The sequence below is a fragment of the Peromyscus eremicus genome, chromosome 4 (assembly GCF_949786415.1).
Source record: "Peromyscus eremicus chromosome 4, PerEre_H2_v1, whole genome shotgun sequence".
NCBI classification, from domain to species: Eukaryota; Metazoa; Chordata; class Mammalia; order Rodentia; family Cricetidae; genus Peromyscus; species Peromyscus eremicus.
Window position 1 is genome coordinate 15,173,843 of NC_081419.1, and position 70,016 is coordinate 15,243,858.

General features: G+C 49.9%; 4 protein-coding genes across 5 annotated transcripts in view; 2 read left to right on the top strand and 2 right to left on the bottom strand.

Annotated features, from left to right (window-relative positions):
• LOC131907688 (lipocalin) overlaps window positions 1–4,129 on the top strand; it is a 4,447-nt gene extending 318 nt beyond the window's left edge. Inside the window, exons 2-6 of the mRNA XM_059258810.1 lie at window positions 455–591; window positions 1,753–1,826; window positions 2,032–2,139; window positions 3,054–3,149; window positions 3,963–4,129. Of these exons, the coding sequence (XP_059114793.1) occupies window positions 455–591; window positions 1,753–1,826; window positions 2,032–2,139; window positions 3,054–3,149; window positions 3,963–4,129 (582 nt within the window). The remainder of the gene's footprint in view (window positions 1–454; window positions 592–1,752; window positions 1,827–2,031; window positions 2,140–3,053; window positions 3,150–3,962) is intronic.
• A 5,985-nt stretch (window positions 4,130–10,114) lies between these two features.
• Glt6d1 (glycosyltransferase 6 domain containing 1) lies at window positions 10,115–22,291 on the bottom strand. Of its 2 annotated transcripts, XM_059259114.1 has the most exons (4): window positions 22,213–22,291; window positions 17,871–17,918; window positions 11,388–11,525; window positions 10,115–10,987 (listed from the first exon to the last, which is right to left on the bottom strand). In XM_059259114.1, exons 1-4 carry the CDS (start codon window positions 22,284–22,286, stop codon window positions 10,321–10,323), a joined length of 927 nt encoding a protein of 308 aa, XP_059115097.1. In that variant the 5' UTR covers window positions 22,287–22,291; the 3' UTR covers window positions 10,115–10,320. The 2 variants fall into 2 exon arrangements, with proteins under 2 accessions (XP_059115097.1, XP_059115098.1); XM_059259115.1 differs by lacking the exon at window positions 17,871–17,918.
• Window positions 22,292–34,173: 11,882 nt separating this feature from the next.
• On the top strand, window positions 34,174–38,270 carry Lcn9 (lipocalin 9). The gene is made up of 6 exons (XM_059258811.1): window positions 34,174–34,269; window positions 34,577–34,713; window positions 35,054–35,127; window positions 35,585–35,695; window positions 35,826–35,927; window positions 38,122–38,270. The coding sequence occupies exons 1-6, from the start codon at window positions 34,174–34,176 to the stop codon at window positions 38,268–38,270; spliced, it is 669 nt and encodes a 222-aa protein (XP_059114794.1).
• A 16,781-nt stretch (window positions 38,271–55,051) lies between these two features.
• Window positions 55,052–59,716, bottom strand: Sohlh1 (spermatogenesis and oogenesis specific basic helix-loop-helix 1). The gene is made up of 8 exons (XM_059259116.1): window positions 59,567–59,716; window positions 59,145–59,279; window positions 58,555–58,717; window positions 57,824–57,948; window positions 57,457–57,554; window positions 56,629–56,815; window positions 56,018–56,094; window positions 55,052–55,435 (listed from the first exon to the last, which is right to left on the bottom strand). The coding sequence occupies exons 1-8, from the start codon at window positions 59,629–59,631 to the stop codon at window positions 55,233–55,235; spliced, it is 1,053 nt and encodes a 350-aa protein (XP_059115099.1). The 5' UTR covers window positions 59,632–59,716; the 3' UTR covers window positions 55,052–55,232.
• Between the last annotated feature and the right edge of the window lie 10,300 nt (window positions 59,717–70,016).

A 70,016-nucleotide genomic window follows, 5' to 3' on the forward strand; every position in this document is an offset into this window, starting at 1 on the left:
GGATCACAAAGTGTATCCTGGTCTCCTGCCTCCACCTGTCCATCTCTGGGTCTTGGTGCCCAGAATCAGATGTGGGGACAGTGGGTAGTACAGGCTGGGAGGGTTAGTGGGAGGGGTTCCAAGCCATGATGACTCGGGGGAGCAGAGCTCAGACAAGAGATAGGGATGGATGAGGGGGGCACTAGGGAAGAGAGGCAGGCATTGGGGAAGAGGACAGAGAGGGAAGGAAAGCTGGAAGAGGATGGAAGCAAATATTTCCAAGTAGGAAGTCACAGCTTATACTCTGACCCAGGACCCCTAGAAGTTCACTGATATTGGGGCGTGTGGTTGGCCAGTGTACATCCTGGGCATGTGTGCCATCTACTGACTAGGCTTAGAGCTTTATCATTTGTACATTAAGATCAGAAGCTCAATACTAGCCATCTCTCTGGTCCCCATGCCCACGCTCCCACAGGTGGAAGGACGTTGGCTTACCATCCAGCTGGCCACTAGCATCAGGGACCTGGTCTTGCCCACTGACCCCCTGAGACTTTCTCTCCACTCCATTGGGACCAGAGACAGTGGGGATGTGAACTTTGTGCTGTTTGAGAAGTGAGTACCTGTGGTAATGTAACTCTTATCTCTTGCCCAGAGCCGTGAGGGATTAGCATGGGTGGCCAGAGGGACCGTGGTACTGTGCCAGGCTGAAGGCTATAGCTTGCAAACCCCAAGGCTTAGGAGAAAGAGTTGGCAGAAAAGGCACATAGTCAGCTGTTGCTGGAGAATTTCTCTCCAGCTCCCGCCACCAAGTCCCGCCAGTCCCAGAGCCCACTTATAAAATAAACACACAGACTCTTACATTATTTAAACTGCTTGGCCATTAGCTCAGGCCTGTTATTGTCTAGCTCTTACTCTTATATTTAGCCCATTTCTATTAATCTTTACTTTGCCACATGGCTCATGGCTTACTGGTACCTTACATCTTCCTTGTCCTGATGGCGGCTCGCAGTGTCTCTCCCCGACTCAGCCTTCCACTTCCCAGAATTCTTTTCCTTGTCCCGCCTATACTTCCTGCCTAGCCAATGGCCAATCAGTGATTTATTTACTGACCAATCAGCAACACACTTGACATACAGACCATTCCACAGCAGTCAGCTGCCAGGCCTGACTGACATGCCCTCCAAGATGCAGACCATGTGGTCCAGACTGTGGCCATGGAGGGAATTCCAAGTCTGGTTCTAGAATGTGCAGTCCTTGTTATTTAAAAGTGGTGAAGTTTCCTGAGCTTAGTGGCACAGATCTTTAACCCCAGCATTTGTGATGTAGAAGCAGGATGACCAGGAGTTTAAGGTCATCCTTAGCTATATAATGAGTCCAAGACCAGGTCGGGCCCCATGAGACACGAGCTTTGTCTGTATAGAATAAGAACAGCCAGAGACAAACAAGTCAGGGTCGTGATCCCAAGACCCAATTCTCAGAGGGCAGTCTGGCCTCAACCTCTTCTGGAAGCCTGGTTTCATCCATGATGAATAGGATTATCATCCACCCACTATGAGTCGTACCCCTTTCCACCACTTCCAGGGGCCAGCACCTGGGGCTACCACCCTCTCTCTCCATCTGTCTAACCCTAATGAAGGTTGCTCCCAAACACTGGGAACTGGGAATTGGGGAGGACTTCAGCGCTCTCCACCAGGGTCACCTCCAATGTTTCTCTGTGCCCTGAGCCAGCCACACTCTCTGGCACAAGTGTCTAGAAATGCCCCTTCTTTCTAGAGGAGAAGGAATATGCACAGGACTGAATGTTACTGTCCACCCAACGGGGCTCCCGGGCCAGTACCAGGGAATCTGTGAGTACTTCATGGGGAACCTGGGTGCTATGCTGATGAGGGAGGTCCAGGTGGGGAGTCCAGATACCCTTCACAGAGCCCAACATCTGGAGGAGCTACCAGCTTTGGGCAGGCTACCCACCCTCTCAGTAGCATTCTCTGTGGGGAGGTGGAGTTCTGGGGACAAAGGGCAGAGGCATTTTGTGTCGCACCTGGTTCTCCACAGTTGAGGAGGGCAGCATGCATGTCCATTTCGTCAGCACCGACTACAACCACCTCATTCTTTATGTACGCTTGGAGGACAACGAAGTCATCAACCTGTGGGCACTTCTGGGTAGGTGATGGCTCTCCCCAGTGCCAGCTGCTGTGTCTGGGTCTTCTGGGTAGGTGTTGGTCACTCCGTAGTCTGACCAGAGACTTTCTGTCGGAAAGGGGAGTTTCATGATGCCTGTTGTGAGGGTGTGGCGGCTCAAAGCTGCAACCAGACATTCCTCCACACAGGTATCATATACTTTTTCACGCATTCATTCACTTACTCATTCACTCTCTTATTCTGCCCACTCGAGTGTCTGCTACAGCCTGGTGCTGTCCTGGGGTTAGTAGCAACTGGGTCCTCTCAGGTTTCCCAAAAGGAAAGTATCAGGGGAGAAGGGCCTGAGGGGTTTATGAGGGGGTGTCAAGCAGCTGTTGCATCTTGGGTGACACTGAAGGTAGCCAAGAGCCTTGAGCTCTGAGAAGGATCGGGGTGGTGGGGACAGCGGGGAGGAGGGGGGACAACACAGTGTGAACGTAGGTGGGAGGTTGGGGCTCTCTGGGGTCTTCTTCAGGCGGAGGACGCAGGCCTCAGTTGTTTATTAGAAGGGCATTAGACTGCTAGAATCAGACCTGTCCCTGTCCCCGCCCCTTTCCTTTTTTCTGTGTTGGGGATAGGCCTCACGGCTTCTGCATACTGGGCATGTGCTCCACCAACTGGGTCACATTGGTTGCCCTAGACATGCTTTTAGAAGAGACAGCAAAGGGACTGTTGTGATCACTGGGAGAGGGAGATGCTGGGTCTGGGAGGTAACCCGGGAGGTGGCGCTGTGATCCGACCAACCCCAACCTACACCCTGCAGCTCAGGAGACCAGTGTCAGGCAGCTGCTGGTCAGGGTCTCTGTACCCCGCTGGGGCTCTGCTCCCTCCTTGTTTATCCAGGAGAACTGAGAGCTCAGAGAGCTTCATCCTCACTGCCAACCATCTAATTTCAGCGAGAAGAATGCTTAAGGACCCTACATGGCTGGGGAAATATCTGGTGTTTGTAGAGAAATTTCACCTTCAAAAGGCCCCCATCTTCAACATAGCCGGTAAGAGCTGTCCTCCAGCTGCTCCACAGCTGTTTAAGGAGTGCTTCCCTTTCTTATCCACTCCATTGTGCAATAACAACACAAGAACAGCCTTCATGACGTTGCTCTTCTGGCCACACCTGTACTAGATGCTTCTCCTGCCAGGCTTCAGGTGGTACCTTGAGACACAGTGATGAGGGTGCTTACTGACTCTATGCCATGGATGTGGCTCAGAGATAGTCCAGAGTAAGGGAAAGAGGCACAATCAGGAAGAAGGCCTGGGTGCGGTCTAGATCTCGGAGTCTCCTGACACCAGCACCCAGCCCTTTTGCACCATCACTCAGGGTATCATTTAATTGATCAACAAACACACAACCATGTCTGTGGAACAAGACAGATTCAGGTCACACCTGAGAAGACATCGGCAGAGGACGAACAAGGCTGTGATGGAGCCATTCGTCAGGAACAGAGGCTGTGGGGGCCTCCTTGCATGTGCAGAGGCCAGGAAGGGTGTCCTAAGAGAAACCCAAGGCTCCCTGGAAGGGAGAACATGCTGAGGATGTGGGGTGCGGGGAGGGATGAGCTTCTACCAGAGCACACAGGCTATGGTAGGATGTGGCCATCATGGGGGCTGAAGGGCAGGAGGCAGGGCAGTCTTGAGGACTCAACATTTTCTTTTTGTGATTGGTTTCTTGACTGACTGATTTGAAGGCAATCAAGTGGAGACCCTTTCTCTTCCTCTCCACAGACCAGTGTCCTCCACATCAGGGCCTAGATGAGGCCACTGCTTGAGGCTTCCTCCCACTTGGGCCCCTTCACCCTCTGCTGCTTCAGCTCCCCTTCTCACCATGGCCAGCAGCTCAGGAAGCCCCTGTGCCGCCCCTAGGGGCCTGGAGCCTGGACCCCTGCCTGCCTGGTCCTCCCCCATCCCCTTCCTCTCGGTGGTAACCAAGTTCCATCGAACAACACAAAGAGACCCCCAAGGCTCCCTGGAGGCTTAAGAGCTATGAACTTAAAAGAAAGTGAGCAAATCTAGGTGTTCTTACAGAAAATGCCCCATCCTTGGGCACAGAAAATTTACTTAGGGGATGAAGAGTGGCTCAGTGACAGGGTGCTTGCCCAGCATGCTCAGGGTCTGGCTTCTATCCATCTTTGGTTGCAGGCAAAAAAAGTAACTTGAATACATAGAGATGTGACATTGCTGTGTAACCTTCAATGTTTTTGGAAACGTGTCCCTCACTCTGTAATAAATAAAGAGACTGGTGGAAGTGAGCAGTTATTTTAATATACTGTTATGTAAAAGGGAACTCCAACATGGAGAATGGGGTCAAAAGGGCATAGCTGGTGTCTTAGTCACTGTTCTATCGCTGTGAAAAGACACCATGACCAAGTCAACTGCTGTAAAAGAGAGCATTTGAGGCTTGATTACAGTTTCAGAGGCTTAGTCCATTTTCATCATGATGGGAATCAGTCAGGCACGGACGGCACTGGTATAGTAGCTGAGAGCTACATCCTAATCCTCAAGGAGAGAGAGGCAGAGAGAGAAGCTGGGCCTGGTGTAGGCTTTTGAAATCTCAAAGCCCACCCAGTGACATACTTCCTTCAACAAGGCCACGCCTCCTAATCCTCCTAATCCTTTCAAGCAGTTCCACTCCCTAGTGACTAAGCATTTATGTATACAAGCCCTGGGGACCATTCTTACCAAACCTCACAGCTGACATGCTGATGTGGCAGGGGACAGTGGTTTGTTTTGCTTTTATTTCTGGGTGGGTTTTTTTTGTGTGTGTGTGTTTGAAGTGTGTGTGTGTGTGTGTGTGTGTGTGTGTGAGAGAGAGAGAGAGAGAGAGAGAGAGAGAGAGAGAGAGAGAGAAGGAGAGGGAGAGAGGGAAGGATAGAGAGGGAAGGAGAGAGAGAGAGAGTGAGCAGTACCATAGGAATCCAGAAGAGAGTTTCAGATCCCCTAGAGCTGGAGCTATAGAACAGATGGTTGTGATCTCCCAACATGGGTCCTGAGTTGAACTCAGGTCCTCTGCAAGAGCAGCAAGTAATCTTAAGCATTGAGCCATCTCTCCAGCCTGAGGAAATGTTTTAAAGTCTCTCATCAAGATAAACCCTGCCCTCTTTACCCATAGACTGGCGCTCTTGTCACACTCCTTTGGAATACCCTCACTCCTTCCCAAATTCCCAATCCTATTGGCTCAGGACACAAATCTTATCTAATGAATACCGCAGGGCTCGAGGCTGCCCCCTTTTCTGATTGTGAACTCAGTCATGCAGCAGGCTGCCTGCAACTTCCCAGCTCTCTGAGACAAGCGCCAGCTACTAGCTGGAAGGGAGAGGGGCCAAGAGCTTCCTTTTATCTGTAACTCTCATGAGCTCTAAGCATACTGAAACTGGGCCATAACGGCTTATTTCTCACAATATGATAAAGATTTAATAAGCCCCAAGTTACTCTACACACAAAGGAATTCAATGTCTGGTTGTAAGCACTCCTCTCTGAGGGAGACTGATCTACCCGCTCCTCACAGGGTACCAGTGGCAAACCTAAGTTCAGCCTGGGGAACTGGTGAGTTTATTTGGCTTACTTACAGAAGCCTGGGTGACCCCAAAGCAGCTGCCCTGGAAAGTCTTTACCCAGTATGGATGATGGCTTCCCATAGCTTCATAAATGGAGGTCCTCTCAATTAACTACCCCTCCTATACACTCTAGCAACTCTCAAGACCCTGAGGACATACAATCAGGACAGAATTTGGGTACAAATCCCCTTCTATGAGGAAATGTCAATAGTCAACAAGGCCAACTGTGATGGACCCTTGCCAGTAGCAGCTGATCTGATGAAGATGGCTGCTGTTTTGCTCAGAGAACCTTATCCTACAACAGTTCTAGGAAGGAATTCTTCCTAAATGGCAAAATGAATCTGAAGTTTCCAGGGAGGTATAAAAATTTTGAAAAGTTTTAAAAAGAAAAGCAGTGCATAGAGATCCACCCTTTTGCCATAATGTAGAGAGAGGAGGCTGAGAATAACGTGGCATCAGCTCAGAACAGAAGAGAGACCAACAGAACCAGATGGGATTCCAAGCCATAAGCACACAGGAATGATGGGATATTAAGCCATGAGCATAACTGGACGTCAACGTATAGAAGATTGCAAATAGATTCATATCTATCGCCATGCACAAAACTCAAGTCCAAGTGGATCAAAGACCTCAATATAAAACCAGTTACACTGAACGTGATAGATGAGAAAGTAGGAAATAATCTTTAACACATTGGCACAGGAGACTACTTCCTAAATATAATACCAGCAGCACAGACACTGAAAACAATAAATAATAAATGGGACCTCCTGAAACTGAGAAGCTTCTATAAGGCAAAGGACTTGGTAAATAAGACAAAACAACAGCCTACAGAAAGGAAAGAGATCTTCACCAACCCCACATTTGACAGAGGGCTGATTTATAAATATATAAAGAATTAAAAAATTAGACATCAAAATAACAAACAATCCAATTAAAAAATGGGCTACAGAGCTAAACAGAGAATTCTCAAAGGAAGAATTTCAAATGGCTGAAAGACATTTAAGGAATTGTTCAGCATCCTTAGTCATCAAGGAGATGCAAATCAAAATGACTCTGAGATACTATTTTACATCTGTCAGAATGGCTAAGATCAAAAACACTAACGACAGTCTATGCTGGAGAGGATGTGGAGCAAGGGGAACACTCCTCCACTGCTGGTGGGAGTGCAAACTGGTACAGCCACTTTGAAAATCAGTATGGCGGTTTCTCAGAAAATTGGGAATCAATTTACCTTGAGACCCAGCCATACCACTCTTGGGCATATACCCAAAGAATGCTCAATCATACCACAAGGACACATGCTCAACTATATTCATAGCAGCATTATTCATAATAGCCAGAACCTGGAAACAACCTAGATGCCCCTTGACTGAAGAATAGATTAAGAAAATGTGATACATATACACAATGGAGTACTATTCAGCAGAGAAAAACAATGATATGAAGTTTGCAGGCAAATGGATGGAACTAGAAAATATCATCCTGAGTGAGGTAACCCAGACTCAGAAGGACAAACATGGCATGTATCCACTCATAAGTGGATACTAGATGTAAAGCAAAGGATAATCAGACAACAATCCACAACTCCAGAGAAGCTAGCTAACAAGGGAGACACAAAGAGGGATGCATGGATCACCCTGGGAAGGGAAAATAGATGAGATCTCCATGAGTAAACTGGGGATGAGGGGTGGGCAATGGAGGTTAGGGGATAGGGGATGAGAGCATAAGGGATTGGGATGGTTGAGCTGGAACAGGGATGGAGGGGAAAAGCAATGAAAGAGATACCATGATAGAGGGAGATATCATGGGGATAGAGAGAAACCCAGTGCTAGGGAAGTTGCCAGGAATCCCCAAGGATGACCCAGCTTGGACTATTAGAAATAGTGGAGAGGGTGCCTGAACTGAACTGGCTTGCCCCAGTGATAGACCAGTGAATACCCTAACTGTCATCACAGAGCTTTTCTCCAAAGACTGATGGAAGCAGATGCAGAGATCCACAACCAAACACCAGGCAGAGCTCCAGGAGTCCAGTCAAAGAGAGAAAAGAGAGATTCTATGAGCAAGTTGGATCATGATGAGGAAACCTGCAGAGATGACCAAACCAAACTAGGAGGAACTCATGAAAGTTGATCAATGGCTGTGGAGACTGCATGGGACTGGACTAGGCCCTCTGTATGGTGAGACAGTTGTGTAGCTTGATCTGCTTGGGGGGCCCCTGGCGGTGGGGTTAGAATCCATCCTTGGTGCATGAGGAGACTTTTTGGAGCCCACTACCTATGATGGGATACCTCATGTAGCCTTGAGCAGGGGGAAGGGCTTGGACTTGCCTCTACTGGATGTGCCTCCCCATGGGAGGCCTTGTCTTCTTGTTGGGGGAAGTGGGGGGTGAGTTGGGAGGGGGAGGTTGGGAAGGTGGGAGGAGGGAAGAGGGGGATCTTTGATTGGTATATAAAATGAATGAAAACATTTTCTTAAAAAAAATAAAAGCAAAAACAAACAGAAAAAGTATTTGACATTCAAAAAAAGGAAACCATTTTTGCAATGAAAAAAATTCAAGTCAGCAACTCACAGAGTAATTTTAAAAGTCAAACATTTTAAGGTACAGTTCTCAAAAGATATACCATTTTGATACTTCATGTTGAAAAATGTAGAAAAATACAGAAAGTGTTTTCTGAAATTCTGTTTCTTTAAGAGTAGAAGATTTTGCATGTACTCCAACCCCCCTGCAGTTCATAATATGTGATGGTCTGGAATCTGAGCTGGTTCAGGCATAGTTTACCAGTGTGGTATGGTGTAAGGGCACGCATAGTGCAAAGAGTACACGTGTGTTCAGAACCAAGGCTGCGGTGGAGTCACACGACACAACAAACCTATCCTTCTGTGTTTGGATTTGATTTCCTGGTCATGGCATCTCCAGAAGTCTTTCACTGTTGCTAACTCAGGCATTTAGCCTTTTAAGGAGCTGGGGTGTAGACCACAGGAATTCGTTGTCCATCCTAGAGGCTGAAGTCTGGGTTCACCACACCACCCATCCTGGAAGCAGTGGCTCCCTGGCTTCTCAGGATCTGGCTAGCCCTGATTTCCTTGCACTTCCTAAGCACTCTGGAGTATGCAAGATCAGTGCTGCAGACGCTGTTCACCCCAATGACTGGGCACAGGCTGCAAAGGGCACCGCTGTGGTTTCTTGTCATCTTGGCATAGTGCCCTTACAGAGGAGCTCGGTGAACATAAAATAAGCCAGGCCTAGGGTGTATCCCTGTAATCCCAGCTCGTAGGAGGATGAGGCAGAAGGAGGGCAAGTTTAGGGCCAGATTTGGCAAGTAATGAGAACTTACTTGTTTGCAAAAAAGACAAGGGGTGGAGAGATGGCTCAGTGGTTAAGAACAACCGCTGCTCTTCCAGAGGACCTGAGTTCAATTCCCAGCACCCACATCAGATGGCTCACAAGTGTCTGGAACTCTAGCTCCAGGGGATCCACCACCTCTTAACTCTGCTGGCCCCCTCACTCATGTACACATTACCTCTCCACATATTAGATCAAAAATAAAGTAAAATATTTTAAATCCCACTTCTCCTCCAAAAAAGCGAAATATAGCACAGCTTTTAAAATGTCTTACTTGGTAAAGTGCTTTCCACACAGAATAGAGGATTTGAATTTGATCCCCAAAACACATGTAAAACAGCTGGGCATGGTGGTGCACACTTCTAATCCCAGCACTGAGGAAGGAGAGGCAGGTGGATTTCTGGGGCTCACTGGCCAGCCAAGCTAACCCACTTGGCAAGTTCTAGGTGAAGTCAGAGACCCTGTCTCAAAACACAAAGTGGGTGGATCCTGAAAATGACACCAAAGGTTGTTCTCTGGCCCTCATATACGTGCATGCGTACCTGCACATACATGCACACACAAATACCTGCATATACACAGGAACATGCATGCACATACATGCACACACAAATACCTGCATATACACAGGAACATGCATGCACATACATGCACACACAAATACCTGCATATACACAGGAACGTGCATGCACATACATGCACACACAAATACCTGCATATACACAGGAACGTGCATGCACATACATGCACACACAAATTAGCTTAAACCCTTCTCTGTAACTGCATGTACTGGGCATGCTTCCGATTCATCCAGGTCCCACCACATTCTGGACAGACTGGGACTGTGGGAGGAGGAGCTTGTCACAGCATCTCAACAACACACTACATACTTGACAACTGAGTGGATGGACATTTATTATTTTTTCTTCTATAGATGAATATTAAAGCATTTTTTTATTTTGTGAAAAGATTTTTATTTGTAAACTAAAGTCTTCCCCCATTTAAATAAAATATGCTCCGTGTCTCAATAACTTCATGTTGCCTACAGCACAGCTAACACTAGTTTGTGTATGGACATGAAATATCACCTTTTTATTCGTCTCTAGTTTCAGTCAAATTGGTTGATTCAAAATTGCAAGAAAGAATAATTGATTTGGATAGAGTATACATTATCAGGCCTCTCAAGTGTGGGTTTTTAAAAAGACATCCTCTGTCTATGAGGAACTACTACTGTGGTTTATTCTTTAGCCCATAAACCCTGGTACATCATTAGCTGTCTGTGGGGTACTGAGCAATCTTAATGTACCACACTTGCCGAGGGACGTTGAAGGTGGGGTCCCAACTGTACTCTGGGGATAGAAGCTTGGTAGGTTTGTTGAGGAAAAAATATTTGTTGAGGTATCTTTCATAGGTGCTGTTAAGTCCGTTTTCTGCATCCCAAACAACACTTTTCAAGTATTCCTGAGTGAAGTCCAGAACCTGAAAGGGCACTCCACCTATAATGGTGTCAGCGTAATAAAAGTCCCCCAGTCCAAAGGGAATGTAGGCTGCTGACGTAGGTCTCCTCTCATAGGGAAGATCCTTTGTCTTCCAGAAATACCACCAAGCATGGAGCTGGGCTACAGACGTGCTCAGGGTCTCCACCCCAAACTCATTCTGGAAGACCAGGTTGGCACTCATGATGAAGAGGAAGTCCACCTCATATTTAATGTGCTTCTGGATGTGCTCAGCCAAGATCTTCATGCGCATGAGGTCAAAGTTGTTCCACCACCTCTCCTCACCTATCACGTGTATTTGAAAGGATTGCAGAGGGTTGTAGTCCATTTCCGGTAGCTGCAGGTGCCTATCCACCATGACATAGAAGATCACCCTATAGCCAGGCATGAAGAACTTGCTGGCCGATTGCAAGAACGGGTCCAGGTACTGGTCAGTGAGACTGGGAACACACAGAACAAGAAACTTAGGTCTCTAAATGGAATGGGTGCCCTTGAATGTGCTGATAAGAGAGGTGTCCTTGATACTAAAAAAACTCCAATAGGTCAGGGTAGAGATGTTGGGTCTGAAGCTCCAAGCTGGTTAATAAGTCCATAGGCCTGACAATGGCCATGGAATTTTAGAACTACTGAGTCAGAGCTGAGTGGGGCATTGGTTAAGAACTCCCAAGTGGCCTTATGGATTCAGCCTTGGTCCAGGGACTAATCAGAGCCAATTCTATCTGGTATGCTCAGCAGTAGTGATCACAAAAGAGGACATGAAGCTCTTTGGGGGCAAAACATCTATGGATGCTGAACCACATTTCCCAAAGTAGAAGAGGCATCTACCTTCGCAGCATCTACCTGCCAACAGCAAACACAGCCAAGCCCACGGTGGTGTTCTGCTTTCTGTAATATTTCTCCAGGGTCTCTCTGTCAAAGGTGCCTTCCCATATGACTGGGGCCAGCCAGTCTGTGGTGGTGATGACATCCATACGTCTCCTATGGGACACACAAAAGCAGAAATAAAATATGACAGTATGGTTCAACAGTCGAAAGCCAACACAAGCCACTGTGTGGAAAGCCAAAGAGTAGCCACATGTTGGGTACCATTGCATGGCAGCAGTGATGGGCACCCAATGGCAGATGCTAACCCTGCGGTGGTACTGACTAGATGCCAATCAGACGTGATAAACTCTAGTTTACTCACCTGACCCTGGCAATGCCCCTCCTCAGGTGAGCGCTAGTTTTCTTCCTATTCTTCACATGGGTACACAACTAGCAAGTGGCTGAGCCGGAAGAGCCCCAATGCCCCCAGCTGGTCTAGCCTCAGACCTTGTGTTCTCCTCCTAAGTCTGGGACTATTTATCTTGAGAGCTGGTTACAGCTTAACCAATTTAAAAAAAAAAAAAAAAAAAACAGACAGCCCAGGGTCAGAACCCTGTCATACTCTTGGTTTTGCCTGAAGCCAGTACTGTAGGCAGGATCCTGGCTTCCATCCCTGACCTCACTGCTCCCTTTCTCGCTCTGTGTACCCTGTGGTGTTCTAAACACATGGTTTAAGTTGTCTGTGTCATCCAACAAGAGTGAGATAGATTAGACTTGCATTCAATACCGAGGAAATAGAAGGATTAGGACATGCCAAGAAGGCAAGGCATTTAAAAATTAATGTAAGTCACAGTATCAGAAGCTAAAGAAAAATCACACTCCCAAATTATTCAACACAGGAACATTATAGAGCCTGACACCTGTTCATAATTTTAAAAAGAAACTTCCAGAAAAAGATGGAATGGTTGCCTCATCTTGATTTTTAAAAAAATCTACATGGCCTGTGGGTGTGGTGGTGTATACCTTTAATTTGGGGAGACAGAGAAAGGTGGATCTCTATGAGTCTGAGAGTAGCTTGGTCTACATAGTATGCTTTCAGGCTAGCATACATTTCAAGACTACATAGTGAGACCCTGTCTAAAAAAAAAAATCTATAAAAGTCCTACAGCTAACACGTTTAATAGTGAAAGGCTGGCTTCTTCCTCACGAAGATCAAGAACATGACAAGAATGCCCCACACTGCTCTTCAACACAGCGGCAGAAGCCGTGGCCGCTGCAGTAAAGGCAAGAAAAGGAAATCAAGGCATCACATTGGAAATGAGAAAAATAATACTCATCATAATACAATCAGCCATACTTAATCATCTACCTGGAAAATCCTAAGAAGAAAAATCACCTAGAATTGATGCGTGAATTAGAGAGAGAATTTACCAGATTAGTTCCTAAACATTAACCCTGTGTCTATGCATTAACAACAAGTATGTAGAAATACAGAAGATGCTTGCTGAGATCCAAGTTCAGTTCCCAGCATCCACATCAGGCTGCTCACCATCTACTGTAACTCCAGCTCCAGGGTATCTAAGTACCTTCATTCACCTCCCCGGTGTGTGTGTGTGTGTGTGTGTGTGTGTGTGTGTGTGTGTGTGTGTGTACATATAATTTTAGATATGTATTTAAAATACAGTGCTATCAACAGCTGTCCCAGCGAAAATGAAACACTGTAACACTGTGGCACGTCACTGCACCAGTTAGCAGCTCCCTGCCCCCTTACCCCCTCTGGCAGTGACTGACATGCTTTCTGTCTCTGTATTTGCCGAATGTGAAAACATTGCTGAAAACTCTCCCATCCGATCACTAGACCACACTTTGCCTGCTCACCCATCAGCGGAGGGACTTTGAGTTAACTTACCCTCTAGATACAGTAGGGATGAGGCTCCCATGAAAATTCGCAGATTAATTTTCTGTGAATATGTTTTAATTCTCTTGGGGATGGGTCTCTAGGCCCAGTTCTACCTCTAGGTGGAATCGCTGTGTCCTACCGTAAGTCTACAGCTGACAAGTGGGTCCACAATGCCACAGTTGGACCTGAAAATTCAAATTTCTCCATGTCCTAATGCTTCTCACTGTCTAGCTTTTATAGTCTATCCAGCCTGTGCTCTTCCCATGTTGTTGGTGTGAAGTGGTAACTCGATGTGGTTTTGATTTGCATTCCCCTGATATGTTGATAAAGCGTGTTCTGTGTCTTTCTTGGGCATAAGCATATCTTCCTTGAAGAAATGGTGTCCAGATCTTTAGCCCATTTTTACTGCTTTCTGTTGGTTAATAGTAAGAGCTGCTTGTTAATTCAGAATACTAGGTTTTTATCAGATGTGTAACTTTAAAACATTTTTCTACAGTGCAGATTGTCTCTTCACTTTTGGTTTTTGTTTTTCCTGACAGGGTTTCTCTTTGTATCCCTGGCTTCTTTTCTTCATACGGTTTACAATGTTTTTAGTTCCAATTAAGTCCACATTATCCGTATTTCCTTCTGTGTGCCAGGCTAAGAAAATTCCTCCCCTCCTAGAGCACTGGGTGTTTATACTATTAAAAAGTGTTGGACTTTATCAAATGGTTTTTTCTACATAATAAGATGATCATGTGGGGTTTTTTTTTCTAATTCTACCAACACACTGTTTTTGCATGGGCTGATCTTGTTCACTGAGTGTCTGAGATCACTGGTTCTCCTGTCTGCTGGCACCTGCTGCTGAGGGCCTCTGTGGATTTGTTCTTTCATTTAGCGTACTTTCCACTCTGGCTGTTTTGTGTAATGGTGTCTGTATCCTAACTGCTGTTCTCTGTTTGGTAGACTTTGTTTTCACATCTTCCTTTCACTTTTGTGCACACTAGAACTGATTAAAACTTGTCAGTCAAAAGGTAGTCTCCTCCGGGGATGTCCACTGATTCTTCTCCTCCCCCTATGAGGACCAACAGAATTGTTTCTTTGCATGTTTTAATTTTTTTTTTTTTTTAATAATTTAGATGGTAACTCAAAAGATCAGGCTTTCCTTCCCATCCGGGTGTTTTTTCTTCTGTTAGTTAGCTTAACAGTTCACAATTGATGGGGTGATTTCCCATAAATGCTCGGGCTCAGTAAATTACCCATTCTGCTGTGAGGCCCTGTGCACAAGCTGAGGCATGCCGCTGTCACACGGCCATGCTTCAGGCAGTGAACTCTGCTTCAGCTCACACATCCTGCTTGCACAGAGCCTGTGCCAACCAGAGGTGGCGGCTCAGAACTTGCTCAATGTCTTTTCTGAACTCACAGCCCTCCACATGCTTGGTTTTCAGTCATGAGTGTTGGATATTTGCCAAGCTTTCTAAAGCCCCCGTGGATAGTTACAGACCAGCTTTTCCTCTCGAACCCTTTGCTCATCTATTATTTGCTTCACTGTCCCGCCTTTGGTAGTGGCTAAACCAACACCTGTCCTTGCAGTGAAAGCTGAGCTTGAGGCTGTGAGGGTGTCCTCCTTCTTGTCCTCCCTCCCATATGAAGACTGTTGTCCTTGAAGGCCATCGTGGAGCAGGAGCTTGGCACAGGGACCAGGGCATTAAGTTAATACCCCAAACATCACTGTCGTCCCACAGGCCCAGGAAAGTGGACTCTGTTCTTCCATTTTTCTCATTGGCTTATGTGGAGGACAGAGCCTTACACCTTCATTTCTGCTGACGTCACTCAAAAGATGGTTTTCACGCCCATGCTACTGGCAGGTGCAAAAGAACAGAGAGACCTTCGGGAATTTATACAGGACACTGCCCTGGCAGGCTATCTCTACAAACTGTACCCCTCTAGTCATATATCAAAGCCCTAACCCTTGCAGATGACGGTATTTGGAGGTGAGGCCTTATGAGTCATTGAGTTATGAGGGTGGGTTTTGAGTCCTTGTGAAGAGAGATGAGAGTAGCTTGCTCTGCTTCCTGTCTTGGCCACACCAGGGCAGTGTGAGAGCTATCTGCAAGCCAGGAAGAGGCCTCTCTGGATCCTGATCCTGCTGTTGCCCGGCCGTGAACTAAGCTTTCAGTGCAAAGGGAAGTCCCTCTGCCTAAACCACCCAGTTATGGCAGCCAGAGTGGCGCCCAACACCTGCCCTACCTCCTTGGTTCCAGTTTTACTCAACACTATCCAGAACCCAGGTGAGGAGGCGCAGCAGCTTTGGGTTCAACGACAGAACCGCTCAGGGCCCTGGGCAGAATAGCCAGCGGTTAACTGGCTGTTTCAACCCTGGACACAGGCAACAAAACCTACTACAGCGATGAGGAAATTGCGGAAATCTTAACATCACTTTGGGCGAGGAATCCAGAATACCACAAGCATGAAGTTACAAACCACTACAATGGGCTTTTTCTGAATATGTACCCATATTCTGGATATAAGATTAAATTTACACCAAAAGGGAAAAGAAAGTCTAATCTACCAGGGTCACGTGATTGGTCTTTGGGACTCAGGATGGTGATTATGTTAGAGGTGAGGGCAAGTCAAGGGAACCGGAAGGGCAAAAAGCCAGACACAGTGATAGGAAATTGCAGTTTTCATTTCATTTTTGTTGTTGTTGTTGTTGTTGTTGTTGTTGTTGTCTTGTTTGTTTGGGAGACAGAGTTTCTCTGTGTAGCCCTGGATATCCTGAACCTCACTCTGTAGCTCAGGCTGGCCTCAAACTCACAGAGACCTGCCTGCCTCTGCCTCCCAAGTGCTGGGATGAAAGGTGTGCGCCACCACCGTCCCGCTCATTTTTTTTAAAGCAAATTAGGGGCTAGGAACTGGTTCTGTGGGTAAAGCATGAGTCTCGTAAACGTGAGGGCCAGAGTTCAACCTTCAGTACCCATGCGAAGCCCAGTTGTGCATGCTTGTAGTCCCAGAGCAAGGAAGGTAGCCAGGAGGAGCCCTGGAGCCGGAAAGCTAGGTAGTCCAGCCAAGTCAGCCAAATCACAGGCTCTGGGTTCTGTGAGAGACCTGAGAACAACACTCAAGTTGCCCTCCAGCCTCTAGACACATGAGCACGCATGTACGCCAGCACACACATGAACACGTGTACACACACTAACAAATGATATGAGTGGAGTTGTGGGGGACAATCCTAAGGGTTGCCATGACTGTGGACAAGGGCTAACCTAACTCTGTGCATCCGAGGTGCACTCAAAATACTCATATGTCAAAGGAACTCACAAAAAATGAGCAGTAACTAAAAGGAGTTCATATCACAACTATGGAGACACAGATTGGGTTGAGAGAGTTTAACAAGCTATTTCACCAAGAATAAAGTGTCGGTAATATTTTGTGCCCTGTAAATAAGAAAATAGATTTGTACAATTAGTAAAGGGAAACAGCAATGTTACACCAGTTTTTAAACACCATAGTGTCCGATCCAAAGATTCCATTTTAGAAATCTGTCCTGTGGATAAACACATACCCGTGTATAAACTTCATTCAGGGTCCTTCACCTTGCTTATGAAGCGCCAACCGAGAACCAGCACCCATGGGGAAGTTGATTACCAAGCTGCTGTAGCACAAAGCACATCACACACACACACACACACACACACACACACACACACACACACACACATAAAACAAAACAACAATAGGTGTGGTGTCACTTGTTTATCACCCTAACCCCTGGGAGGCAGAAAAAGATGGATCCCTCAAGCTTACTGGCCAGCCAGTCTAGCCAATCAGTGAACTCAAGGTTCAGTGAGAGGCCCATCTCAAAATCCAAGGTGGAGGGCGATCAAGGAAGACACTTGGTCTGAACTCTGGCCTCGACATGCACAAAGAAGGAAAGGGGAAGAAAGATACACACAGACAGAGAAACGGTCACTTCATCATGGAGGTGCCCACACCATACTGGGCCTGAGTTCATGGCTAACCATCCTGGTTCTGCAAGGGCAGAGGGAGTTAGGAAGGTCAGTAGTTGTTTTTTTCTTTGGCTTTCAGATGACCCTGAGGGAAACCTGGGTAAGCCTCAGACCTGACTGTTTTACCCACCGTCAGGACCTGTTTGCTGAGTTTAAGTCACCAGTGATGGATTCAGTTGCAGACATGTAGTCAAGGTGATATGGGTGATCATGCATGTCCAGCCACCAGCCACCTCACGACCTTACCACCTCTTCCCCTCCGTCAGGCACCAGCACCCATGAACCCCAGGCAGAAGAGGAAGATTTCAGACCGGTTCTCCATCTCCACACCTCAATGCCTAGTGAACACACCCTTGCTCTTCGAAACACTGTCCTCTCAGCCATGGCTGTCCCACAGGGGCAGAAGCAAGAACCTGCCTCAGATCTCCTCCCCTGAAGAAGCAGGAAGGTTAACTGTGAACCCAGGCCAAGGCACCAGCTTCCTCCACAGCATCGGGACTTCTTGTTTCCGGGAGCTCTCCTGGGCTTGTGTCAGAATGGAGGAAACAAACTCCTAATTCCAGCTGTCCTGGCAGAGCTATGGTTGTGCCGAAACTGTCGCCTCAAAGCGACACGTGTCTTTGCTCTTACCTGGGGTTAAACCAATCTGAGAGCGGAAGTTCCTCTTCCTGGTGGTTCCTGGTACAAAGAGCAGCAGGTTATTGTGGCATCTGTTTGCTCAGCCAGCCCTTACCCACTGAGCCCACACAAGGCAGTCTCAGCTCTGTGGCTCTTCCCATGGCCTCACTGCCTAGCTTCAGCTTTCCGTGGCTTTGGGACAGGGCAGTGGTAGAGCTCTAGGGTCACAGTTTGGGGCTGAGGAAGCAGCTGGGAGAGCAGGTGTCTCCTGGTCTGGAAGGGGACAAGCTGGTCTAGGGAACAGATAAAGGGAATTGGGGGAGAGGCCACAAACAGCAGAATGAAGAGAAAGGTACTTTGGTGGGAGGAGGAAAAGGTCACTAGAGAATGTAAACTCAAAAAGAGTTATTTAAATGGTATAAAGAGGTCAGGAGGAGTCGATGTATTCACCTTTGATTCCCCCACCCCCTTTTCTATGAGACAGGGTCTTACCATGTAGCCCTGGCTGACCTGGAACTCACTATGTAGACCAGGATGGCCTTGAGCTCACAGAGATCCACCTGCCTCTGTCTCTGGAGTGCTGGGATTAAAGGTCTATCCACTACACCCAGCTACCATGATCCTTTTACATGCAGATGTTTCTAGCTTATTATGGGATGACACCCAGACAAGCACACTGCAAGTGGGGATCTCGGCTGTTGGAAAAGCAGTTTAACCCCATGACAGTAGCTTAACTCAGCCCACCTTCGATGACCTCAGAACAGTCAGAGGCCTACAACTGAGCCAAGTCACCCACATTCAGCATGCCATGTTAGAAAGTGAGGAAGGATTCAGGAGTTTCCTGCATCTGGACCAACAGTGGAAAAAAGAATGGCGGTCTAGGAGCCCTTCCCCACCACAGGTGAAGAGTCGGGGCCATCACTGTCTTAGTTTGTGTTTTGTTGCTCTAGAGAGACACCATGACCACGGCAACTCTTATAAAGGAAAACATTTAATTGGGGTTGGCTTAAAGTTTCAGAGGTTTAGTCCATTATCATCATGGCAGGGAGCATGGTGGCATACAGGTAGAAATGGTGCTGGAGAGGTAGCTGAGAGTTCTACATCTGGATCCACAGGCAGCAGGAAGTGACTAAACCGCTGGCCTGGCTTGAGCATCTGAGACTTCAAAGCCTGACCCACTAGTGACACACCTCCTCCAACAAGGCCACACCTCCAATAATGCCACTCCCCATGGGCCTATGGGCACCATTTTATTCAAACCACCACACTCTCATTAATTATTTAGTTTAATCACCTGCCTGGCAGCTTCCCGTGTACCACCTGGGGTGTTCTGTAACAGAACTGACCTCCAGAGCTCCTCATTTTCTGATGTGATCTGACATGGCCTTGCACAGATATCCTATCACCAAATAGGCTGCCTCCCAGGACAGACTGTCAAAATTCCACAGCACAAGCAGGCCCTTATCAGACTGCACATGACAAGTGAGGAGCTTTCTAAAATCCATCAAGTTGGGGGCGCTGGAGAATGGCTCAATGGTTAAGAACACTTGGTCTTCTAGACTTGAGCTCAGTTCCCAGAACCCATGACAGGGAGCTCACACTTGTCTGTGACTCCAGGACATCCAAGACCAGAGCCACAGGCACCTGCACATACCCACATGCAGTCACGCACACATGCACTAAGCAAAAAATAATTCTTTAAAATGTTTTCTTAAAAAGCCGCCATGTTTCAGTGTGTTGACCCCGTTTATTTCTAGATCCAGGGCAGACATCGTGGCTGCTAGAGTGGCCTGACCTAAAGAATCTGCTCCCCACAGAGACAGTCCAACAGTGAATGTCATGCCCTGGTCTTGGGGAGGCCCCGCTGGTGCTAAGCCAATGAGCCAGAGATGGCCTTGAACTTCTGAACTGTCAGTCTCTTCTCAGCAGGGATGTAGCAACCCGAAACTTCACACAACCAGTTTCCAGTCCATTACACACCCAACATCTGCTGGTCCTGTAGCTGGGCTCTCTGACCTGGAAAACCTCCCCCAAATGCATAAGCATCTTCTCCTTGACCCCCAAGTCCCCTCCCACTGGGAGGCATTGCCCCTGTTTGAAATGACAGCCTGCTGGGAGGTTTTTCCTCATACGATCCTATCCCAAGAGTCCAGCAGTAAATACTACTGTCTCACGTTCTGTCTCTTCAGAAACCTTGTAGCACACACACTCATACACGTGTGCATGTGCATGTGCACACACTGGTACACCTATACACACATAAGTGTATGCTCACACACATACACTCACACATATTCACTCACACACTACATACCTATGGCCTACACATAGGGAGACCTGGCCACCTCTAGAGACTTGTTTCTTTTTCCATCCCCAGCCTCTGTCATCATTAGAATTTCTGGCCCTGACAGTTTTATCCTCCTGTTTATAGAATAAATGTTCACACAGTGAAGAGCGACACCTTGAGAGGGTACCTTTTCTGAGGAGAAGGTTTGCCAGAGAAAATACAGGACACCATAAAACGTGAGTTTGGAAAAGAACAGTGAATGGGGGCTGGAAAGATGGCCCAGCAGTTAACAGAGCTGGCTGCTTTTCCTGAGGACCTGGGCTCAATCCCCAGCACCCACATGGTCTGTAACTCGGGTTCCAGGGGACCTGAGGCCCTCTTCTTGCCTCTGCTGGGACCAGGCACACATGTGATAAACAGATACACATGCAGGCAAAACACATAAAATAAAAATAAATAAAAGCCGGGCGGTGGTGGCGCACGCCTTTAATCCCAGCACTCGGGAGGCAGAGCCAGGCGGATCTCTGTGAGTTCGAGGCCAGCCTGGACTACCAAGTGAGTCCCAGGAAAGGCGCAAAGCTACACAGAGAAACCCTGTCTCGAAAAACCAAAAAAATAAATAAATAAATAAATAAATAAATAAATAAATAAAAGATAAGCAGTGACTATGTTGAATGTCTGTTTCAGTTATTTTATGGGACGTACTTCTATGAACATGATGTGCAGTCTATCAGGTGTGACTGAGTAGCTTCTGTTTCTGTCTTCTAAATACATCAGCTCTGCCAGTACCCACACAGTCAAAGATTTACACCCAAAATACAGCAACCTGATTAAAAATAAAACAGGCAAAGAAATCAAATGCCCATTTTACCATGAAAGATGTATAGACGGAGGCCTTAATTTTTTAAGGTATTCTTCCATGATAGGACTGTCTTCCTTTCTTTCTTTTTTGAGACAGGGTTTTGCTGAGTAGTGGTGGCACACACCTTTAACCTCAGCACTCGAGAGGCAGAAGCAAACAGATCTCTGTGAGGCCAGCCTGGTCTACAAAGCTACTTCTAAGACAAGGATACACAATGAAACCTTGTCTCAAAACACACACACACACACACACACACACACACACACAGAGAGAGAGAGAGAGAGAGAGAGAGAGAGAGAGAGAGAGAGAGAGAGAGAGAGATATTCACTATGCATCCCTGACTAGCCTGGAACTTTCTGTGTTGTCCAGGCTAGCCTCCAACTCACAGAGATCCACCTGCCTTTTCCTTGCAAGTTCTGGGACTAAAGGCATTTGCCTGTATTCTCGGCTTCGCTTTCCCAGTGGCACTCAGAAACATTGTTATTTATAAATAGATCCAGGAAGAGGCATATAGGACATAGGAGTTAAAAGTTTCTAGGGAAAAAATGTTGGCAGGTTAACAGATATGACTCTAGCAGGACGATTTTAGTTTTGTCTGTATAAGATGCTAATTTGCCACCTTTAATCCCAGCACTCGGGAGGCAGAGTGGATCTCTGTGAGTTTGAGGTTAGCCTGGTCTACAAAGTGAGCTCCAGGACAATCAGAGCTGTTACACAGAGAAATCCTGTCTCAAAAGACCAAAAAAAAAAAAAAAAGTACCCAAATTTGGAACTTTGAGGTGGTTTATAATTGATGTAATTATATGTAATTGTAGTTCAGTTTTGGCCCAGTGACTAAGCTCTTGCTTGGCATGCTCCAGGCCCCATTCTATCCCCAGTACAATGGTAATAACAGCACTCTTCTCTGCCTGGCTCCATTTTCATGACATTGTCATGTAACAAGAAATTCTGTAGTGTATGAAATACCCCCTGTGGGCAGGTCTGCTATTTTCCAGCATCTGGAATGGAGCCTGGGACGAGAAACTCAGCAAATGTCCCCCTGGCATCTGAAAATCAAAGAATTAAAATACACACAGCGTCCTCTAGGGAGCACTAGGGAGGAAGAAGCTTCTGGTTCACTCGTGTGTTAATGGCATCTTTGGATGAGATTCACGTTTAAACAGCGTGGCCTTCCTGCAGGTTGTGTGTGGTTCATCGATATTTACCTGAAGTAGACCTTAGCCATCAGCAGCAGGAAGAGGCAGGAAATCAACATTAGCATTCTCTTTTTAGCATTCATTCCTTCCTGGGGAAGGGAAGGAAAAGGAGGTTCTAAGTGTGACTTAAACAGACCCACTGCATTCCAACACCCCCAACGGTGGGGTAGTGTCTGCACACATTTGGACACTAACTCAACAGCTCCCTCTAGAATATTCATTGAGAGGGATTAAGGTCATCTCCATTCTGCTTGAAGTGCCTTTGAAGTGATTCTCAAAGATTTGGAATGTACTGGCTCTCCTGTGTTTCTTGGAGAAGCAAGTCTGTGTATGTGTGTGTGTGTGTGTGTGTGTGTGTGTGTGTGTGTGTGTGTATGTGTGTGGTGTTGTGCACAGAGGCTCTCTGTGTGTGTGTGTGTGAGTGTGTGTGTGTGTGGTGTTGTGCACAGAGGCTCTGTGTGTGTGTGTGAGTGTGTGTGTGTGTGTGGTGTTGTGCACAGAGGCTGTGTGTGTGTGTGTGTGTGTGTGTGTGTGTGTGTGTGTGTGATGTGGTGTGCATAGAGGCTGCTGTTGGGGGTCTTCAGTTGCTCTCCACCTTACTTTTTGAGGCAGGGTCTCTCTGAGCCCAAGCTTTTCTTTTCACCTAAGCTAGAAAGCTCTGGAATCCACCTGCTTCAGCCCCCTTAGTGCTGGGATTCCAGCCATGTGCCACATCCAGCTTTTATATGGACACCGGGAATCGAACTCAGGTTCCTACGCTTGCTCAATAACCACTTGTCTCCCCAGCCTGGAAGTCCATCTTGTTCCCTTGAAATAACTGCCATGAATCCCTATTGTGTGTTCATGGCAACAGGATGGGATCATGACGATGAGGTCATCCTAAACCAATAAATTCTGCCCTCACAGTTGACTTTGTCATTTCTTTCCTAGTCAGCATGGTAAGACAGAGCAACTGGGGCCGTTTACACAGAGACTGCAAAGAGGGTCCGTGACCACGTCAATGGCAGGAGGCTCCAGAGCTGAGATCTGAGCTCCACTTGGCATGGAGCCTAGGTTGGAGGTTTCACATGGATCTGTTTGAACACTGTGTCCAACATGCCATAAGGCAGCGTGCCAGCCTGCGGTGGAGGGCTCTGATGACCTGCTCCTGAGGCAGAGGTTGGGGGGAGGTGGGGCTGGCCCTGGGTTGAACTGGGTTTTAAGTGCCCAGAACACACCAGCTTTGGAAGACAAGCACAGCATGAAAACGCAGAAGGTTAAGGGCTCCTTTGTAATCTTACATTATTCACTCATGTGATGGCAGTCTGGGTGTCGTAGTCCAGAGGTAGAAACTCATGAAATACATGGATAAAATAAATTCACCTGTTTCTTTTGCCCTTTGTCACATGGCTACTTGGAAATGGGACATCACAAGTGGCTCACTTCCTGACTCTACTGGGCAATTCTTCATGAAACATTATCCTACTCAGAAATACCCTTGCAGTTTGAAAACTGACATCTTTAAGCTCACTATTATTGGGAATACATGGACAAGTGAGCTGGGGTCCATCCAGCTAGCTGCTCTGTCCCCTGCTGGTTCCCAGTGATATCTTGAAGCATCGGCAACAAATTCAGAGGCCAAGGTCAAAGGATGCTGTCTACACACAATATTTTGTCTTGTTTACAGAAACAGAATCTCATTCTGTTGCCCAGATTGGCCTTGAACTCAACCACCTTTCTGCCTCAGCCTCCCAAATGCTGAGATTGCAGGTGTACACCTTCAAGCCTGGCTCCCAGACACAACCAGTCCCAACACTGCTCCTTCAAAGGCCCCTTACCTTGGGTCAGGGTGGTGGTAGGTAGGAGACAGCCAAAACGTCCCTTGAGGACCAGTGTTTCCCAGGGAGTATATCTCTAGGACTTTGCCATGTGAAGTGCCTGGTTGCATCCACTGCTTTTGGGGTGTGTGAATCTTCTGTTAATGGTGATGTCACCAGCATCACAATGGTACCTGGCCCACTCTCTTCATGACCAGATGACATGACTTGGTCCCACTGGAAACATGAAAGGATTTCTTAGAATATTCTGTTGCTTTTGCTTCTTCTAGTTGTGGCATTTCTTCTAAGGACAGATACTTCTTGGCAGAGAGGTTTCGGGTGGCATGTGTGCTGTGTGTACAACAGGGAGATCCCCTCTCCTGCTGGAGACACTATTCATTGCTCTAAAGAGTGAAGCCTTCTTATACTTTCTCACTCTTGTTTATGTATTCTTTGCCCACTGATAGAAGCACAGGTTTTCATTTTAGGCATCATATGATCCCACTATCGCCGGATAGCTATGTGTGATTATAACATAACCCTGTATTTATGTGTTTGTTCATTCTACCCTTGAAAAATAAAGAAACCCAGGCCGGGCGGTGGTGGCGCACGCCTTTAATCCCAGCACTCAGGAGGCAGAGCCAGGCGGATCTCTGTGAGTTCAAGGCCAGCCTGGGCTACCAAGTGAGTTCCAGGAAAGGCACAAAGCTACACAGAGAAACCCTGTCTCGAAAAATTTAAAAAAAAAAAAAAAAAAAAAGGAAACCCAATGTGGTAGTCTGAATGTAAATGGCTCCCATAAGCTCATAGGGAGTGGCACTATTAGGAGGTGTGACTTTGTTGGAATAGGTATGGCCTTGTTGGGGGAAATGTGTCACTTTGTGGGTGGGTTTTGAAGTTTCCTATGTTCAAGATACTGCCCAGTGTCTGAGACCATTTCCTGTTGCCTTCTGATCAAGTTGTAGTCATACCATGTCTGCATGCACACTGCCATGCTCCCCGCCATGATGATAATAGACTGAACCTCTGAAACTGTTAAGTGAGCCACCCCAATTAAATGTTTTCTTTGTAAGAACTGTCATGGTCATGGTGTCTCTTCACAGCAATGGAAACCCTAAGACCCCCGGAGTGTGAGTTAAGGGGTTTAAACACATCCTTAGGCTCCAGCCAGCAAAAGAAAAAGAAGAGAAGGAAAGCTGGGAGGTGGTGATGCACCCCTTTAGTCCCATCACTTGGGAGGCAGGGGCAAGCAGATCTCCTTGAGTTCAAAGCCAGCCTGATCTACAGAGCTAGTTCCAGGACAGCCAGGGCTACACAGAGAAACCCTACCTCAGAAAGAAAAAAAGAGAGAGAGAAGAAAAAAGAAGAGTCACACCCTCCTGAGTCAGGACTCAGAATGGTAGGCTGTCCCTAGCCGGAAAGACTTCTGGGAAGGAAAGGCACTATATTCTACAGTGAGCTCACATCCTAGGGGTGGTCCCCTGAGCCAAGTCCCTGACCTGCCCACTAAATCAAACCTTAAGGGAGGAGGCCAGTGTGTGTCTCCACCTAGAGGTGGATTCCATTCTTCACAATTGTGTCTGTCGTGTCTGAAGTCAGGAAACAGATGAATTCTGGTGCCCACCTCCTTAATACTCCATCCTCAGGAAGGTTGGCACTTCCATGCCAGTCTGTCTGACCCTCACTGGCTCATGAAACCAGCATCTCTCTCCCTTCCCTCCACCTGGACACTCTTCTAGCACGGATGGCTGAGGCCCACATCTTCCTCCACAGGCTGCTCTCCCCAGATACCCCACCATAGCAATGCCTAAGCCCCGTTACCCCAGGTCCAGCTGCTTCCCACAGCCAGCAGCACTGATACCATCCTGTCAGAGTCCCTGTCAGTCATGGCTTACTGTTTATTATGTGCTGTGGAAGGAATGTGTTCATCAAACTCAGTCTGGAATTTAATTCCCAAGGCAATCAGTTGTATTCTAAGGGTGAGAACAATCCAACTATGGTACTTACAGGGGCCTTAGGGGGGGTGATCCGATTAGGTTAGTCATTAGGGTACGGCTCCATGGCTCAATCCTGGGGGCTTTTTATTTGTTTTTCAGTTATGTCTCTGTGTTGCCCAGGCTAGTGTCAAACTTGCTATGTAGCAGAGAATGACTTTGAACTTCTGGTTCTCCTGTGCCCACCTCCCAAGTGCTGAGATGACAGGCATATTCCACAACACCCCTCTGTGTAACACACGGATAGGACCCAGGCAAACACTCTACCAAGTGAGCCACACCCTGGACTCCCAGTGACTTTGCTTGATTTGCTTCAAGTTTGTCATTTTAAGCTGCCTAAGCTGAACTCAAACTCCTAAATGTAAGAGATTTTCCCACTTTAACACCCTGAGTAGCTGGAATAATAATCAAAGCACTGTGCCCAGTCCAGAATGAACACACACACACACACACACACACACACACACACACACACACACACGCACAGACACACACACACTCACACACACAAAAACAGACACACAGACACAAACACAGAGAGACAGAGAGACAGAGACAGAGAGACAGACAGAGAAGAGACACAGACACCCACACTTTTTTTATTGTTATTATTCTCTCATATAATACATTCTGACTGCAGCCTCCCCTCCTTGTATTTCTCCTACACCCCACCTCCCCTCTCCTCCAGATCCAATGCTCCTTGATTTCTCTTTAGAAAACAGCAGCCATCCCAGGAATATTAACCAAACTTGGCATAACAAGCTCCAATAAGACTAGGCACAAACCCTCATATGGATGGATGAGACAACCCAGTAGGAGAAAAAGGGCCCCAAGAGCAGGCCCAAGAGTCAGAGACACGCCCACTCCCACTGTTAGGAGTCTCACAAAAAAACACAAGCTAAATAACCACGATGTATATGCAGAGGACCTAGCACAGACTCTGTGACTATCACTTCCATCTCTGTGAGCCCCTATGAGCCCTGCTTATTGTGTGGGCTGTGTCCTCCTGGTGTCCTCAACTCCTCTGGCTACTAAAATCCTTCCTTCCCTACAGCACAGATCCTAATTGATCTTAATAATAAAAACCCAGAGTAAAATATTAGGGTGAAAGCTGAAAGACCAGAGAAGCAGAGCAGCCAGCCACAAGGAAGACTTCTTACCTCTAGGAATCCTTAGACTGAAAAGACCAAGCTCCTGTCTCCACTTCACCTTATCACTTCCTCTCTCCACCCAGCCACATCACTTCTTGTCTCCACCTCCCTAGTGCTGGGATTAAAGGAGTGATATCCCAAGGGCTGGGATCAAAGGTTTGTGCCACTACTGCCTGGCCTCTATGGCTAACTAGTGGCTTAGCTCTGAACTCTTATCTTTAGGCAAGCTTTATTTGTTAGATCACAAACAAAATATCACACATTTCCTCTTTTTTTGTCTAAAATTTAAAAAAGGTTATAACTAATATAAGAAAAACTATATACAATAAGCACAATAACTATATATAATATATACAGGCAATAAATATATCAACAATGTCTAGTACATTTACATTTGACCAGTTCAGAAAAAAAATAGTCCATTATCTATCCTATCTTGGTGAGTCCAAGTCTTGTACCTAATTCACTCTCTATCCTAACTTGCTTTACCATCTAAAACTATCTTTTGATGTTTCTAAACCTTATACACTTTACACCTCTTTAGTGAGTTTCTTTTCTGAGTCTGGTAAACAAGGAAAACTATAACTATAGAACTATCTAATCTTCAACTCCCTCAGAGACCTGAGAAGGAAATAATATTAACTGAGTAAGCAGGAAGTGCAAGCAATCAACTTCCAAAAAGAATGCAAGAAATGACAGAGACAGCTGGCTGCCTAAACAGTCACCCAAGTTTTCTTTGCAACATTGGGGCATCCATCTTTGGCCTACAGGCCTAGAATATCTGACAGACTTTTCTGTGAAGCAGGATATTCTGAAGGGCTGTACTACCTTGTCTTGGAAAAGTTCACAATCCTTTCTTCTGTGTCCTGCTTGCCCCATTTGGACAACATACTGTCAGCAGTCAAGGCAAGAGCACTTTTTTGCCTAGTAGCTAATTTTTGCCACAAAGAAAATAAACTCCATATGGAGTTTCTCTGATGCTCATCATCTTCTCTGAAGTATATTGGTGCTGCCAAGAGCAGACATGTCTCATTGTCATTAAAAAAAACCCCTATGTTATTAAAACATCTTAAATGCCATATTTGGTAGATCTCTGAAGTGTTTGAAGATGACCTGCCTATCTAAAATATATTTCTGTTTGACCTTGAAAACATACCTAACATGACTACAAGTTTAATTGTAACAGGTGACTAATTATTAGCTTGCATTTCCTTATTATCCCAAATAGTTGGTAATAATAACTTTCAAAGACTAGCAATTTTGCATTACATTGTTCAATGAGATATATAGGTACAAGTTAGAAATGTATGTACAGTATGTTCTAACAAAAATAATATCAACTTTGTATCAATATACAAAGATCCATATCAATATAAAATATTTAAAACAAGCAGTTGCTTTTTAAAAATGAATTTAATAATCTACCCTTTTATCCTATCATATCTATATCCCCCTTTTTTCTTTTTAGAGTAGATTCAATAATCTACCTTTTTGTCCTAGCATATCTGTATCCCCGTTTTTCTTTTTTTTTTTTTTTTCCAACAAGAACCCTGAATCTAATCCTCTTTGTTTGGCTTTTTTCCTGACCATTACCAATAACAACTTGTAACCAACCACCCTAAATGATGACAAATATCTATAACCTGTAGAAAGACCAAAACCTACCCACCCCACCTCTTGGGAAAGTGGGCATTGTGTTCTTTTTTTTTTTTTTTTTTTTTTGGTTTTTCGAGACAGGGTTTCTCTGTGTAGCTTTGCGCCTTTCCTGGAACTCACTTGGTAGCCCAGGCTGGCCTCGAACTCACAGAGATCCGCCTGGCTCTGCCTCCTGAGTGCTGGGATTAAAGGCGTGCGCCACCACTGCCCGGCTGGGCATTGTGTTCTTAAATTTACTTCCTACTGTCTGAGGGCAACAGCATCCTTAGGGGATCCTAAAAAGAAAAATTAGGGTTAATTGTCAAGTCCTGAGAGAGATAGCTGTATCATATGGTGTCCAGTCTCTCTGTAATGGAAGAGAGCAGAGCTTGTCTCATGTCCAGGCTAGAGTACTCTGTGAGGCTGGATCGTCTCAGCTAGCCACCTCAAAATTGTCCTGAGCAGTTTGTAGTACAAAGCTAATCTTTGGGTGGTGTTTTTCAGCTTAGTAGTATTATCATAATCCATGTGGAATCGTCCTTGTGGGGCCCCATCATCCTTTTGGGAGCTTCAAAGGTTGCTGTTAAGCATGGTCATGGTTCACTGCAGAAAACTGATAGAGACTCAAACTGGAAATCATGTACAGGAAGCTAGATGAAGCCTTTTTCTAGAATTAGTTAGTACTCTATATGACCATTAATATCATGACAAAAGTTTAAAACATATATATTAATCTTATAAATTTTGAGATAACATTTATATTTTAAGAAAAGCTTTAAAGAGTTAAAATAAAACCAAAGGATTATAAAATTAGTGGCTTTAGTTAGTTCTTTAATTTTTGTTTTTCTTCTGTCCCATATCAGGTGGCTTTTCTGATATGAGACAGAGATTTTGGATTTGACTTTAACAAGCATGCTTGGGTTTAGAGAAGGAGAGAGCCACACTCAAACTCCAATGCCAGTTTTAATTGTTTTAATTGGACTGGGACTACATAAAGACCATTTGCAGCCAGGTGGTGGTGGCGCACACCTTTAATCCCAGCATTCAGGAGGCAGAGCCAGTGGACCTCTGTGAGTTCAAGGCCAGCATGGTCTACAGAGGGAGATCCAGGACAGGCACCAAAACTACACAGAGAAACCCTGTCTCAAAAAAACAAAAAACAGGGCTGGAGAGATGGCTCCGTGGTTAAGAGTACTGACTGCTCTTCCAGAGGTCCTGAGTTCAATTCCCAGCAACCACATGGTGGCTCACAAACATCTGTAATGAGATCTGGTACATAATAAATAAATAAATCTTAAAAAAAAGACCATTTGCATTACATGTCTGTAGAGAACAACAGAAACAAATATTTAGGAAGATTTATGAAATTTCATCCTGTTGAAAATGTGATATATCAATAGGCCAATTTATTCTTTTTCTTGGTACATTTTTTCTGGATGATTTGTCCTTTTTCTTCAGATGTCTCACTTGTCCAGTAGTCTTCAGATTCCTTAGCAGGATGCCTTCATTCTTCTGGAAAGATAAAAACAAAACCCATCCCCAGCCCTAATTTGGAAGTTTTCTTATGGCAAGTTATATCTGATCAAATGAAAAGCACTTGTTAGTGGTATAAGTTAGTTTAAATTGAATGGTCATGCTGGTTGATGAACTATCACCTCTTCTAATTAAGAGGTCTCTCTTGTTCAAATTGAATCTTGATCATTTTGATAGTATCCATAGCTTTTCTTCTCCTAAGGAAACAAAATCAAAACCTCTTCCCCAACGTAACACATCTTCTGGTTTCCATTCTGAAGTCAGCACATCTTTAATGAAGTAGGCTGATTTAATTCTTTATCCAATGTCTTCCCACAGCTGTTGTTCCTTTCTCATTAGCATTTAGAAAATTCAAAGTTAATAAAGTGTTATGCAATCTATTTCTGGGAGTCTTTATTATCCCTTTCTGTTTATTTAGCATATCCTTTAGAGTTCAATTTGATCTTTCCATGGCTGCTTGTCTTGTAGGATTGTGTGGTATACCTGTAATATGCTTTATATTGTAATAAGCAAAAAAAAAAAACTGTTTCATTTTACCAGAGACATATGCTGGAGCATGGTTAGTTTTAATCTGCCAGGTGGTTCACAACCACCTGTAACGTCCAGCTCCAGGGGATCTGACACCCTCTTTTAGCCTCCATGGACACACACACACACACACACACACACACACACACTTGACAATCTCCCCTGCCTAGACAAAATCTCCTTGGCTCTGACATGCATCATTTTATAACAGCCTCTTTCTTGTAATGATGTGGAGCGCTGAGGACTCTAAATCCTGGGAGTTTCTCCAAAGGGTTTTTGTGATAAGGACCATAGCTGTGCTTACATGGACCAAAGCAAGAGAACTTTCTAGAATGAGGGTAAGTGTTTTTGTTTTACCCAGGTCACCCATTGCCTTGCATATGTCAACACCACCACCCTGGCACTTTCAGGGCCTATACGTATCAATGAATGCAATTTTTTGGGCTGTCCCCTATCCGTTTTCAGCCTAAAGCAGACACAGAATGCCTGTGTTCCTTGGGGTTAGATGAACAAGGATGCACTAGATCAGCCTGACAGAGGCCATGGCCACACGAAGGGAATGGCTCACCTAGATGCTCATTACCACCATGCTCTCCTACCACAGAAACCTTCCCTGTGCCCACCAACAGCTGGACCTCCAAGACCCAGCTGGAGAGACCTTCTCACAAGACTTAGAAGGGGAGCTTGGACACTTCTCCTAGGAAGGTAGAGATGTTTATGTATTGCTCACCTGAAGCACAGATTCTTGCCCTTTTCTGAAAGTCCCTCTGGGACCCATTGACTAGGAAATGTGCCCCCCTCCACCTTCTGGCAGAAAATCAGGGCTTGTTTGGAAGGGAGTGGGCTGCAGGAGCTATGAGTCTTGCAGAGTGGGGTGTGGGCTTTTGCATACTCATTGAGCATCCATGGCTGTGCAAATGGGCAAGAGGTGGTACTCACAAACCATGGCCCAGTCTCCCTCACCTTCTTCCCTCAAGATGGGCCATGGGAGGCACCTTGGGATTTCTGGCCCCGTTGTTAATCATCTGGTTGTGGTTCTCTTGTTCCACTCACATAGTTCAAGGCCCAACCTTGCCAGTTCTTTGTTGCTCTGAATATTTGACACCAGTGAGAGACAGCAAATGTCAGACAAAAGCAGCGGCAGGTGGCACCCTCTAGTGTCGCAGCTCTCTGGCTTTAGGTAGCCAGACCCTTCAGTCCTTCGAGCACTCTAGCTTTTTTCAGCCTGTAAAGCAAGGATTCCTCAGCTCTCGGTAACGGGCAGTGTTACAGCTCCCAGCCCTGGGGTGTCTCAGACCCTTGGTTCTATAGTCTTGACAGCTCTTGGGAACGTTCCAAGTGCCCACAGCCTGCGGTAACTCCTCCCTGATTCTTTCCAGCGTCCTGTCCTTAAGCTGCTGCTCTCCACCCTTTCTGCCTCCACTCCTCTTGTTTCTGACCTGCCCCATCCCTCAAATAGTTCAGGGCCACCCGTTACTATGGCCCCTGTCACGGCTGTTGAGTAAGGAAGCAGCAGCTGCTGCAGGCTACCACTCATCCACGGTGCTGCTTTGCAGGTGCCCATGCAGCCAGAGGCTCTGACGTCTTTGCAGCTTGGCCTGCCCACTGCTCTGCAGCACTCACTGCCCGCTTCTGAAGCTTGGCATGCCAGCTCTGCTGCTCTGTTGTCTCTCCTGCTCCTTTGTGAATGTGTGACTAGCTCAGCCCGCACTGAATATAGGCAAGACCAGTCAAGCTGAACACTGTGGCATATGCTTGTAATGCCGGCACTTGAGAAGTGGAGGCAAGATGATCAAGAATTCATGGTCATCTTGGGCTACATGAAACCTTGTCTCAGACAAACTTACAAACAAAAACAAAAATTACACTCTAGGAAAGGTTTTTATTGGGCCCAACGCTGCAGTACCAGGGTAGGCAGCAAAGGAGGCTGTGTGTCAGACCGCTCATCAGATCGGATATGGGGTGTCTCATCCCAGTCGTAGCAAGCTTGTTACACAAACAAAGTTTGTGTTGGCACCAATCACAGTATCGCTTCCTTTCTCCCATTCATAGCAGTCCCTCTGCAAGGCCACCAGGGCATGTGGGCCACCTCTGGCCTGAGTAGAAATGATCGTGACGTCACCTGGAGTTCCCCAAGATGAAGCACCAATAGTTTGGGACAGTCTTGGATGGGGCTGAAGCTCGGGAGCTAGAGCGAGAAAGGGCTCAACAGTGTGGAATATGTAAGGTTGTTGGATTGACAGCTCTTTTGCTCGAAACAGCTTGGGGAGCAAGGGAGAGTCAACAGCACTGGAGTCATATTGCCCCATCCCTATTTACAGGAAAATGGATCAACAGAAAGGTTGCTTCTACGTCAAAGAACTTGTCATTGACATTAACTGTGAGTAGTTTCGATGATGGTTTATAATGCTGGACACCTGCCAGGTACCCGGGGACAGTTGGGCTCCCTTCCTCTCTCAGGACCACATCAGCCCAGGGCAGAGAGATGGCAAAGCTGCCTATGCGGGGAAATGGCAGCCAGTGGGTGTCTGCCCTCTGGATTGCCTGGGGGCTGAGCTCTTCCGGCCTCCCCTCCACTGCCACCAACGCACCTGTGCCGGAGGCAGCGGGAGCCAGAGTCCTGCGACACACCTGTAGGAGCCATGCCGACATTTCCGGGACACGTCTCACCACCACCTCCCACAGCCAGTCTCCAGCTGGGATGGGAACACATCTGACCCTGTGTGCTTGAACCACTGTATCCTCAAAGTCCAAAACATTGTTCTCTCTCAGGACCCCTCAACTGTCACTCAGGGGCTGACTTCTTAAGGACCCCCTCATTCAGCTTCTTTTCCTGGAGATTTGGAGCCACATCCTACATTCAGTGACATCCTCCAGGTGGGGTGGCTGGCTCTGCCGCAGGCCCGTACTGCATGCCATGCACATGGCTGGTGAGGAGCCAGACTCCCTCAAACATAAACACCGAGGCCAGACAGGATGTGAAGACAGGGCTCTGAGTTCTTCCCCCCCCCCCCCCCCCCCCGCAGCTTAGAGAGACAGAGCAAGGGCTCAGATTCTCTCATGGTCTCAGCAGGCTGGCCCGGGTCCAGGGACCTGATGGCCAAACCCTGCCGGTCCCAACTTCCCCTGTTGCTTTCTGGCCCAGCTACACATCACTTCAAGAGGGTTCTGCAGCCAGCTCTCGGATGTGAACAGTTATGTGGGGGCCTTTGGCTGCCTTCCAACAGGACACAGGATGTGTGTGGACAGGCTTCCCACAGAGCTGTCAATCACAGAACAGAAAGGGGCATAAGGGAGTGAGCTGCAGGCCAAGGCGTCCGTCCACCAGAGAGCATGGTAGTCCTGCTCGTGCTGGGCCTGGTGCTGAGTCTTGCTGCTGCGCAGTTCGACTGGGAAACCATTTCTCGGAAGAACTACAACATGGCCAAGGTGGGCCAAGCCTTCTGGGGCTAGGCTGGGCTTCATGAAGAGCACCTGCCCTCCCTTGACTGGGTGGGGCGCTTGACCTGGAAACAGGGAGTCTGGGCCATGAGAGTCTCTCCCAGCCCCAGCCACGATAGCAGCCAGAGGGTGCAGAAGGAGCCCCCGGAGGAATCAGGCAGAGGGAGGGCTGGGAGGGCAAAAGGAGGTCCCAGCTTGGAGCTAATGTTCAGGGACTCACCCAGGAGTGTGGCCACGAGGGCCAAGCAGCCCCAGGGCTGTTACAGGATTCCCATCACTCAGCTTTTCCTTCCAGATTTCCGGGATCTGGTACTCTATTTTCATGGCCTCAGATAACATGACACGCATTGAAGAGAAAGGAGACCTGAGGGTCTTCATGCGGAACATCAATCCCTTAAGGAACGGCAGCCTGAAGTTTGACTTCTTTTTCATGTGCGTATTGCCGCCCCCGCCCCTCAAGCTGAAACTAGGGGAGACTGTGTTCCCAGGCCCTACCGGAACTTCATACACTCACACACCTGCCCAGCGGGCCAGTGTGTGAACTGTCACCAGCTCCTCCCCGGGAATCATTATGATGGGATCAGGGGGTGCCCTGGCCTGTTGCTGGGTTCTGTGCTCCTCCCCGTGAGAAAAGCTGAAAGGCCCCTTCTGAGATGGGGTGGTTATGGAAAACAAGGTACTAGGCTTGGGGGTTCGATGACCTCCTGTCATGACCCCGGCAGGGGGAAGGGGCTGGTGCTTGCTCTGAGTCCCTCCCCTCACTGTCCTCCAGGGTGCACGGAGAATGTGTAGCTGTGACCATGGTCTGTGAAAAGACAGAGAACGATGGGGAGTTCACCGTCGCCTGTAAGTGGAATCCCTGTTCTTCCTGCTCTCACAGCCAGGAATCTTTTCTGCTGAGGCCTTGCCCACTCTGGTGAGCACTCACCCCAAACCTAAAGCAGGAGCACCCCAGCCTAGGGGGATCTCAAGGGTCCCCAGCCTGGCCCTCTCTCTGGATATCGCTAGCCTGGGACTACCAGAGAGGCAGAGCACTATGCTGAGGCTTGTGGAAGCAGCACACAAAGGCCCGTCTTCAGGCAGACAGGTAGAGCCATGGCACCCTGTTACCCCCACTTTCATGCCACGTCTCCTCCTGAGCCAGCACTGGGCATCCAGACTCCTACTCCTTCCAATGCCTGCTTAACGTTAGCTACATGAGTCGGCTGGCACTCACCCCAGCAGTGAGGGTGGGGTAGCCCGGTGCCGGGGCAGAGGGTGGGGTGCCGGGGCAGAGGGTGTGCTCAGCTCTATCTCTACGCAGATGAGGGAGAAAACAGGGTACTGCTCACGGAGACTGACTACAGAATGTATATCACCTTCTACATGCAGAACATCAAGAATGGGACCAAGACCCATGTGCTGGCGCTCTATGGTAACCTGACCCCTGTCTGCTTGGGAATCCCAGCCACTGGTGGGGGGGGGGTCTCCCATGGGCCCTAGACACGTGATGGAATGACACCTTGGGACCCTTCCCCAACACAAAGTCCCAAATTTGCTCCCAGGACGTCTCCCAGTGCTTAACAGTTCTTACCTGAAAAGATTTGTAAACATCTGCAAAAAATACAGGCTGAATTCACAAAATATCATCGACTTGACCAACAAAGGTAGGTTCCCTGATCTGGCCCAGAAAGGGTCCAGAGAAGGCAGCATTGTGGCTTGGTGTGCCTGGCACAGATGCCTTGAGGGTTGGGGTGGGGTCCGGGGGAGGCTTAGCAAGCCATCTGACATTCCCTTGTCTCTCCAGATGCATGCTTCTCTAGACGATAGAAGAGCTACTCAGGCCTTCTGGTATGTGAATTTCCATCTGAATGTAGGACATGGCAGCCCAGGGCGTTGGGAGCTGGACAGGGTAGCATAGAGCCAGTGTCAGAAGCTGGGGGTCCATCCCAGAATGACCATGAGCAGCATGTCTCAGAGCCCACACTCTGCCTGTTACTGGGTTGTCCTGCAAAAGCAAAGGAGCACACAGCTCTCTATAGAAGACTGTGTGTGGCATATTCCCAGAATCAGGGTTGCAGTGGGGCCTTACGTTGTGTGAGTAGAGCAGGAAACCTGGCCCTGTGGAACTACCCTGGACGCTGTGTTCAGGAAAGTGTAGCACGTGGGGTTTACTGTCTCACAACTTTCCAGCCCAGAGCCCAGAGATCCAGGCAATGCGGAGCCAGCACTGGGCATCCTGGTCCTGATGCTAGCCTGTGGTCACATCTCCCTACTCTCTGCCTCTGTCTTCACACGACCGTCTGTGTCTGCATCTCCTCCTCCATCATTATATTTAAGCCACCCAGGCATCCCAACTGATCTCACCCGATGTCTGAATACTCTTGCCAATAAAGTCCCTCCTTTGGTCTCAGCATGAAGACAGGCATGTGTTTGGGGATGTGGCACTTGGCCCTTCGAGGTTCTTTCTTGGGAATGGGCCTCCATGGTAGTAAAGACCACCCTCAGAGCATCCCAGAGACTGGCACCAGCGTCACCTCTTAAAGGATCCTGCACACAGGCCCTGAGGCTCTACGGAGACAGAGAGCCTGTAAGGCCTGACAGCCTTCAGGGGGGCTGAGCCCTGTCTGACCAGCTCTGTCTGGGACTAGACTCCCAGGGGGATTAGTGATAGCAGCCCAGCTAGGGTAGGAGTCTGTTCCATGTGTTAGTGAACACGTTACGGTGGTGTGGGCTGACAGCGACCCTAGTGGGCGTGTAGCAGAGAGATGTGAATGCTGTACCCATGCAGGCGGCTCTGCGTAGATGCTCTCAGCAGCTTCATTCATGACCACGACCTGCAACAGGTGACAGACTGCAGCAAGCCAGGTCTCGGGTCAGCGTAAGGAGAACAGTGGCAAAACAGTAGCAAAGGGGGCAGATGAGAGGACACAGTCAGGGGACAGGAGGAAGTGTGGCTACAAGGGGCAGCAAGATGGTCCCAGCTGTGCTGAGCAGTTACCGAAGGACAGAGGTGGTGGATACACAGCCCTCTGATACACAACTGATAAAATGCTCAGCATCAAACACACACATGCACACACACTCTCACATGCACACACACTCTCACATGCACACACACTCACATGCACACACACTCTCACATGCACACACACTCACATGCATACACACAGGCACACACACTCACATGCATATACACACATGCACATATTCACATGCATACACACTCACACACACAGGCATACAGGAACATGCACATGCTCATGTGCTCACACATACACTTGCTCACTCATGCATATGTGTGCAATGTATGCATATATACAGGATTACTCATATATACACACATATACATGCTCATATGCTCACATATGTATACTCACATACACGTATGCCCATATGCACATGTGCATACATACAGACACATTCACACATAGTCACACATACTCACATATTCACACAGGCAGAAATGCTCATATATACGTACACACATGCTCACTCATGTATATACATACATGTGCACATAAACACACACAGGACACATACTCACTCACATATGCACAACATGTATTGTGCATGCACACACATTCACATACTCTTACTCGCTGCACACACTCACCCCTCAGTCACAGGAAACAGGAAAAACCTCTCAGGGCAGGATTGACCGATCTGTGTCTTGTGGGACTTGATCTTGGTGTTGACAAGGGTTACCATGGGGGTGGCTGGGCAATCCTGGGGATCACTCCAATTTCTCCAACCCTCTTCAAATAAAAAGTTAAAACCAGAATATATTTGTCCTCTGACTCAACTAACATCCCCTCATCTGTGGTGTGCCTTGGCCTGGCTTCCCACTGCCTGGCCCAGACTTTATCATCAGCTTCAGTTTTGCCTCTTTGCTGGTAGCCCAGGCTCCTCCTAGGCCCCCAAGACCCCCGGGTCAAGGACCACACTTCATGGCACATTCCGCTGAAGGAGCAGCAGGCTCCAGCCTCTCCCCAGCCCTGTCTGAGTGAGGAGTGTCTGCACTGGAAGACGCTGGCTGGGCAGACCTGGCTGGTGTTAGCTTTCATGGTGCTCTGTGGTGTAGAACTGCCCTGGAGCCACACTGCTGAGTCCTCCACATTAGTGATTGCTGGGATAGGAGCCCCCAAGGCTACTTCAAGTTATAGCTTGGGTGTCAGTCTGTCCTGGAGTACTCCAGCTGTGGAGCGGGGAGGTGGGGGCTGGATAGCCTTCTGAAGGACTTGCCAGCAGACAGAATGGCTCTGTGGGGTGAGTGGAAGGTACCTGGCACTCCCAGGCAGCCCAGCTTCCGGATCCTTCAGTGCAGCGTGCTGAACCACAGCTGGGACAGATGTGCAGGAAGCCACCCGCATGATCGAGGCCTGCTGAGGAGGAGAGCGGCGTTGGTGCCTTTGTTACTTTTCTTGTACCTGCAGCAAAATCAGCCGAAGAAAGGGTAGGTTTATCGGGGCTCACAAGAGCATGGCTCCTTGTGGTGGGGAAGGAGTGACAGCGGGGGCGTCCCTGTCACACTGCACCCGCACTCAGGAAGCAGAGAGCAGTGAGCTGGGGTGCTCGTCGCCCTTGGTCTTTTTTATTCGGTCTGGGACCCAGCCCATGGAACGGTGCCGTGGATAGGTAGGGTGAGTCTTCCACCTCAAGGAACTCAATCGAGAAACTCCCTCACAGGCATGTTCAAGTGCTGTTTCCCAGATTATAGGTCCTGTAAATTGACAATATTGACCATGACAATTGGGGATCAGAATAATGGCTGTCCTGAAGAATGGTAGAAAGTAGAGGACTAGCACATGCAGAGACTTGCAAACCACCGAGACACCTGTGTCCCCTCCTAGAGGGCAGCATGGAGGAGATGAGCCCATAGCCAAGTGTCTCCAGGTCCCCACGTTGTCTCTGCACATCCTGGGACTGCTCCTGCCCTATGGGTTCTCACCCCATAGCCTTCCAGTGGGTAAGGAAACAGGACAATCTCTCTGCATGCCCCACACCACTGGCCTCCTAAGAATTTCACTGAGGTAGCAGGCCCTTGAATTTTAGTTGGATTTATTTCCCATCCTCTGATGAGCATATATATTACCAACAAGTCCAAGTGGTTGCTACCTCCTGCTCACTTGGTCCAATCAGCATACATTGTCATTAATATAGTGGAACAATGTGATATTTTATGGAAAAGACAGACGATCAAAATCCCTTCTAACTAAGTTACGTCACAGGGCTGGGGAGTTAATATATCCTTGAGGTAAAACTGTAAAGATATACTGCTGGCCTTGCTAACTGAAAGCAAATTGCTTCTGGTGGTCCTTATGGACTGGTACTGAGAAGAAGGCATTTGCTAGATCAATAGCTATATACCATGTACCAGGAGATATGTTAATTTGCTGAAGTAAGGACACCACATCTGGTACAGCAGCTGTAATTGGAGTCACTACCTGATTGAGTTCTCGATAGTTAACTGTCATTCTTCACGATCCATCTGTCCTCTGCACTGGCCAGATGGGAGAGTTAAGGGGAGATGTGGTGGGAACCACCACCCCTGCATCTGTCAAGTCCTTGGAGGCACTAATTTCTGCAGTTCTTCCAGGGATGCAATACTGTTTTTGATTCACTATTTTCCCTACAAGAGGCAACTCTAAAAGCTTCCATTTAGTCTTTCCAACCATAACAGCCTCACTCCACAGGTCAGAGAACCAATGTGAGAATTCTGCTAACTCTAAGTATATCTATCCCAGTTATACATTCCGGGACTAGAGACATAACCACAGGATGAGTTTGGGGACCCACTGGACCTACTGTGAGTCAGCCTTCAGCCCGAACTCCATTAGTCAATCACTTGGCCTCTATAAGCCCCTACTTTAACTGGAGGGCCACAGTGTTTCTTGGGATCTACTAGGGTCAGTGTCAATTCAGAACCAGTATCCAAAGACCCTGGAAAATCTGATTGTTTCCTTTCCTTTAGTGTACAGTTACTCTTGTAAAGTCTGTAGGTCCCTCTGAGGAAGGACTGGAGAAAGGCTGACAGTAGGTGTTTTATGAAGGTCCTTCCTCAGGGGAACCTGGCTGACCCTTCACTCAAGGGGTTCTGGGTCTGCAAACTGGCTCAAGTCTGGAAATCGGTTTCACAGGCTGAGTTCTATCTTTTGCCATAATCTGATGTGGCCTCTCTTTCATTTGTTTGAGAATTTTTCTGCTTAGATATATCAAATAAAAACACCATAGGCTTCTTATCTGTTCCATGCCTGGAAACACCATGATTGATTAGCCAGTACCAAAGGTCCATATGAATCACGCCCCCATAAAACTCACTTTGCCTGTGCTGCCCATTGTGGATCAGGCCTCTGTGGACATTGCTTTGTCTATGCTGCCCATCATGATAATCACCTTGCCTTTGGAGATTCGCCGTTGCCACCTGGCCCCTGCGACTTCAAGGTCCAGCTCAACCCACTGCATTAATTCATCCACCTGAGCAGCAGCATCTCCGCTCTGAGGTTGATGTAAGGAAAAGGAAGACAACAAAGCTCTTCCGGTATGTGGGTGCCCATCTCACCATTGTGCATCTTATCAGATTTGTGGTGGGCATGTCTTCCGGGCCTTCCCACTGTGGAGGATGTGGTTTTACGCAGTGTACCCACTCCAGCATTGCAGTATCTCTGAGTCTAAAACCCCTTCATCAACACTAAGCCAAAGGGGTATCAGGCATCCCCATCTCATTTTCAGTGGACCTTCTTTTGACAAATGCTTTAGACAACCATTCAAACAAACCTCTAACACTTTTTTTTTTTTTAACTCTGAGAGCTTCCATACTAAACCTAGACTCTCTACTCAGAGGGCCCATGTCAATAAACTCTGCCCGACCCAGTTTATGTTCCTTCCACTGTGACACAGGCTGCAAGCTGACTATGGTGACTCCGTTTTAGCACCTCGGACAACTTCATCTTGCTGAGTAAAGTGCCAGTAACTGTTAGGGAGCGTAAGAAAAACAATTCCGGGAAGGAAAACAACTCGAGGATGGTGTGGGCTCTTTGCAACGGTCATCCTGACCTCATTATTTTTGCTAATCTCACACTTTGGCTTTTGTAACTCTTTGCTAAGCTTGCAGTTGTGGAAAGGAAATCTTGGGGACTTTCCACCCAGGATATGATTTTTCTTGCTTTAAATATGGACCCTGAGGAAGGCTCACTATTGTACTTGGGTCCTGAGTATCCAGATGCAGTCACCAGCTGGCTGGAATAAAGACTTTCTATAGGTTCATAAACCATTTCTGAGCGGTCTTCTCTGTGGAGCCCCGCAACATCACCAGTATCCCACAGCCTTAAAATCCATCCCCACACATATTCCCCAGACTTCTACTTGAATGAATTAGCAAACTCATGAAGTTTAGTGCATTAAGTATAGTGCGCCAGCTCATGGACCACACTTCCCATCTCCCCTCCAGGAGCCTGCTTTGCCTTAAGTCTGGTTGTAAGTCTGCAGGCAGACAAGGAAGGGTTAATTCCCTCAGTCAAAGGCAGAAAAGGCAAGGGGTGGGTGTGAGTACATCTGCTACTGAGGGTGGAGGGATTACTTCCTCAGGTGAGATAAACCCTGGAGAATCTGAGGGTTCAAAGTTCTCAGCTTCAGTAGGGTCCCCCCCCACACACACACCCTCATCCCAAGGCACAGGATCCCATGCTTTACCAATTAATGCCCCTCCTTTAACCACTGACACCCTCTGAGGTGGGTCTTGAGTTTTCACTGTAATTCAGCCAACCTTATAATGAGGACTTCAGTTTGATTTTCCACAACTTGAGCTCTGTAGCTGCTGGAGAGAAGATTCCCTTTCCAGGCACACTTAGAAAACTTTAGATGTTTATGTGGGTCTAGAGTCGGTCAGTTTTATCACTGAGTTCATTGTTATCTTTCACTGTAGTCTGAGATGTTAGAAGTTGGTTGGTTTTATCATGCTAGGAGCAACCAATCAGTGTCATCATTTTCCTTATTTTTCCACAAACTGTTTTATATCCAGGGTCATCAAATCCATTGCTCCTTCCAGCTCTGGGAATCCTGTTGAAGAGAGGAAGGACTGTATGAGCGGAATGGCGGGGGTGGGTCAGGGTCTTCACAAGGGAACCCACAGAACCAACTAACCTGGGCTCATAGGAGCTCACAGACTCTGGACAGCGAGGGAGCCTGCATGGGAGCGACCTAGGCCCTCTACACATGTGTGACAGTTGTGTAGCTTGGTCTACCTGTGAGAGTCCTAGCGGTGGAGTCCCTGACGCTTTGGCTGGCTGCCAGGAACCCATTCCTCATACTGTGCTGCCTTGCCCAACCTCAATACAAAGGGAGGTACAAGTCCTACCTTGTGGGGCATTTACCCACCAACCCCACAGTTCCCCAGAGTTTTCTTGAGTGTGAGCAGCAGGAAATATTAGATAGAAGGATTTATTGCGGAGAATCTTGCGGAGATAAACAGATAGAAAATAAAGGATAGCCTCGAGAGGTCCTGGAACCTTTTCCAATGGGCCCCAACTGTCTCTGCCCCAGGGTTTTTATAGAGACGCCAAGGGGTGGAGCAAAAGACCTCCTCCCCCAGCACAGCCAAGTGCAGACCATCTCAGACACCTGCACTCAGGCCCGTGGTCCTAATCATCCTCTATGCGGATCTGCTGGGTAAAGCCACAAGGAACCTGAAAACGGGCTCCCACACTACCTCAACTTGATGTGCCATGTTTTGTTGACACCCATGGGAGGCCTGCCCCTTTCTGAACAGAAACAGAGGAGGAATGGATGGGGGGCATGCAGAAGGAAAGCAGGTGGGGGAACTGCGGTAGGGATGTAAAATAAATGAAAAGATTTAATTAATAAAAAAAATCCATTGCGCTCACAATTGGTGAGTCAGGATAATCAAATGCATTTATCTCCTTAAGTCTGTAAAACAGTTCCCACCAGGGGCTTTCAGTACTCTCCCAGCTTCCAGGAGAGGCTTCTGGTGTCCAGCTGGAAAGCCTAGTCCAGACACTTGAAAAATTTATCTGTATACTTCTGTTGCTCTAAAATCACGCCTAGTATCAGAGTCTGCACTAGTCAGGGTTCTCTAGAGGAACGTGTATACAGAATTTATTAGAAAGCCTTACAGGCTGTGGTCCAGCTAGTTCAGTACTGGCTGTCTACCCAGTACTCACTGAGTTCACGAGGCTGGATGTCTCAGCTGGTCTTCAGTATATGCTGAAATCCCAAAGAAGCAGGTGTCAATGCCAGTGAAAGAATGGACTTTCGAGTGAGAGCAAGCAGACAAAGAGAGCAAGCTTCCTTCTTCCATGTCTTTTATACAGGCTCCCTGCAGAAGGTGGGGCCCAGATTAGAGGTGGATCTTCCCACTTCAAAAGAGCTGGACTGAAAATGGGTCTTCCCACCAGGTGGTGGTGGCGCCTGACTTTAATCCCAATACTCAGGAGAAAGAAGCAGGTGGGTTTCTGTGAGTTCAAGACCAGCCTGGTCTACATAGCGAATTCCAGGACAGCCAGGACTACACAGAGAAATAGAAAGAATAAAAAAGTGGGTCTTCCCACTTCTAATGATCTAATTTGGAAAAAATCCCTCATAGGTGTTTTGGTTAATTCCACATGTAGTCAAGTTGACAACCAAGAAAAGCCATCACAGGCAGCAGCCCTGGGTCAGTAAGCCCCAACTGTCCGCAGAACCAGGAACACTGAGGATGTCTCCCCTTCTGCTGATGGTGGGCCTGGCATTGTTCCATGGCCTCTGAGCAGAGGAAGGACCATCCAAGGAACTGGAGATAGAGCTGTCAGAAGCAAGAAGGCAGAGGGTTCTAGCAGGGCTCCCACGGTCAGAAGGATGTAAAGTTAGGACCAGGGCTGGAAGGGCAGGTCCACTATCCCAGTGGCATCCATCGTTGGGCTTACCTAGGTGATCATCATGACAGGGCGGAAGTAAGGATGTAGGACACTTCGGTATTCTCAGCCAGAAGGTCCCCTGGGGTGGAGCTGTTTCAGCCAGCGGCTGTGGCAGCTGTGTACACTTATCTGGTTTATGTCCAGCAAGCAGGGACGAATCTCTGGTTGGTATCATGATCTCTGGTTGGCCATGTTAGGTAGTGATGGACACCCCAGCTCTGGCAGACTGGAGCCAGACTTCAGGCACCCCAGGCCAGGCCACGAGGCTTGAGCCGTGAACACAGCCTTCACATAGGCTGTGGGAGGAACTCCAAATGCAGCTAGCAGACGTGGTGTGCAGCATTTGCTGTGTTCTTGGAAAGAACTTCATGCTCCTTATGATTAGCTGCAAAGTTTGGTGACCTGTGCAATGGACTCAGGAGCACTTAGGACCCAGACCCCACTTCCTCTCCTGTGTACTCACATTGGCCACCCAAGGGGCCAAGGATGGCCAACCAGATTTTTAGCCAGTGAATAGCCCAGCCTGAAATCCAGGAACCACCAGTCTGGCCAGCACCTTGGGTGCCCCTGGTCACAGTCTAAGCAGCATCAGGAGTCAAATGGGTATAGGAGGAGATGTGGAGCAGGGCTTGACACCTGCAGCTCTGGGAGCCGCCACAAGGTGGCACTGGCCTCCAACAGCTTACTTAGCCTCACCAGGCCTGGTGGACACTTCTGAGTTTTATCTAGTTCATTGAGTGTGAAGACTGGCAACCTGCTTCCGTGTGGCCTGAGTTCACTGTGAGGAGCTATGTGCTCCGGGTTAGCAGAGAATCTGGGTAGCCCAACCCATGCCCATCATCTCTCAGCCACACCTGTCCCCTGTGCAGTTACTGTAGCTGGCCCCACCGGGCTGAGGAGCTACACGCAGGAGGTGAGGGCATAAAAAGCTGTGAATTCAGCACTGGTGGGATCTATCTTGACTTTGAGTTAGAGGAACTCCCCCCCCCCCCATGAGTCAAGGTCAAAGTCAGGCCAGAAGAGATATGAATAACCAGTGATCAGATAAACTCAAATCCCAAATTCCAAGAGCATTTAAAAAGAGCAGGGGCATGGGATGCATCTTTATGTGACTCTTCTCCCTGCAGTGGACTGAGAGATGGAAGTCAGGAGGATTGTCCAGATGACAGGAACCCAGATGGATGAAGGGGGCAGGTGTCAGCACAACAGGCGGACCACCCCAGCAGGCACGGGATCACATACCGAGACAGGCTCCGTCCGAGAAGTTCACCCAGTTAGAGCCAGTATGGTATTCCTAGTCTCAGACTAGTTAACTGGGTGGAAGGGGCTCCCATGGGTCCCTTGAGAGGACCTGGCAGATGTCATTGAAAGGACAGCTAAGCCAAGGTCCAGGATGGACAGATGTCTGACCCAGCCACAAGCACCCTCAGGTCTCACTGAGCCCTTGTGTCTCTATGCCCATCTACTAATGACCTTGGCCGCTCTCCCTTCTCTGATGCTGACACCATGGTCCTCTGAGGACCTCTGCTGCCCCTTGCAGCCCACCACCCACCCGAGACCCCAGTAATGCTCTGTGGGGCAGGCGAGAGGTGCAGAGGAGTCCTCTGCCTCTGTTCAGGTATCAGGCACGGGCCAGGGCTGCCAGCTCAAGTTCCACAGTGGCTGCAATGGTGTTCCTGGCCTTCAGAGAGCAAAGATCACTGGATCTGGTATCTTTGACAAGCCTAGCCTAGCAAGCCAGTACAGGGACTGGAACACCAGCTGTGATTCCCTGAGGGGAATCCACTTGCTGATGGTACTGGGGAGCCTGCAGGATGCTGGACCTGACCTGAAATTGTGGAGACCCTGGTTAGTTGCAGGGTTAAAAAGTGCTGCTGGATAGGCCAAGGAGAAGGCTAGCTGCTTCCTCCACACAAAGGGCCTGGCAGAGAGACTCCCAGAAATGGAGGTGTGCAGCTATGACACCCTCCTCATCTCAAGATCCTACACGGTCATGTTTCCACACTCCTCTGCCGTGTAAGAGTTTTCACAGGCTCCAGGGTCTAAGATGTGGGTATCTGTGGGGGTCATTACCAGCTAGCCACATTAGGCAGAATGGTAAGAAGTGCGGCAACCATGAAAACAGGCTTTCAGACAGGACTCGCCAGGTGGGCAGGCCTGATCGAAGTCAGAGACGTTGCCACCGTGTGTGCCTTTAAATGAGCGTCAGGTGGAGAAGAAACCAAGGGTCCCAAGAAAGGGCCAGAGCAGTTCACGGTTACTCCAAGACTAACTTCTCTCTTGGTAAATGCCTTCTCATCCCGGGCTGGGACAGCAAATGACTGCAATCTGAAAACAATGGTAATGTGTTCTTGCGCAGCTCTAGAGGGATATCCTGGTCAGTCACCCTGGGGAAACTCAGGTGTAGGCAGGGATGCCCTCCTTTGCCAGTTTCTATGGCCTAGGCATCCCTTGGGTGGTAGCTGCATCATCTCCCCAGCCTTTAAGACAAGATGTCAGTCCACGTCCTCAGCACCTGCTTCTCTGGGTGCCAAATCCCCTCTGTCCTCAACTGTGGAGATAGGGAAAAGATGTGGTTGCCATGGGCTGGGGAGAGGGAGGGACAAACAAGTGGAACACAGGTGACCTTTGCAGCAGTAATACTGCCCTATCTGATACCAGAGTGGCAGGCATGTCATCATTACATTACATCATTACATCATACCTACAGGGAGTTCAAGACTGACAGCAGCCATGGGCGACAGTGACACACCAATGTGGGCTCATAGACTGTAACAATGGGCCATCCTAGAGGGGTGCTGATAGCAGAAGGGGCTTCCAAGGTGGCTCTCTGCACATGCTCCTCAGTCCTACTATGACACACACACACACACACACACACACACACACACACACACACACACACCTCCTGCCTCTTCCTGCAAGCGCTCCTCAGATCACATCTAGGACCGGTCCAGGCCATCCGGGGTCATCTCAAGGCCCTGATTTAATCAACTTCAGATGCTTTTTGCATACAAAGTCACATTTTTTTTTTTCAGAGTACTATCCATCAAGACTTGGTGTCTTCGGCTCCATTATTTAGACAACTGTAGAGTGATTAGCTAAAAAGTCAGTAACTGTAACATGAACATTCAATGTGCAGGAGCTCCACACATCTAAACCCATCCGGCTGAGAGAGAACACACACCCTGGGCAGCTCCCAGTATTCCCGTTCAGACCTGGAGTACTCCACAGATCTCTGTGGCCAACTGAGAGCGAGCATGTATCCCAGCATCTCTCCAGTGCCTGCAACATTATAGTTCATCGCTGAGGGAAGTCAGGAATTCAGCACATGAGCTTGAAGCAGAACCATGGAGGAACACTGCACACTGGCTTGCTCATGATGGCTCCTGCTTAGCCAGCATCCGTATACAACCCAGGTTCACCTGCCCAGAAATGTCACTGTCCACAGTAGGCTGTGCCCTCCTACATTCAATTCGTCCTACAGGCCCATCTGATTGAGGCCATCCCGAGACTCCCTCATATAACTCTGGTCAAGGGAACTGCTGAAGCTGACTAGGAGAGGACCACCGCAGACATACAACACTCGAAACTCACTGAGCATTAACAGAAAATACCCCAAATGGAAGTTAGAACACAACTTAAGAGACAACCGCAGCAGAAATGATGAGGAACAACTTTAACCAGGAAGGCCAGGTCTTGGACACTGAAGCCACAGAATGTTGCAGACAGAATAACCAAACAGAAGCCCTCTACCACCTGGGGACTCGGTACTATTGATAGTTGCACACCACAGTGACATGCAGCTTTATTTCAGTCCTTGTCAAAATCCCAATGGAGGGTTTTCTTTAGGGGAGTATAAAATTTCATCCCAATATTTCTACGGAATTCCAAGGGGCCCAATCACAAAAATCCTTAAAAAATAAAAATTAAAAAAAGGAAAACACCTTGACTTCAAAGTATATTACAAGCTGGGTTTGGTGGTGCATGCCTTTAATTCCAGCACTCAGTGGGCAGAGGCAGGCACATCTCTGTGAGTTCCAAGCCAGTCTGGTACAGAGATCCTGTCTCAAAACAAAAAACAAAAACCATGTAAACAGAAAGAGCATATTACCAAGCTACAGTGATCAAAGCAGTATGGTGCTGGTGAGACAAATGCCTGGACCTTTGGAACAGAGCCGGGAGCCCAGACTTGTGGGAGCCCACAGAGGTTTCCTAATGAGATCTGAGCTTGCTTTACCCAGCAGGGCTGCATAAGGAGATGACTTGACCACATGCGTGGTTACCAGGTTTTTGGAAGGGTCTGCACTTGGCTGTGTGGTGTGCTTTGATCTAGCAAGGAGGAGGTCTTTTGCCTTGCCCCTTGGCATTGTTATTAAAAAGCCCTTTTGAAGAGCCAGAAGGGGCTGGTAGATTTTGATCCGGGTCCTCCCGAAGCTATCCTGTGTTTCTGTCTGTCTCCTCTCTGCTGTCTTTCTATCTACAAATTCCGTATGCCTCTCTCCTCATAGGAACCCTGTAAAAGGTGGAGCTGGCCTCACACACAGAATAAACCAACACAAGTGGTGAAATAAGCCAACAGGTAAATCTACAAACACCAGGAGAACCCAAACCCCAATCCATAGGCATGAAGGGGACACTTTTCCCCACCTCACCCCAAACTCAGAATGAGTCAGGCCTAAACACAAAAGCTAACACTATCAAATCCTTAGACAACAACAGAGGGAAAGCTTGTGATGCTGGGTTTGTAAGAGGTTTCGAATGGGCAACAGGAAAGACAAATTGGATGTCACACAACTGAGAGCTTGAGGCCTCAAGGGATCCCGAAGACAGAGTAAGGAAGCTGGAACCACAGATGGCTCAGTGGGTAAAGGAGCTTGCTGCCAAGCCTGACAACTTGAGTTCCATCCCTGGGACCCATGAGCGAAATGAGAAAACCAACTTCTGTGAGTTCTGACCTCCACATGTGTGGTGTCACACACACGTGTGTGAGCACACACACACACACACACACACACACACACATTAACTAATTAAAAGACAACCCACAGAATAGGAGAGACTATTTGCAAATCACATCTGATAAGGGTTTGCTATCCGGAGTTACCCACATGGCAGCTCACTACTACTCCTAACTCCAGTTCCAGAGATCTGTCCCCTTCTTCTGGCCTCTGTGGCCACTGCATGCATGTGGTGCACAGGTATACATACACACATGCAAAACACTCATACACATATAATAAAATAAATAAATCTAAAAAAACAAAACACAAAATTCTGACACATGCTTCAACATAAAAAGCCCAAAGACATTATTACACCAATCACAAAACACAAATTCAGAAAAAGTGAAAGTTAAAAGTGTGGGTTGGACCAGGCATGGTGGCCCATGCCTTTAATCTCAGCACTCAGGGGGCAGAGGTAGGTGGATCTCTATGAATTTGAGACCAGCCTGGTCTACAAGGCGAGTTCTAGGACAGCCAGGACACAGAGAAATTTTTGTCTCTTTAAACAAACAAACAAAAAAAGCAAAAAGTGTGGATTAGCCGGGGAGATAGCTCAGTTGGCAAACTGCTCAGTTAGCATTCTCGAGGCCCTGGGTTTGATCCCCAGTATTGCACAGACTGGGTGTGGTGCAGGTACCTGTAAGCTCAGCACTGGAGAGGAGGGTGCAGAAAGGTCAGCAAAGGTCACTCTCAGCTACTGAGTGAGTGTGAGGTCACCCGAGGATAATAACACACTCTCAAAAAGAAAAAAGCAAGCATTCAGGCAAAAGGAAGAGAAAGGGAGGGAGAGAGGGAGGGGGAGAAGGAGGGAGGGAGGGAGGAAGGGAGGGGGGGAGTCTGACAAACAAGAAAGTGCACTGGAAACCTGGTATCAGAATTTGCCCTATATGATGTTTATATAAATTCCAAAGCCAGAACAAAAGTAAAGCGTTATGCAAATTATGTAAAATTGTAAGGAGCAGCGAGGTGGCTTTTACAGGGGTTCCGCTGGGGAAGCGGGGTGTGATCGGGAGGGTGGAACTGCTGGGCTGCACTTGGCAGCAGACAGCTTCAACAAGTGCCCAGTGAGTGGCCGAGCTGAGGATGCTGAGGGCCTGGGCAAGCGGAAGTCTCTGTCCTTGTGTAGCAGCCGCAATGTCAAGTGATGTGACCACCAGGCGCTCAGCGGCAGGTCACGCTGCTCTCTGTTGAGCGGTTGTCTAGGACACAAGCACAAGAGTGCAACACACACACACACACACACACACACACACACTCACACACACACACATACACGGGCGGAGAGAGGGAGAACACTCCTGGAGTTATTCAAAATAAAACAAGAGCCACCAGCAGGCCCAAGTCAGTCTAGAAGACGGTCTCACAGATCAGTGCTTCTGATCACAGTGCTGCAGGGTGGCACGAGCTGAGGTCATGTCTAGAAAAGCCCAGGTTGGAGACTGGGGACCACAGCTTTAAGGCAAGACTGCAGGGCCATTGGAACAATCACTTGCCTTGAGTATGAGCTAGTGAGGATGTGGACTGGACTCCAGCTGACCTCCTGCCTCAGGTGTGGGTGGCCATAGCTGACCACCTACCTGAGTGGCGGATACCCATGACTAACCTGCTTCAGGAGCGGGTACCATTGGCTGACCACCTGCCTCAGGAGCAGGTACCCCAGGCTGACCACCTGCCTCATGACCACCTGCCTCAGAGGCGGGTACCCCTAGCAACCATCTGCTGTGGTCAGGCACTCCCTAACTGTGGCAGAATCAAGTTCGCCATCCTAAAAGCTCCTGAGGCCTGACATCCTGTCTCCTGCCCTGTGACTTCCACAAAGCATGGGGGTGAGTGAAATGAAGTAAACCCTGCATGGGCGGCCAAGCACAAAGGTCCACACACTGGGGCTCTCGGGACAGGGCTGGCGACGTCATCTTCTGCTCCAGCCTAAAGGTGCTGGCTGGCTAGTTCTACCTAGACAGACTGTCCACCCCAGCAGCTGTTACATTCTGTTCCTGGGAGCTGGAGGTACAGAAACTTCTTTTGGTAGGTGCCAGGGTGCTAATTACTGCGTTCCATGGTGGGTGGTGGCAGTCATGCTGAGGGAGGGGACCTTCTCAGGTGCAGCCCTTGCCAGGGAGTTCCTGACAAGATGACCATGGAGAGCTCAGGGCCTGTTGCATCCGTCAGGATAAAGCATCACCCCCTGCCTCCCCTTAGACTGTGGTCATTCACCCTCCAGAGCCCGACTGAAGAGTCCTGCATGAAGAAGGCAGCCCAGCTGGGCTCCAGGGCATCGCTGTCACTGTCCACACATAGAGCTGCCTCCCTTGGCTGAGAGGCTAAACCAGGGCCACATATCAGGAAAGGACCAGGAGAATACAGGGGCAACAGGCAGCAACGTGGAGAACCCAGCCCGTTAAGGCAAAAGCTTCGGAAGAACCACAGACTTCCTGGTGGCTGGCCATATCACCTGACTAACACATCTGTAAAAACCAGAAAGAACCCAGGGAGCTACCACCCTGGAAGCCACACTGCAGCCTGGAGAGTCATTCCTGGAGCCTCTGTGACCACTGACCATTGGAGGCCATCCTGCAGCCAAGAGTGCCACTGGAGCCCCCTGGAAAGTGCTGTGAATGCCACAAGCCCACAGACCATTGTTCAAGCAACCTCAGGGACCCATCTGCTGGCGGAAGGCTGTGGGAAGATCTGCAAACAGAGCAGTGGGGGCACTGGGGCAAGGACACTGGAAGATGACCCCCAGGGGTGACCTGAAAGCAGGGACAACTGGGGCCCAGGAACCAGGATGCAGCATTTAGCTCCATCTGTGGTATCAGATGCTTGCATCCCAATACAGCATCCAAGAGAAGAGGACCTACACGAAGGGAAAGCATCGCTCAGAATGCACACATGCACACACACATGCATACACGCATGGTGTGCCCCACAACAAACACATGCACATGCCTCCACATACCCCACAATGCACACACATTTCTATACACTCACTCCTCTGCCAAAGGACACACCCCGACCTTCCAAAGGTTCAGATGTCTGTTCCTGTGGGGATCTCTCAATTGCATGAGGAACATAGGCAAACCAGGGTCTTACCTCACCCCTCCTTTCTGAGCTCCAGAAATGTATGCACAAGGACGTGGGCCTCACAAAAGCAGGGGTGTAGTTTCAAAGAACTGTGTGAAGTTGCTGGAGAGGTATGGAGATGAGACACACTTCTAAGTGCCCTAAATCCCCTTCCCACAACCAGCCTTGAAGCCCATGACTGCCAAGACCCTGCAGAAGGTCCTCAGATACTGAGTGCTGTCACATGACCCAGCTCCCCTCATCTGACACAAAGCACACAGGCTCTCTTCAAAACAGTTTTGAGGCCCCATGGACAGAGAAGTGCCAGCCCCTCCACAGGCCTCTGTCATGGAGTCTCTAGGCATTAATAAGTTCCCCCGAATAGGCTGAAAACACACACAGGCTCTGCTGTTCAAACCACAGCCTGAGCACTGCGGTTCCAAAGGAAACCAGCAGTCTGAAAGGTTTGAGGAACAGTTTCATGCGGGGTCTGAAGGGTGATCATAACCAGCACCTGCTGATGACACCTGGCTCCCCTGTGAAGTATGATTCTAGTGCTGGCCCCCTGCCCACCCCACTGGGATTCCCACTGAGACATCACTCTGAGGAAAACCCAGAGTAGGCAGCCCTGCTGTGTGTCCTTCATGCCACCAGACTGCATGCCCCCAAGCTTTGGGGGCGCCGTAGTTGCAGGGCATTGGGAGATAATGGTGGTAGGAACGAAACCGGACTGTAATACACCAGAATCCAGCTTTCAGGCAGGTGGGCCCTTTGCCCCAGGCAGGGCGGTCATTGCACAGAGCGGGGATGCTGGGGCCTGGGATGCTCTGAGCAGAAGCTGTAGGGTTATGCAGGAGGAAATGGAGCAGTATTGGAGCAGCCTACGTGGGCTGGGGCCCAGAACCGCCAGCAAAAGTATCTGGGGTGGCTGTTCACAGCCTCCTAAACGCAGCTGGATGGGGACCTACTGCAATCTCAGCTAGCCAGAGCAATAATTTGGACCAAAAAAAAAAAAAAAAAGAGGTGTGGCAGCACAGGGAACCACACCTGCACCCAGAGCCTTGCAGTAGACACCATGGCCAGGCCCCGAGCCAGGGAGCCCTTTCCTATGTTGTGTGGGGTGGGGTCTGATGTTCTCAACTCTCCTGGATTGAAGTACTACTGAGAGAAGACTGCCCTCAGTCCCAAGCCCTGTGGTCTCCCACCACCTGAGCAGGGTCTGTGACCTGTTACTGTTCTTGCCCACAAGCCAGGCTGGGCCTCAGGCTCATTCTTAGCACTGGTTCCGAAGAAGAGACCACCTCTCTCAGGTGCCACGGGTAAGACCACACACTTAACCACAGTAGCACCCAGGGTTTAAGAGGTCCAAGAGAGGACTGGCTGCAGAGACGGCTGAACACATCCAGTCTATCTACTGAGAGGGGCGAGTAGGACCCAGACAGCTAATTCTTCCATGACCTTCCTTGAGGCTGACAAAACCAGAAACGGCAGGAGGTCAGAACCCTGGCTCAGTCTAAGGCCACATGCTTGTGAATGGTGGGCCATGTCCAAGGACAGGGGAGCAGTCACACAGCAGGGCAGACATGGACGTTGTGCCTCCAAAGACTTTCATCCCATGGCTGCTATGTGTACACATTATGCCCCATATATGGGCATAAGCATACATGCATACCCTAACAAAGGCAAACACACATACCAACATTCATGGATGCACACACACACACAAATGCATACACACCTATATGGGCACACAAACACACATGCCTGTCTGCCTTAGCATGCATAGTATGCACACAAGCACACCCATGGAGACACACACATACAGATGTGCATTCTTCTAGAAGATATGTGAATTCAGACAATTGGAGTTGACTGATAAGCTCAAACAGTAGACAACCAAAGCGAGGCCACAATCCCTGTGCTTGAGAGACCTGAGGTGGTTTTGGCACATTGGCAGTCAGGAACCTGGAAGTCACTCTTTTCTGACCAAGGCCTTCAGCCCTGTAAACCATGGGAGCTGGTGGCGGCTGGTGGTGGCGAGGTCCTGGGGGTGGCGGTGGACAGCTCTGCTCAGCACCCACCTGGACCACAGTGGTGCAGCGCTCAGGCCCTCCTGGACTACCACGTGCCCCTGAGCTCCTGGGATGTGTGATGATCTCAGCGCTCACAGTCCCCAACCCACGCCACCTGCTCCTGAGCCTTTGTCTGCAGTGACTCATGGCAATGAATGGAACATTCCACTGACTGTGGGGGCAGCCTGGTGGAAGCTCTCATCTCACACTCGAGGTTCTTGGAAGAATCGGGCTGGGCTGCTCTGGCCCCAGAACAGGGACTGATAAGGGGGAGGGAGTCCCAGGGCCCTGGGGGCTGTCTCCAGATGCAGAGAGCTGGACAAGCCCCCAGCCTGAGCAGAACAGGAGACCGGTGCTAATCTCCAGTCTACCCAGAGCAGCCCAGTGTGCAGGGTGTGGGCAGACAAGGAGGGTCCCCAAGAGCCCATGTACAAGTACAGAGGTGACCAGCAGTAAAGGGGGGACCAGCCCTTCCCCAGGATATGGTGCACTGGGAGGAAAGACACCAGGGTCCCTTTGAAAGGCCCCACCCAATCCAAACACCTGACCCGGAGGAGGAGGAGGAGGAGGAGGAGGAGGAGGAGGAGGAGGAGGAGGAGAATGGCACCTAGTCTCTAGCACAGAACTAGGTTATTTAGGGATCCTACCAAGCTGAGAATCTCTCAGGCAGCTGCCTATGCTCTGAATGGAGTTGGGGCAATATGCCCAATGAATTGGATTAATTACTCAAAAGCCAGAGAAATTTTGCTTCTGCCAGGAAAACCACTTTCCTCTTTAATACAACTCACAGCCCTCCCTGCCAGCCTCCTCAAATTAGACCGCAGCTGCAAACGAAACCCAAAATACAACACCCAGGCAAGGGACAGGGGCACGGTACTGCCCCTGTACTGCCCTGTTCCCCCACCAAGCTGACAACTAAACTCTCAGGGGAAAAGGTCAGGGAAGAGGCTGTCTGCTTCATCCTGCAGGGCCACGCCAGGGCTGCCAAAATCCAAGCCCCACAGCTCTAGGGGGCCAGGCTGGAGATCCGGGGAACTGGGCTCAGGGTCTCCCATGAAGCTTGGTTCTGCCCTGTCCATAGGGCTGCTCATGGCCAGGGATGGACCTCCTCTGCCCTCCACCGACCCTGGAAGAAAAGGGAACGTCAGAACGGCAGGCACGCACCCCAGACACTAGCAGCAGGCTGGTCCCAGCATAGGGGCTCCCAGGCTGCCACCAGCTGGTCCGTTCTGCAAGCCCTCTGCCCCTCTGTGGACCTGTCTCTCTCCTCCCAGGGAGGTGGGATGAGCCCAACCCTGGTGATCCTACTCTTGCGCTTAGGAGATCTACTCATGGCAGAACCACTCATGGCTGTGTTCCCTCAACACTGGACCCTAAGGGCAGTGAGGACACACAACATATGCCTTGTCTACCAGATAGATGTCCTGGTGGCCCAGGGAAGCTGACCTGGGAACATTACTGAAAACATCCAGGACTCCACACAGCCATTTCCACATGTGCCCATGCAGTCACACATGTCACACTTTACCTCTGTCCCTGCCAGTCATCTGACCATCACCAGACAAGGAGGGGGAGACGACCTGGGGACCTTGGGTCAGAGAGCAAGCTAGGCCTGGGCACAGTCTCCCTGGTCCTGTCAGGTTGGACTCAGGCCCCAGAGCCATGGCCGGTGTGGGGAAAGGCAGCCTGGACTCAGAGCCCCACTCACCCAACCACCAATCAGGATTGGTGGTCAGCAGAAAGGATGTTCCATCCACCACGTCGGACCCTGCCCCTGTGGTGTATCTGGGGATGAGAAGAGCCCTTAGTGGCCACAAGTGCACCTAGGCAACAGAGACTCAACAGAAACCAATCCCAATCTTGCAAAGGCACTTGAGACTCCACGGAGGCTGAGCCTGCCCGCCAGGACCAAGTGTAGAAACCACAGCCTCAGGGTGCAGGCCCTAGCTAGCCACAGGGCTCTGCTGAACAGAAATCTGTGCTGGCTTCTCCAGCCACGGCCTCATCCCTCCCTCTGCCTCCCACACCCCAGCTGGTGTGTGCTCCCCAAACACAAATTTATTTCATCATCAGCCCAAACAAAAGACAATTAGGAGACAAAAATGTTTTAGAAACACATTATCAGAAAGCCACATGGCGAGTCTGGCTTGGGCCTGTTGCCTGGGCCTCCTCTCAATGTGGGGTAGAAGTCAGGACCAGAATTTTCCAGAAGCAGAGAAAGGCACCGACTAGTGCCGGGCTGAAGGCGGGCAAGTGACGGCTGACACAGACAGACACACAGACACAGACAGACAGACACGCACGCACGCACGCACCCACCTGGCATCAGGCACAGATGTCAGGACCAAGTTGGCCTCCTCAGCCAGCATGCCTGGAGATTCAGTGTCCCTGGCCAGGGATCCCACGGGGTGCAACCCACCAGAAATGATGTCGCTCGTCTGGGGGGTGGCTAACTGCCATGAGTGAGGAAGCCAGGGTGAGAGCCCGGGACTCAAGCTGGAAGGCTCTGAATGGAAAGAAGAAAGGTTAGCTCTCACGGTTCAGGCCAGGCTACTGGCGTACGGTGTGTACATGTGAAAGCCAGAAGCACTCACAACAGGGACTCAAGCAAGGAGTGTCCAAAACCAGGTGCCCAGCCCAGGTCAGGTCAGGTTCCTGGAGAAGGCAGTCCCCAGGCCTTGGGTCTCTCAGATGGACTCAAATCAGGAGTTTCCCTCAGCACTGCCCCTGGGACCCTGAGCTCCTCCCTCAGACCAGCTGCCTATCCCCATGACCCCCACATATGTGGCTGCTTAGAAGTCCTGCCCAGCCACGAGACTTCTAGACAAGGCAAATACCCATGATGGGAGACAGAACAGCCAGGAAGGGCAAGTGTAAACTGTCTTCAGAGGCACCCCCTCCCCCGGTGACTCATTGGTACCTACTGACCAGGGCTTGGCATCGGGGAACAAAACCTCATGCATTGGAGGTACAGCTAGAAAGGCTGCGGGCCTGAGAGTCACCCCAGTTCCACACAGGCAGAGGTCAGACAGCCCAGCTGTTGCTACACTCTGGGCACAGGAAGGGCAGCCCCTTCAGCAACAGTGCCAACCATTTCAGGGTCAGAGGTCACCTGGCCCAACCATGACAACGTGCTCTGGGGTTTACCAAGCGGGGAGGAGGGTCTCTCCAGCAGTTCTGACACTCTCCCCAGGGCTTGGCTCTGGTCCATACCCAGCATCTCACAGCATGGGGGGTCCTGCACTCTGAAAGAGTATAAGACGTTAAGAAGGAGCTCAGAGCCCCGTAGAGCAGAAGAATCAAGTAACCCCCGTTCTTCCCAGTGTCGAGAGTCTGCTGACCAGATCACCCTGTGCAAGACTGTCCCAGCAGACTCTCAAGGGACCATCGTAAAGACTCTCTGAGCATGAACAGTGACGTCAAAGGTGTGTGAGGGGTGAAGTACTATTATGAAGCTGAATACTACTGTTCAGACGTAGCTCAGAGCCCAAGGGTGGGCTGCGGGGACACTAACCGAGCCGCATCAGATGCTTTTGCTATCCCGGAGTCCGGCTTGCTGTCTGCACTCTGATCGGCCAGGGTCACCTGCACGACATCCCCCTGCCACAGGTGCCACATCTCCTGGGAAGGCTGAGGAACCTGGAGTTTAAATACACACAAACCAGCCAGAAGCTCGGGGGGGGGGGGGGGAGGGGAGGACGACGACGCAGTGATGAAGCTGTTGCCCTCAGCCCAGCCTCCCCATCACATACCCAGGGATGCCCAGGGAGCCCCTTGAGTTTGGCCTGGGCCCAGAACAGGGAAAGGAGGTACAGGGACTGAGCTTCACTCCTCAAACACCTCTCCGCTCTTGAGTCAGGCTGTATCCACCCAGGGGCTTGGCCACAGCGCCCCACGTCATCAGAACAGGCACGACAAATGGACATGGGACGAGAATCAGGCAGCAGTCGTGGGATCAAAGGGTAGAAGTCTAAGTTAAGTGTTCTTGGCCAGAATTGGGCATCTGGAGACCCTGAAACTCTCAACACTGGCATCACATATGGGCAACTAATCAATCAACAGTATTGGGAAGAGACAGTGGACACTTGCCCCTCTCAGGAGAATACTAACTGGCACGGTTTGAATGGATCCTGGGGGTGCGGCATGTGTGGCCACTTTGGGCTGAAGGACGGGCCAAGGGGGCAAGGAGAACGCGGGGGCCCCTGAACAAGGACATCACCTAGTAGATACACTGACAAGGCTCACCTGCTTACAACTCACAGAGAGCTGCTCCCAGCCAGGAGCCATACTGTGGGCAAGCTGAAGGAAGTACACAGTCATCTCCAGGACGGAGGCCATGTCCTCCCGCCGGCCATCAAACTGAGGCAGCAGAGCCCGCAGGCGCTCACAGCTCAAGGAGATCCGCCTCCTGCTTCCAGACAAGCAAAAAAGGTCTAGCCTTCACCAGAAGGGGAAAGAGCCTCTGCAAGTTATCACTGAGCAGCCCCCAGGCCTCCGGAGCAGCAGGGTCAGCCCTCCAGCAGCCTGAGCCTTTGGGACTGTGACACACAGTAACTCTAAAATGAGGGCACAGTCCTGAGGCAGCTCTGTTCTGGAATGTGCAGGGGTGAATCCAAGTCAGGAGTCCAGCCTCTAGAGGAACCTGAGTACACTAGTCTGTGGACCACCAAAGTCGCTGTAGTGGCGCCCCTGCCCTCCTTCCACGAGGGCTGAGTCTACCTGGGGATCTGGTGGTAATCCCGGTTGGTCCAGATGGGTAGCACTTGGTTAGACCACAGCCCTAAACTCCTCCACCCCTTTCTTTGAAGCACTGTCCATCCTGAGGCCGCCCTCACCTGCGTTCTCTCTCGCTGATCACATTCCTCCGAAGGCAGGAGCCACAATTTGCTGCAGCCACAGGAACTGTGCGGGGGCCTGAGCCCTGGGAGGGAGTCGGTAAGCTGTCCCGGGTCTCAGGCTGAGGAGTCTTGCTACAGAGAACGGAGCCAAGACCACCTGTGAACCCCACAAAAGCCGCCGGCGCCCCACATGCAGAACCAAGGCATCTGGGGTGGACGTCTGAAAGGCAGTGGCGGCCAGGCCGGGGTCGTCAAGGAACACCACCTGGCCAGCTCATGACCCCTCCCCCCCAGCCCTCCACGCCAAGGTGGGGCGCTCTGCCCCGCTGTGCCAGGCAGGGTGAAGACAGTAAGTAGCCCCTGGGCAAGGCAAGGCCTTGGGGCCCGACTCTCTCAGAGTCCGTCTGTCCACGCTTTACCTGCATCCCGTGATGCCGGAGACGCCACAGTCCTCGGAGGTCCGCTCCTGGCCGCTGGACGCCATTGGCACGAAGTTGGAGGGAAGGAGGCAACACCCCGGAAGCCACAGATAGCCCCGAGCTCTGCCCGCCAGTCCCCCCCCCTCTCGCCCACACTCTGCCCACCCTCAGGAGCACCGCATCCACCCAGCACCGGGAGGCCCACTCTCACGCAAGCAAGCGGCTCGCCACCCCCACGCCTCACGCCTGCCCACCTCGTGCCGGGCTTGCCCCGCCCCTCCTCGTGCTTGACTCTCTGCTTCACGTGCTGGCCTTCAGACCACATGACCTGACTACGGCCCACGTGATGGTTTGCAGCCCGGGTTCGGGCCCCTTTGCCAGAAAGTAGCAAAATGGTTCCACCCTCAGGTCTCTAGTGGATTTCTAGGGGCGTGGCCTGCCAGGCGCCCAGGGCTCCTCTTGCGCTTTTGCCAAGCCTCGGTTCCTTCCCACTCGAGGTAACTCTGTGCCTACAGCTCTTTGGAGTGGCCTCCAGGGCTATTTGGAGTCCAGCCCCGCCTTCAGGAAGCTCACAACCTAGTTGGGAGAGGGAGGTTGATCCACTGTGTAGGTGACACCTATGGGATCCTGGCCAGTTTCAGGAGGTCTATAGGGTGTCCAGACATGCCCTCCCAGATTGTTCCTTCTAGCAGGTGTTCTTCCCAAGTGCACAGTTATCAACAATGCTACAGGATCACCAGAACCAGGCAGCACCTGCCCTCCCTGACTCATGTGGCCTGCCACCCCCTACCTAAAGTGACTGGCTCTACTTACCAGCAAACAACAGAGCTGCCATCATTTAGGCTACATGAACCCCAGGTCCTGCCTCCGCAGCCAGATGTGCCAGCCACCTGCATTCTTGGTCTGGACCAGTACCAAGGTTTGGAGACCCCCATCTGGAACTGGTGGTCAAAAGCTCCATCCTAGCCTGTGAGAGTCCCTAACAAATATTCTTGGGTGGCTGGAGGACGGAAGGGAGGGATGGGAAAGCCTGAAGGGATGGGTAGTGGTAAGAGATGGGTGCTGGGGGTGCGGGCCTTCCAGCGGGCCTTCTGCTGGGGATGGTTGATGCACATCACTGCACCTGTCCTGGGGACCTGCAGAGAATAGACAGCACCACAGAGGACAGGACGTTGCCACACAGTGGGACCTCTGGCCTCTGCTTCCAGTTGGGGTCCTGGGTGGAGCCATGGGGGATGGGGGTCAGCTGGAGAAAGATGTCACTAGAAAGATGTAGGAGGAACAGTCTTGCTCCGCTCCTCTCATCATCCTCGCTCTGCCCAGGCACCAGAACAACAACATTGGTTGGCCCAGCCAGGGCTGCAGGATGGCGGGCGAGGAGAACCAGGGGTACTGCTGGCATGGGCTCATGAGCTCAGGCCACCTTGATAGAGAGGCAAAGCCTTGGACTAAAGAAAGTTACTGATTCTGGGGTGAGGTGTGGAGCCAGAGCCAGGGGCCTACTCTTTGCACTGGAGGCTCAGAGCAGTGGACGTAACCCTCTGAGGCTGTAAGCCGGCCCCAATTAAATGCTTTCTCTTCTAAGAGTTGCCTTGGCCATGGCGTCTCTTCGTAGCAATAGAACACTGACTGAAACAGGACCTTCGGAGAGATTTGAAGGGTGTAAGGTCAGTGGCCGGCATACTGTGGACCCTCCAGTATACTGACTGGACCCCCAGTAAGAGACTGGAGAAAAGATGAATGGAAGCTGGCTTAACTCCTACCCATCTTCTAGTATTGTGTTTCGTCTCTCCTGCCCCCAGTCCTCATTGCCACAATGTTGGTTTGGTGAGGGCAATTAAAAACACTGGGCAACAAAGGCTCCTGGGACCCACAAGGCCCATATTCAAGGTTTCAGGGTCTCTTGTGAATACTCCACCTACCAGAGTGTTGTCCTGCATCACTGGGCTGTGGCACCTGAGGGTGGTACTGCACCCACTCCACTACTTGTTGAAAGGTGCCCAGGTGACTGAGGGCTGGGCAGAAGTCTCTGTTACCTGGAGTCTAGCAGCTTCCTGGCAGTGGTGCCCTAGCTAGGGCACGGGGGCTGTAGGTGCAGGCCTCTACCCAACTGAGCACTGTTGGAAGAGGAGGAAGACGGGGAAAGCTGGCAGGACACAGTAGCAGCGTGGTACCATCGATGCTCGCCCACTTTAAATACAGAGGCCCTTTTCCTTCCCGGTGTCCCACACAAGCCTGAGTCACCCAAGTTAGGGCACATGGCCCTGGGGCACGATTAGGGTTTCCAGATGTTAAGGGTATTCTTTCTGGCTTTCGGGGTAAGGAGGCTTTTCAAATCCAGTGATGAAATGAGCGGGCCCCAGCAAAGATGTACATGGGACCTAGAATCAAGACACCCTTTCGGGTCTCAGCTTGGACCAGACACTGACGCCGCAGGGTGCGATCAGCAGGGGGCGCGCGCGGACAGGCGCCTGAACCAAGAATACCGGATTTGTTGTTGTTGTTACTCTCGCCCCCCCCCCCCCCACACACACACACAAAATCTTGATAGAAGAAAGACTAAGCGTTTCGGGGCAAAGCGAAGAAAGAGGCAATTGTGGTTTCCGACTCGTCTGTCTCACCGCCGATTCACATGCCATTTGACGACGGGCGCGCAGCCGGGGAAGCATCTGCTGAGAGGCATGCAGTGAGGGCTTCGCCCACCCGACCTGATAAGCCCCCAGGTACGGACTGCTGCACCCTCCCGTGGGAATTCCCCGGGTCCCCTGGGAAATTCATCCCCTGGGACTCCACCTCCTATCCCCGTGTGCCAGGCCTCTCATCCCTCAGGATCCTCCGCAGCAGCCCTCGGGGAGGAGCGTTTGTTTGTTTGGACCGGCCTGCTGGCGCCACAGGGGTGCGCTGGATGCAATAATGGCCTGAACACAGCCATTTCTAAGTCCAGAACTCAGACTGTACGGGCTTGGGTGCGGGGAGGGTGGGGGGAGAGGAAAATGTGAGGTGCAGGGAGCGCTCAGTTGCAGACATGGGAAGGGATGCGATGCATCCCACAAGATGCTTGGCCTGAGAGTAGCAGCACTGGGACCAGAAGTATACCACACAGAAGAGAATTCTCCAGGGCAGCCCCTTCCAGGCAGAGCCCCTGGGAAGAGGGTGAGCATGAGCTGTCAGAAGAAGTCAGTGGTAGTTCTCTGCTGGTCACTTCTTTGCAGTTGATCCCTGTGAGGAAGGGTTTCCAGCAACCTGGGAGCCAGCCCTTCTAGACAGTAGGAACGCATAGCTCCCACCTACCCAAGTGACCACGTGCACAGCGCACTGGTGGAGGGCTGCAGGGTCAACAACAGCACGTTGATGACATTGACCCTGGTCCTGGTCCTCCCTGCTCCCTTCCATCCCCTTTCCTCTGGGTACAGCTTAGGCTCTGCTTTTCTGAGGCCAAGCACACGGACAGGCAGACAGGAGATGCCCACTGCTGATGGGGGACCCAGTTTCCCCTGTGTAAAATGAGAGGTGGAACAGCTGGCCTTGGAGGACCATTTTGGGTGAATTCCAGGTCTTCAGCTGGGGCTTCGAGGGCCAGGGACACTCCTAGAAGTACTGGGGGAGGCAATGTGTGGCTGGGAGCAAATGCACTGAAAGCAGCCGGTGTCCTTGGGAAGCAGACAACATCTGGCTCTCCCTGGCTTCTCCGGAGTCAATCAAGTATGGCCTCTCAGGAGGGCTCTCGGTGGCCTTGCTGTTCTGGGACCTTCTGCCACTTACCTCCATGACATGGTGTCACCCTCCTAGGCATTCAACCTGTCACACTTCATGGCCTGATCCAGTCCAAACACAAACACTGTGTCCTTGAGGTCTGGGTTTCAGCTCCAGGACTAGTGGCATCTTCCACCTGGCACTGTCCACAACTCCTCTGTCCCACCCCCATCTGTGCCTGGCCTCTGTCCTGGCGGAGACTCGCTCTCAAACCTGCAGGTGAAGCTGCTGCCAGGACTGGAGGGCTGGTGTTAGGCAGGCAGGTGGCATGAGGAGGGTAGGGAGGGCAAGGAGAGGTGAGCCTGGGTGATACCGAAGCTGGCAGTTAACAGTGGCCTCAGCAGAGGCCCAGGGGTGGGAGATCTGTGGGCAGATTCCTGTACCAGGATTCACAGGCAGGTAGAGTGGAGCAGCCCTGCCTTGGGTGTGTCTCTGTTTTATAGGTGCTGGGAAACGTGAGCCACCGTGCTATCGTCAAGGGGGTCGGAGCCTTGAGACATCCACCCCCAGTATCTGTCAGCTCCTGTCCACCAGCCCTGTGCCAATGCTGCTCAGACCCCAGACTCCATAGCTGAAAAGTAGGGGTCCAGAGAGGAGCTCTTGGCCCTCTTGATGGCAGCTCTATACCTGAGCACCATAGTCCCTGACCCTTTCTTTCTATTGCCTCTCTGCCTCATCTCAAGGCCTTTGCCGTGTGGGCCAGGTCCCAGTGACCTCGGGGTCACTAGACATTGTCCTCTTCTGACATGCCCCTTTTGTGATTCAGGATTCTTCTGCCCCAGGTGACAGATACTATGGCAGAGGGAGGGGCCCCAACATTGCTGTCTTTCCTGCCCCCTTTGGTTTTTCAAGATAGGGTTTTTCTTTCTCTGTGTAGTCCTGGAACTCGCGCTGTAGACCTGGCTGGTCTCGAACTCACAGAGATCCACCTTCCTCTGCCTTCTGAGTGCTGGGACTAAAGGTGTGTTCCACCATCACCCAGCCAGTCTTAGAGCCAGAGAGTTCCTCTCTGCCATTCCAGTGCACCTCCCAAGAGCTGGGACCTTTCCTGGAACTGTGTGTTCTGAACAGCCTGGATCCCAGCCAAACTGGGACCCTCTGGGCCCTGAGGACTAAAGGCGCAGGACTTGATTCTGGCCTCCAGCCAGTGTACGTGCCTGGCTAGCCCTCTGGGTCTGTAATTAGGAAGTGGTGCCTCCAGGGCAGCGGGAAGTGGCCCAGGCCCCGTGGGAAAGATTCGCAAGGGCCCACATACTGCTCTGGTTGGCAAGAGGGCCAGCCAGACCACTCTGCAGCTGGAGCTGTGGGGAGCTCAGGATGCCACAGGCATTGGGGCTTCAGCAGCAACTCAGGAGGGCAGAGTGGGAGCAGAGGACAGACTCGTCCCCAGGAGTCCAGTGCCAACTGTGGCGATGTAGCCTAGGTCCTTCCTCAGCATACCTGACAGTGCTAACTTCGGCCACCAGTGATGCTGCTTGAACAGTCCTGGTATACCAGAATTCTGTTCTATTGTCATGACTCATCTCCTCAGAGGGTATCTTGGTGTGTTCACCCGTGAGGTTTCTTGACCTGGTTTCCAGAGCTGTGGAGAGATTTTCAGATCTTGTTGCGGGGGCTACCAACCTGCAACCTTAGGCAGGCAGGCGGCATGAGGAGGGTAGGGAGGGCAAGGAGAGGTGAGCCTGGGTGACGCCGAAGCTGGCAGTTAACAGTGGCCTCAGCAGAGGCCCAGGGGTGGGAGATCTGTGGGCAGATCCCTGTACCAGGACTCACAGGCAGGTAGAGTGGAGCAGCCCTGCCTTGGATGCGTCTCTGAAGGTGGCTCCTCCGTCCCGGTCAACTATTCTGGGTTTCTCTGAAATGGGACAGTCCACACGGATGAGGGGTGCTGACTGATTAAAGAGTGGCCTCCCTGGCCCCAAACAACACACACTGAGCCTATGTGACCTCGCACACTTACGTGTGTCAGGTGCCTGGTATACACCCGGTGTGGCTGTGTGTAAGAGCCAGAAGTGACCAGGAGCAGCCCACCAGCTAGCTCTAACTGTGCGTGTGGGAAGCAGTGGGAATGGGGAGTACAGGCTTTGCCCAGGGCTGAACTTGAGAGCTGGGCTGACTCAGTGAATGAAGACAGTGTTCACTGTTAACAGGTTGAGAAGACAGAGGGCTAGGGAGAAGGCTTGATGGTTAAAAGCACTTGCTGCTCTCCCAGAAACAAAACAAGACAAAACAAAACTGGGTTTGATTCCCAGCACCCACATGGTGGCTCACAACCATCTGTAACTCCAGTCCCATGGATCTGACATCCTCTTCTGGCCTCCACAAGTACCAAACACACACATCGTGCATAGACACGCAGGTAAAAGACACGCAAAGAAAGAAAATGGAAGAAGAGGGATGAGTAAGGAGAGGAGGAGGCTGAGGCAGGAGGATTGTTTGAGCCCATAAGTTGGAGACTAGCTTTGCAACATAATGAGATCCTGTCTCGAAGGAAGAGGACACAATATGGCTGAACATTATTGAGGGCCTGAATAAATGGTACCACCAGTAGACATGCTTTCCCGGAAGGGGGAGATCTCATGCCCTCACCCCCAAGACAGGACTACAGACAACTAAGAAATGCTGAGAAAGGGAAAATTAGTCTTCCCCAGGGATGAGCACTCTAACTGGTCATCCAGTACCAAGTGGTCAGCCCTGAAGTCATATACATACAAGCGATACTAAACAGTCCCAGCATGCCATTTTTATATATTTATCATTTATATATATATATTAATAATAACAAATTAAAGAGGTTATGAATTTGAAAGGGATGGGGGGTGCATGAAAAGGATGAGAGGGAATAAAAGGAGGAAATGATGTGACTATTTTAATTTTAAAAACAATGAGTATTGTTTTTTAAGAAAGGAGCTGAGGAGGTCAAGGGAGGAGCTCCCTGGGCCTCGGGGCGGGTCCTCCTCAAGAGGGGCTGGCCTCGGGGCGGGTCCTCCTCAAGAGGGGCTGGCCTCGGGGCGGGTCCTCCTCAAGAGGGGCTGGCCTCGGGGCGGGTCCTCCTCAAGAGGGGCTGGCCTCGGGGCGGGTCCTCCTCAAGAGGGGCTGGCCTCGGGGCGGGTCCTCCTCAAGAGGGGCTGGCCTCGGGGCGGGTCCTCCTCAAGAGGGGCTGTAGCTGCTCCTAGAACAGAGAAGCGGGGAGAAGGGGGGAGATGTTTCATGGAAACAAAGGTCGCATTAGAGGGTCCTGGTTTTAGGATGAGACCCCTTGGGTATCACCAGGAGCAGGGAGAGCAGAGGGGCCTGGAGGACTCTGGGAGCTGCAGCCAGCTCGTCCTTCACCAGTCTCAGAAACTGTGTGAACCCTGAAAATCACATCGGCATGTGGGGCTGGAGTGACCATACAGGTCAGCAGTGGTCACAGGGCTGTGCCAACGCCTCCTCATTCCTCCTGGCATCTGGGCAGTGTTATTGTAAACAGCTCTGTGGGAAAACATCTAGGTCACATCTGTCTATTTACTTCCACGACATGGATTTTTAAGCGTGGAATTGTCAGTCAGAAAGATTCAAACATCATTAAGGCTTTTGCCATGTAGATCCCTGGAGGTGGGACCAGCTTCTTCCGACCAGAGCCATGGCACAGTGGCCTGGACACCAAACTCAGGTATAGAAGCAACCGACTCCTGGGTAAGAAGGCTTGACCCACACAGCCCTCCCACATCTTCTGACTTCATGAGCTTTACCAGTTGTAGAGGGGACAGGACCATCAAAAACTAGTTTAGAAACCACACATAGTAAGTAGTCCATGCCTTTAATCCCAGCACCAGGGAGGTGGAGGCAAGTGGATCTCTGTGAGTTCCAGGCCAGCCTGGTCTACATAGTGAGTTCTAGGACAGCCAGGGCTACATAGACCCTGTCTCAAAAAAAAAAAAAAAATACCCCCCTAGTTTAGGTTTTTATTTGATAGAGTTAGAACATATGAGTTTGCTGTCTTTTGCAACTGCTCTGTCAGGTGTTCTTGATCTCTCTAGACAAGTGAGGCCACATTCCCCAGGGCAGCCAGCTTCCCAGGCACAACCAGACCCAGTGAGAACAGGAAGAACCTGTGTATGGTTAAGCAGACCCCAGTGTTGGGCCTTGCTCTCTGTGGCTCCCTTAGCTTTGAACCTGCTTTTGGGCCTGGTGAGGTGGCGTCTGCCACCAAGCCCAATGTCTTAGTTAGGGTTTCTATTGCTGTGATAAAACACAGTGACAAAAAGCAACCTGAAGTGGAAAGTCTTGATTTCATTTTATACATCCAGGTAACAGTACATCACTGAGGGAAGTCAGGGCACGAACTCAAGAAGGCCAAGAACCGGAGGCAAGAACTGAAGCAGACGTATGGAGGAGTGCTGCTTATTGGCTGCTCCTTGTGGCTTGCTCATATCATCCAAGGGTGGCCCTCCCACAGTGACCTGGGCCTTCCTACATCAATCATCAATCAAGAAAATGCCACCACAGGCTTGCCCAGAGGCCTGTTTAGTGAGGGCATTTTCACGATTGAGAGTCCCTAGTCCCAAATGACTAACATGTCAAGTGGACATAAAACTTAACCAGGACACCCAACAACCCGAGTTCAGTCCCCAGAACCCACATGGCAGAAAGAGAGAAAGGCTCCACAAAGATGTCCCCTGACCTCCACACGACTGCCATGCATGTGCACACCCCTCCAAATAAATAATAAATGTCACAAGCCTCCTCGTGACTCCTGCCTTCCCCGTACCCTTGCTGCGGGACCGGGGTAATTGCGGTTCCTAGGCCCATACAAGGCCTGTGTTTTCCTGCCACTGCCAGGCCTTCTCTCTTCCCTCAGGTTGGTTGATGCAGAAAGCTGCCTCCATGTGCCACTTCAGATGACTCTCCAGTCCCAGTGCAGCTCACCTGAGGACGCTGAGCTTTCACTTTAGGGTGAGGTGTGTGCCTCAGGAGATGTCAGGAAACAGCCATGGCTGACGTGGACACCAAGCCCCCTCCTCTAGGGACAGCTGCCTACCCAGCAGCCTTGCAGCTCCCACAGCTTGCTGGCATTTTAACTGTGCACAGGAAGCAACTAGACTTTCTGCCGTGGTCAGCAGAGAGTGTCTGCTGCTTCCTACTCACTGGGCACCAAGCCCGGCCCTCAGCTGTCCCCACCACAGTGACACTGCAGAGTTGCTTTCGGGACTCTCTCAGATGCTTGGTGGGAATGCCCAGGAGCATGCAGGCGTGCATGCATAAACACACAAGCATGCATGTCTGGCTTTGCATATGCATATGCCCACACAAGTATAAACTACCCATGTGCAATACACATGTGGAAATGCACACAAAAAATGTACACATTCACACGCCACATACCCACATGTGTGTGCATGTACCCATGTGTGTGCACCTGTCCATATTGCACATCCAAGAGCATGCATGCATGTTTCATACACACCTCTATGCACATGCATGCATGTGTTTCTGTATATATACAGATGTACCCTTCTCAGCCTCTCTCTCATTCACTGATCTGTGAGCTCCTTAAATGTGATGCCAGTGTGAACAGTGAAGGAATGAATCCCAGCAGAGGAAACACTCTGCCCACAGATAATGGTCCTGTTCAAGCTCTTGGGATAGTTTGAGCACTGAGCACTTTAGGTTCTTAAAAGGGATCTTGCAGGGAGAACATTTCCCCCTGGCTTTGAGTGCTAGTCCTGTGGCACTTGCCAGAGAAGCACCAGGAACTGCTGCTCTGGCTGGTGGAGTGGGGAGAAGTGTTCATCAGTGAGCTCAGGCACTACCGATGACCCCGCCGTGGTTCACGGAACTGAAACTGTGATCTCCAGACATGGGGATAGTTTCTGCATTGCCTTCAAACTGAGAATCCAAAGAAATTTCCTTCTCTCGAGGTTATTCAAAAAGCAAATGTATTGGTGAAATTATTAAGGCCACTCCACGTAGTTAAAAGGGAGGTTTATTAGTGGCGTAACTTACAAATGAAGGGATAGGTAGGTCGCAGGGTCTGGGGAAGGTGTGTCGCAGTCCAGCGGTGTTCTCATGAGAACTCTGCTCAGTCAACTTCCACCGGCCAGGGTCCAGGAACAGAGAGAGCGTGGCGCATCCAGATCTCAGGTCTTCAGGGCCCTCTCTTGGCCCCGCCTTGTAGGCCTGACAGTTACCGAAGCCTCAATGGGGGTTGGAACTTCCAGACCAAAGCTGGAATGGCTACCCACTACACACATGTGACTAGCTTTTGTTTTTATCGTTGAGACAGGGTCTCACTATGTAATTCTGGTCGGTCTGGAACTTGTTCTGTAGACCAGACTAGCCTTGAACTCACAGATACCTGCCTGCCTCTGCCTCCCGAGTGCTGGGACTAAAGGTGTGCGCTGTCACACTCAGCAAGAGTTACATTTATGTATGTGTGTGTCGAGGAGGCTGTCCGGCTTGGTGGCAAGTGCCCTTCCCTTCTGAGCCATCTCTCCTGTGCTTGGGTGTTTGTTTTTTAATGGCCTCCCATTTAGAGACCTGTGTCTTGCAGCAATGTGTCCTTGCAGACTCATGGGGACTCCTAGAGAGCTGTGGGTTCAGAGTGGCCTGGGGCAAAGCTGCTAGCTACTCCTGAATTATTCTGTCCCAGTCTCTGCAGCATTAGCCCTTACAAATAAAGCTGTGATGAAAAAACCATGCCCAGGCCTCCTAT

What these genes read in the sequence shown, in the direction of transcription:
- Glt6d1 (XM_059259114.1), bottom strand. Translation starts at nt 22,286, where the DNA reads ATGAATGCTAAAAAGAGAATGCTAATGTTGATTTCCTGCCTCTTCCTG. An exon ending in TCAGATTGGTTTAACCCCAG is followed by an intron (nt 11,526 to 17,870) that starts GTAAGAGCAAAG and finishes TGTGTCCCATAG; the next exon opens with GAGACGTATGGATGTCATCA. An exon ending in GCTGTGTTTGCTGTTGGCAG is followed by an intron (nt 10,988 to 11,387) that starts GTAGATGCTGCG and finishes GTGTGTTCCCAG; the next exon opens with TCTCACTGACCAGTACCTGG.
- Sohlh1 (XM_059259116.1), bottom strand. Translation starts at nt 59,631, where the DNA reads ATGGCGTCCAGCGGCCAGGAGCGGACCTCCGAGGACTGTGGCGTCTCC. An exon ending in TCTCTGTGAGTTGTAAGCAG is followed by an intron (nt 57,949 to 58,554) that starts GTGAGCCTTGTC and finishes TTTAAACTCCAG; the next exon opens with GTTCCTCAGCCTTCCCAGGA. An exon ending in ACATCTGTGCCTGATGCCAG is followed by an intron (nt 56,095 to 56,628) that starts GTGGGTGCGTGC and finishes TCTCATCCCCAG; the next exon opens with ATACACCACAGGGGCAGGGT.
- Lcn9 (XM_059258811.1), top strand. Translation starts at nt 34,174, where the DNA reads ATGGTAGTCCTGCTCGTGCTGGGCCTGGTGCTGAGTCTTGCTGCTGCG. An exon ending in AGAACTACAACATGGCCAAG is followed by an intron (nt 34,270 to 34,576) that starts GTGGGCCAAGCC and finishes TTTTCCTTCCAG; the next exon opens with ATTTCCGGGATCTGGTACTC. An exon ending in CCATGTGCTGGCGCTCTATG is followed by an intron (nt 35,696 to 35,825) that starts GTAACCTGACCC and finishes ATTTGCTCCCAG; the next exon opens with GACGTCTCCCAGTGCTTAAC.